The sequence below is a fragment of the Pithys albifrons genome, chromosome 1 (assembly GCF_047495875.1).
Source record: "Pithys albifrons albifrons isolate INPA30051 chromosome 1, PitAlb_v1, whole genome shotgun sequence".
Classification (NCBI taxonomy): domain Eukaryota; kingdom Metazoa; phylum Chordata; class Aves; order Passeriformes; family Thamnophilidae; genus Pithys; species Pithys albifrons.
The window spans coordinates 73326262-73397633 of NC_092458.1; the positions used below are offsets into that span (position 1 = coordinate 73326262).

Sequence of the window (71372 nt, forward strand, 5' to 3'; positions counted from 1 at the left end):
AGCCAAGCTCAGCTCAGCTCAGCTCACCCCGTTTAAATTCAAACTGTGTCTTTGCCAGTAAATCTGCACTATGTGCACTGGCAAGGCAATATTCAAGTACCTTAAACCTCTGACTAAAGCCACAACACAGTTCCTGTTTGCATCCTGCAACGCCTACACTCAGGAATGAATACCCATTTGAGTTTGAATATTACAATCTGCTGTCTTTGGGGTCAGCACAAGAAGGCAAGTCATCTCTTGGATCTGCATGCAAAGATCACACTTACTAACACATCTCAGAGCCATGCAGGCTGCTTAGCTGTGAATATTCCTCACTCCTGCTGCCAAACACACTTCACAAGGTAAGATACAGTTCTTCCCTCCAGCCCTCACCAGCCACTCTATAAACATCAGCTTGAGCATTCAGGCAACAGGCTCTGAAAGGGGAAGCTAACAGCTAGAAAGGAGCTGTAACATACCTATTGACATCCATGCAAATGTCAGTGATAAGGAATAGCTTCCTAAACATCCAAAAGGGCTCACTAAAATGTTTGCCAACTGGTTGTGCTGCATCTCCCATTCTGACTGCTTTGCCCCTAGACACAGCAAACCATGTGTTTATAAAACATTTAGCTAAAAGCAGAGGATAAGGGCCATATGGAAACTGCTGCTGCCAGGTGCAGTAATGTAGTGCCATATTTAAAATGGCCTTGCTTTGTGTTTGGATTTCTTTGTGGAAATGCAGACATCATACTCTACAAATGAAGTTTGGGATGCTCTTCTACGACTAACTCCCAAAAGGAGAGATCCTAGCAATACAGCATGCTTGGCTGCCTTGCCATATCCTTGTTCCCATCTGTGATATCCCACCTCTCCTTCATGGTGGCTCTTCTCACCCCTTAGGAAGCCAGTGCAGTTGCTAACTTCAGTAAAAACTTATTGTTTAAGTGGTTTGGGTTATTTTTCTGGGCTGTTTCCTGTAGCTTCAACCCTCTGAATCAATTCATTGAGGACACACTTGAAACCAGAAGGGCACAGGAAAATAGCAAGAGTGCTGGCTGGGATGGTCTTTACAGCAGCAGTGAGCTATTGGCAATGCCACCCTCATCCCACTGCAGCCTTAGACATAAACATCTGTGCCACCTCACTCAGGGGTTCAGGCACCTGGGCTCTGACCTGGGTCACACAAACAGCATGACCTTACTCCAGGCTGTCCAACTTCAGTTTCCTTTGGAAGGAGGCCATGCCTTTCCCCAGGCCACCTTGCAGACTGCAGAGCTCAGCTGCTGTGGTGTTAGGCTTGTTTTTATGAGGTCTCCAATATGTTTGCTCTCACTGTAAAAGTAGCTTCTTTCCCTTCTTTTTCTCATGTTCAAAAAGAAGTGGATTATTTTTAGCTCATGTTTCTCTTTTTGTACTTGCATGTGGCCTTTAAGTCAACATGGGAGAATTGTGCTTTTGAGGATGGATATCTCAGAAATGACAGACAAAAGACAACCAAGTGACAGTGGTTCTGCAATCCCTGCATAAAGTTCAATGCACCACATTCACAAAAGGACATAGGAACTGAAAGTAGGACTTCTGGGTAAATGGGGAACTTGGAATCTATGGCCCAAATCCCCATCATCTTCCATCTCGGGTTGGACATGTTTACTAAAAAGTTTGGCTGAAGACCCTCACATCCCAAAGGTGCCTGTAGTCCTCCAGGACAATTTCTGCCATTTAGTCTCTAGTTAAAACTGTCCTTGGCTGACAGGCCGTGTAGACCAGGATATCTGATCTGTGGTGCTTTACTGAGACTTTTACTTTGTGGTGTGGGGGACCAAGGAGGTGAGGCCATAAATCCCTGATTACACAGGCCAGGTAGCAGCACAGGGGATGGTTCTGTTATAAAGATGGGATTTCAAGTTCAAAAAAAAAAGATAAATGGGTTATTTGTATAATTGGCTATGTCACTAAAATTATCAGGGACAAGATGGCCTAAAGGAAGGAGTTCTTCCTTGGCATACGGGGGTCATGCATGGACAATACACCGAGAAAATTGAAGGGCAGTTTCTGGAGGTCCCTTATCATGTACTACAAGGAATTACAGATGGTTGTCCCTCAAAAGGAGCCAGGTTGCTTTAGCACCTCTGAAAAAATGAAGTGTTTTTTATCCAGTCCAGCTTAGGAATGAAGAAAAAAACAGCATACTGCCCAGTAATATGATTGCGAAATCAGGGGCTTTTGGGCAAGGTAAACTGTCATGTGTTAGCTTGCTTCTAAAACCAAATTTGTTTTCTGTATTTCTGTGGGGAATCAGAGGATGTTACAAGCTGAGTCATGCCATTATTGACTTTAGCAAGCACAGCACTGATATAAATAGTGAAACACTGGAGAGCCTTAAACAGAAGAAGAGATTGAGAGGTCTTCTAGCAAGGGCTGGTAGAACAAGGAGACAAAAATGAAGACAAAGATCCTTCTTTTGCTTGTGTTGCTATATGTAGCATGTTCTTCTGCTTTTCCAGTAGTTCCAGAAAAGGAAAAAGAAGATACGCAATTTGCTAAGGTAAAGACTACAGGCAGGACTAAGAAATAATTTATTGAGATAATAAACATACTGATAAATTAGTGATGTAGAATATTTTATTAGAATATTTTATTAACAGTTCTTTGTATTTGAAAAGAAAGCCTTATGTCCTAAATTGTTTCTTTTTCTTCCCTATCAGAAATACCTGGAAAACTTCTATGATTTTAAAGAACAGAAACATTCCCTTTTCAAAGCAAAGAACCTTGATCACATGGCTGAAAAAATACGAGAAATGCAGTCATTCTTTGGACTAGAAGTGACTGGGGAGCTGAACCATAAAACGCTGGACATGATGAAGCAGCCTAGGTGTGGAATACCCGATATCCGTTCATACAGCACCTTCCCACACAGCCCGAGGTGGAATAAAGAAGATGTGACATATCGGTAACTTACATTAAAGCATGTTTTACATGCTTTACCACCACTAAGCATGTTTTACATGCTTTACCTCTACACCACTGGGAAACTTTGTGAACACTAGGCAGAAGTAATGTCAACAGGTTCTTTACTCTTTATGCTTATATTTCTCTGTATAAAAAGCTCCAATCATGATGAAAGGGCCATGAATGTGGAATCTATTCAGGCTTCCAAATAATTAAGAAAATAGCAAAATAAGAGTTTACATTTGTTAGTTAACAGCCTACTAAATAGTATACTCAATGGATAGAAGGGATACAACTGAGAGTTTCTGAAAGACATGAAAAAAAACTGTGAAAGCTTCAATTGTTATATAGGTAAATATTTTTAAAATAAAAACCTCAATACACATAAATCATAATAACCACTGATTTAAATATTTGACCTTGATACAATGTGTACCAGTCATATGTGATCTGGCTGCTTTTAATTCCTTTGTCTTTATCTCACAGGATTTTGAACTACACTCCAGACATGTTACAAGCTGATGTAGAAGAAGCAATTGCAAGAGCCTTCCAGCTGTGGAGCAATGTCACCCCTTTGAGATTCACCAGGCTCTACAGTGGTCAAGCAGATATAATGATCTCCTTTGCAGCTGGATGTAAGGGAACTCGGTGGCCTGGGAATTATAGTATTTGTCACTTCTTACTAAGATGATGAAAAGCATCACTTTTTTTCCCCTCTTATTTTTAGTTCACGGTGACTTCTATTCCTTTGATGGTCCAGGAAGAACTCTAGCTCATGCCTACCCTCCCAGCAGTGGGTTAGGAGGAGATGCCCATTTTGATGAAGATGAAAACTGGACCAAATTTACTACCGATAGTGGTAGGTAACCATAAATATTGTGTTGCCTGGTTTTTATTAGATAGCATTGTGTTGAAGATCCTGTAAAGTCTCATATCATGTGGCAGTAGTTCCAATATTTACTGAGACATAAAATGTCAATGTATTTTAGTAAAATATTTCTGCATATTTTGATCTGGACTGCAGTCATGACAGTCCCCGGAGGTTAATACAGATAGCAATTATGGTTCCAGTGAAGGAAATGAGATTAGCATGGAATATCAGTATCGGGTAATCATGACATCATAACACAGAGAGTTTTCATCCTCAGGCAATGACCTTAAAAGTTGTAATATAACCTCTCAATTATTTTTCTTTTCCAATATAAAGTGATGCGTATCTTTAACTTCTGGAAAGGAAAAAAAATCTTGAGTTTATTAGTGGATGTTATTACATAAAACAGTGAAGTGTTCTGCTTTCCAGCAATGTCCAGGGATTATGTTACATGTTACTGGTCTTTATGAAGTAGTTACTAGGTAAATTTCATGTATTTTATTAATTCTAGGAATCTGACTGGATGACTAAAATGTTCTCATCTGGTTTACAGTCATTATTAAGGACAACTTGATCCTTTGTTTGTAAGAAAAATTCTTTAACATGGGGGAAAACTATTCCCAGATTGACTTCCCAGTGAGAAATAAGTGTTTATAATCCAAAACTCATTTCTTCTCAAAGATGCCAGAGAGGCTCCTACTTGGGGTATAGTTAGGTTTTGCTGTTTTGTTAAGGCCATGAACAATATATCATGCATGAGAGGATGGCACCTCTCTCCCACTGTCATGCAGAAAAATTATTTAGTATTTCTTCTTTGTGCTGGATTTTTTTTAGGATACAATTTATTTCTCGTTGCTGCTCATGAGTTGGGCCACTCACTAGGTCTGGGTCACTCCAACGTTTTTGGTGCTTTGATGTATCCTATATATATGGCCAGGGATACAAGGGACTACCAGCTTCATCAGGATGATATTGATGGCATTCAAGCCCTCTATGGTAAGCAAGAAGAAATATTTTCTAGTGAATGATGGATAATAATTTGTAATTAATTTTACCCAACAGCTAAAATGTACTGAACTCTCTACTAAAGGAAAGATACTGTGGTTTAATTTCCTGTTACTATTTCTGGGCAAATCTCTTGGAGTTTTTGAGGCTAACAGTTTACGTCTACAAAATAGAATCTGTAGGCTGTATTCATGCCAGTTAGTCAAAAGATCCAAGAGTCTTTCTCCAATGATACCAGAGGAACAATCCATGTTTGTAGTATTAAATTCTCTTTATCTTCCTCAAAAGAGTGGTCATATGCCAAGTGCCCTACGCATTTGGCTCCATACGGTACATCCTGAAGCTCTGTAACATGAACTACTCTAATTCACCTTCCAAATCTCCACTTATCTGTTTCATAAAGGATCCCCCAGAGAATCTCCCATACTTCCAACAAAAGCTTTCCCCCCACAAGAACCAACTGAAATGACACCTTGGGAAGAACCCACTGAAATGTCACCCCGTGAAGAACCAACAGAAATTACACCCTCCAAGCCCCCATCAAGACCTGAGGACTGTGACCCTCACCTGACTTTTGATGCTATCACCACTCTTCGTGGAGAAATACTGTTCTTCAAAGGCAGGTAAGTGTTTTCATGTCTAGCAACACCTTTTTGTGAGACTCACAAAGGCAAAATGTAAAGTTCAGTTTAAAGAATTTATCTTCCACTGGCTACAAAGGAAGATACTTTTTTATGAAAGTATTAAGGCAACTTTGCTAAATTTTACTGGCTCACCTGGGCTAAGTGAGTAACATGGTTTACTGACAGATGAGTAAACTATCATACATTATCGCCCACATCTGCTAAAATTGTGCAAGGCTGAATAATTCCAGTGTCACTCCTTAGTCTGTAGCTGCTTCACATGCAGCACTGTCCACATCACAGCATCATCTGTGTGGGCCAGGTGGCTGTGGAAATTGTCTCTGGTGACTTTTTGTGTCCCTCTGACCTAGGAGTAAGCACTAGACCACTGCCCAGTAATATCTGTAAGGAATGCCTGCTGATACAGGTGTCCACTTTTTGGGCACACTCTGAGAGTGGCACTCTAGCGAGTTGTTGGCTGGGCACATCCACCCTGGCAAGGGAGAACAGAGTGTCATGCCCAGGTTTTCACCTGCTTCTTGGGTTAGTAGTTGTGCTTTGATTGAACAAGCTCCCTTTGATATTGTGGGTCTGATTCGCCTTTTAAAACATCTGATGAAGAATTGTAGCTTAAACTTTTAATAATTTTCAAGGAAGGGGAGGAACAAGAATGTTTAATTAACATTTTTAACCAAACTGAGATGAACAATGCAACTGTGCCTACCTGCATGAGTCATGGTGAAGAGAAAGCTGCAATTGTCAGCACTACCACAGATATCACATATTGTCCTGGACAAGCCATTAGGATACCACTGGAGAGGTATACAGGGCCACCAGCTCTAGATGACACTGCTTGAGCCAATATGTTGAATAAAATGACCTTGAGAGGTTGCTTCCAGCCTCAACTATTCTGTGACCTCAGAGCAATGCGTAGTCAAGGGCAAATATCTCTGTGGGAGCAGGACAAAGTGAAGCACTGCAATCCCTCACTGTGAGCACTGGCTCCAGAACCTAGACAGCAGGCTTTAAAGTATGTTTCTGGGCTTCTGATATGTTAGTGACGTACAGATAATGAAGCACTGTTGTTTTCATTTCTCTCAGCTATGTCTGGCGTAGAAGTCCATATTTCTCAGAAATTGAGCACGACACCATCTCCTCTTTCTGGCCATCACTGGTAGCTAGCTTTGATGCTGCTTATGAGGTTGACAAGACTGATCGGGTGCTATTTTTTAAAGGTATTTCTCTTACTTTTCCATCTGTCCTTTTTATGAGTTAATGAAGTTATAGTAATGCTGATAATGTTCATGTTATTAATAGGAACAGAAACAATATTATGCTAATATTTATACCCTTTCTAATACTACTAGCATTACTGAGGCTATTCTTAATATTTAAATCCATTTGAATTTTGAAAATGCTGTTACTCCACTAACTAATTTGCCTTCACAACAGTCCCATGCAATATGATATTACTCTTCTTTGGTCAGTGAAAGAGAAGACCATAGATGAGACAAAATTGATTGCTACATAAAGTTATTTAAATACATTTTCAAGGGTGCCAGACACACCTAAAAATATGTTGACTTTAACTGTTGAGAATATAACTTAATATCTGTAAAAAGATGTCAATCCAATGGCTATGAGATACTCAAACTTATGTGTTTCCTAGAGGGTAACATTTTCAGCTGGGCATCTCGGCTCTTTGGTGGCATTTACTACCCAGAAAACTCCAGGACTTTGATGAAAAGCAGATCAGACTAACTTTTCAAGAATCCTTATATTTTTTTCTGCTTTCCTGTAGATGACCAGTACTGGGCTGTCAGTGGCTACAGTATAGAGATAGGCTTTCCCAAGCCTATTCAGAACCTGGGCTTCCCCTCCAGCATCAGGAAAATTGATGCAGCTGTTCATGATCAAAACACCAAGCAAACCTATTTCTTTGTAGGCAACAAGTACTGGAGGTAAGGTTCTTTCCTCTTTTGTACAGCAGATAACCAAAATAGCTTTTTAAAATCAAGTTAAATCAGTATTTGTACAGTAAAGTTCATGTCCTTTTGTTGCCAGCCTTCTTGGCCAGTAAAAGCTGAAACTCAGAGGCAATTACTCAAATATTTTTCTAGAACAAAGTCTGTAACTTCTGAGATAAGCACAACATTCATTTACCTTTGTTTGCCTGTTATTATTGCCTGTTGGCCTTTGTTCATTCATTAGGAAGCAGAATGAACTTAGTATAAAAAGACAGTATGAGTAGACTTTGTAATTGTATCATGTAAAAAAAAATCAATCAAGAAAGTTAAGGGAGGACATTAAAATATTTGCTTCTTAAGAAAAAGTTCAGGTAAGCAGTAATCCTGGCTTTAATAATTAATCTGTAATATTACCTTAAAAGATTGTTATTACATCAGAAGTTTATATTTTATATTATGGGACCACTTCACAGATTATGTTCTATAAAATCAAAATATTAAATTTGAATAATTATTTAGATTTATTGCTCAGTATAAGCCCCATGCAGCCTTATTGTCAGTCTCAGGGAACAAAAGTGAATTCTTTAGTCCAATATTCTGAATACAGCCTTACATAGGCCACTAAAGATGTAAATATTAACACAACCAGGATTTATACAGTTCTATGAGATCACAGATGCTTGCAGTTACTGGATTTTCAGCTGAAAGGAGGTGTATTTTGTAAAAATTCCATCTGGTTTTAACATGGAACATCACATGCTTATTTTGTTTCTATGCAATTTCTTTATTTAGTTTCAATGAAAATACCAAATCAATGGAAAGGGGTTATCCAAGAAAAATAGCAGCTGACTTTCAAGGGATTGGCCATACAGTTGATGCTGCCCTTCAGAAAAATGGTAAATAAATTAAAATGTAATTAAAAATAATAAACCAAAACATATATCTTTCAAATATATATATTAAATGTTTGCTTTTATTTTTAATCAACCTAGAATATATCAAGTGTATAACAAAAGGTATACAAGAATAAAATATTAATTTGCCAATATTTTGCCTTTCCTATTCTAGGATATTTCTATTTTTTCCGTGGATCAAATCAGTATGAGGTTGACATCAAGAAAAAGAAACTCATCCGTACAATGAAGAGCAACAGCTGGTTTAATTGCTAGAAATATTAAATGATGGTGCAGGGATGTATTTGTACCAGAAATGGTTTCACATGTTCCTTGATTCCAAACAGTGTTATCCAGCTGTTACTGTGCATCTGAGTCTGAAATGATTATCAATTCTAATTTAAAACTTAATGTACAGTTTTAATTTATTTTCTTCTCAAACTATTTATTAATCAAGTTGGTTTTGAGTAATAAAGTGTTTTTCTCAAGTATAACAGTGTTCTTGTGTTCTGCTTCAGTCCATTGGAGGCAAGGCATCTGCCACAAGTACGTGCAAGCCTGAACAGCACCATCACCATTTTTAGTAGGGCTCAGTGTCTGTGAGGGAAAACTTAAAGTGAAGAAGTAGTAGGGCAGTTCTGGAAGACAATAAGAAATTAGTCAGGGGACAGATGAGGGAAACAAAGACACTTTGGAACAATGTGCGGGAGGCATAAGAGGTAAGAGGAGATCCTACACAACAGTGTGTAAAAGGAGTCACTGAAGCTTGGGATTCACCTGCCATGACCACACAGCACAGGCACAGAGCAGTCAGGGCAGGCATGGCAACAGGTGCCTGGTAGTAGATGGGAGCATGGCAATGGGCTGAGAGGACCAGTGCCCCAGTGCTGCTGTGGGTGGTTTTAGTGCACAGTCATTGGTATAGCAGGACATGGGTGACCAAAGAGAAGAGTAGGTATCCAGTTTTGGGATGGAAATAGCATGCAGGCAGGGGTGGGAAGTGGCAGATGTAGGATCACAGGGTCACAGGGAGTCAGTGGATTTGCCCTGTTGTACTTGGGAATGGATTCAGGGCAGGCAGTCCACCTTGCAATTTCAGACAAGAAGCAACTTCTCAGAGCAAACAAGCCAAAATTATAAGAAAAAACCCAGACTTTTCATGTAACTACCACAGATGAATCTTCCAGAGGATGAGTGGTGAAACATCTGCTTCCTCTGGGCACCTTGTTTGGGTTCCCCTCACAGGGCAATAGCTCAGTGACCTTAAAGATCCCTTGGGGTGTAAGAAAGCTTGACTAAGTCCATCCTCTTCTTGAAGGGTTTTGATCTTGTCTCTCATCACACTGCTCTGATGATCTGATTGCACAAGGAAGTTGATCCACTATTTCTCTTTCTCTACCACAATTGGCAAGGGAAGAAAGAGAGGATGGGAATGGCTGATGAGGGCAATATTCCAGTTATCACATCTCAAACCCCATTAGGCAAAGGTGACATTTGCTCCTGATCTTCTGCACAGGGCAGATCTCTGTCAAAACACACACTAACACCTGGTGCACCATCCATCAGGGCCAGAGGAAGCCACATGCCTCTCTGTGTAACCACAGACCCACTGCTACACTGTGCTAGCAGACAAGACCAAAGGAAGGCAGTGGAGATGCCTTTGGATGGGTCTTTCAGAAACCTGGTCTGGTGAAAGGAGTCCCAGTCCATTGCAGGGGATTAGGAAATAGATGACCTTTAAAGTCCCTTCCAAACCTGATCGTTCTATGATTCTGTGATCTTGGAATATTTCTTCTCTGTCATGTTCTCTTCCTCATGCATGCTTTGTGCTGTGCTAGATTCACTCTGAGCACTCCTAAAGCAAGGTCTAGAATGAACATATGTTAGAAACTAAGCCATAGCTTAAAAGTCAAGTAGAGACTGAACAGCTCAGCATTGCCACAAGGGCAGTGGTACATCGCTGTGAAGTCACGGACTGACAAGTGGGTGAGCTTACCCGGCAGCAGTCCAGGCAGGGCAGAGACACAGGAAAACTGGTGTTGCCCCAACCTCTCCCAGTATCTTTCGCAATAGCTTGTGCTGTGTACAAAGCCCATCCTGAAGAAACTTCATTTTAAGGACTTTAGATGCCTCCAGGGTTAGGCAGGGTGCTTGTGAGTACTGTTTCCACATAAATAATGGTGTTAATCCCCTTTGTTTTTTAAAATGCCTATATACTTTGATATCCTAACTAGATGCCTTCGTATATGTGAGGGCTACCTTCAAAATTCAGGCCTTTAGGATCTGGTTGTTGGTTGAGACTTGAAAGTGATTAAGGAAGAACAAAAAAGAGCAATTCAGTGACAGTGAAGCAGAACACTGTTGATGTTTACAGTGACTCACATTATATTATTTCTCTTACATATGGTTAGTACAGTTTTCTTAGTTATGACCTCAAGTAAACAGCAAAATTAAAATACTCCCTCCACCTCTAAGTATTAATTAGCTGAAACCCCCAGTATCCGAAAATTGAATGGTATTTACTTGGTTGTAAAGGAAAATCTAGAAAGTTTAGCCCGGAGCATAAATGGAAGACAACATAGCATGGATTTCACCTGGACAAGGAGACTGGTGTGATGTGTTAACCATGGAATTTCCATTTGTATTCCTGTTTTGATAATGTTTAAACTCTGAAATGAAAGAATGATACTTTTGGTTTGGGAAAAGCAATGAAATTGTGGGCAAATGGAAAACAATTCAAATGAGATTGGAAACAGGAATGCTGGAGCTGCCTGTATACACTTAGTGGGCAAGAGATTCCTTATAAAAATGATTTTGTTATAACTCATAAATGACTGCTGGAATTAAAGGCCTCTTGGGTACCAAAAGGGGAAATTTGTCCATAAACATAATTTCAAGTACTCATCTTCTATGAATAAGACATTTCCCTGGAGCCTGAGGTCAGGTACGCAGAAAAGAGAAACACACAAAATAACCTGTTACATCTGAAATTTTTGACAGCACAACTGTTGTCCCAGACCCAATCTCTTGCACATGAAATCTCAGGCAAAGACGCCTTAATGACTTCACTGACAAAGAGCAATGTACAAACTGACTGGAACTAGGGGGGGCCCATCAGTGAATCAGCATTACCATGCTGGAAACCAACAACTGTTATATAAAAGCCAGAAGTAGGTCACACACTCATCTTTTTCAGCAATACAATATTTTTGAGGCTAATTTGTTCTGCCAGGTCTGAGGGTTTGCAGCACAGCCAGGAAGGAGGTGCCAAAGGCACTGAGTTAAGCAATGCTAATGGCAGCACTGACTGAAGCTGCAGTTTTGCATTTCAGAAGCTTCCAGTGCACAAAAGTCTCTCAGGTTTTTAGCAGGGATCCTACACTGTTACCAGACTCCAGCCTGGACAGAACACAAGGACACATAAAGCAGAAGAGTGGGGTAGTTTCAAGGTTCATGTAGTCAAGCCCTTGGCTTTGCAGCACAAGCCAACCTAATTACGTCCTGTTGAGGCTCTATAAGATGTTCTTTTGCTTTCCTCTGTACTCCAGTAGGCATTAGTTTTAAAATTAATAAACTGTGTATTAACAATAACCTTGTCAAAAAGAAGCAAATTTTAACTTTTTGCCAGTGTTACATCTTTCTTTGGTACAGCTATCAGGGGCTGGGCTTATGGGAATGCATCCAAGGCAGAAGACTGACTCCAGAAGAGGGAGAGACAAAAGCAATCTTAGGAGCTTACCCAGCTACTTTACATGGTGAAAAGAAGGAGAACATAGCAATTTTCACACTGACTTCTTCAAGCCAAAACAAGAGATTGTCATTCTATATTGTATTGCTTCCTGATTAAGTCACCTCAAAGGACAACATCAAAGAAGATCTCTGTGGTCATATAATTTCCTTCATAAAGTATATTCTAGGTTGTTGATCTCTTGAAGTCAATGGTGAATAGTTTCAAGAAAAATGAGAAAGAGTTTGATGGAGCAGCAAAAGTGTGTATTTGAGAAGGCTGGTAATCAGAAAACTGTATACATTTAATCAGTATCTTCTAAGACAGTTTTGATGGCTTCTAATGGCCATCCCATTAGAGAGAAATATGAGTGAGGAAAATTTATCAAGTACTGCAGGCTGGAAAGCTACTTCTTTCTTCTAGTACACATGGAGACAATATGGGAAGAGAAAAATGTTGGAAAGTTATAGTGGAGCTGTAAGTCACAGAAGCTATTTCTGCAGAGAGATATTGTGGGTGTGTAAGCTGCACGGGAGAACTCTACAACTCTACACCAAATTTGCAGATTCATTTCATCCCCTCAGATACACCTCATGTAACTATGTGAGTGGAGTCACCAAAAGCTCCCTCAGGGGATCACTTCCCTTTGGCTCATCTGCCCCATTTCTGAGTTGTTCCCTGAACTTGTGCCTTTCCTTCCAGGACAAGGAGGGGGGTCTCTGCTTTAACAGGAATGCCTCAGTCAGGTATCTGCTCAGTTACCAGACAACCCCTGCAGAGTCCCACTGGCCTTGCCAGGGACTGACCCTGTTACAGCTGCCCAGACCTAGCAGTCCCCCATATTCCACCTGTGGGTGGCCACAGGCGCCCTGTCCACTGGGGATCCTTCTGGTACCAACCCAGTGCTCTTCAGAAGGAAATAATTTCAACAAATGCCTCAAGTGCACAATATATTTATAACCTCTCCTTTCACATCTCTATTATCCTGCCAGCTCTGAGGAAGGGAGTTTATCTCTCTGCACATGCAACGTCCCACCTGTCCTTCAGAGTCAGCCCCACACAGAAACCTCAGATACATAAGACTGTCTTAAATGGCAGTAAATATCTCTTTTTCAGGATTCTGAGGGACTTCACCATCACCACTGCTTTGTCCTCATTTGTGGCAGTGCATGGAGGGTGTGACTGGGTGTGGAAAAGTGCATCCAATGCTACAGCAGACCTGTTGTTGAGCCTCAGCAGTTCTCACCACCAAAAGCAGACATGTAGAACAGAGAAACCTCTTTTCTGATGAGGCCAACCATCATAGAGTTTGATCTAGAAAACCTCAGTGCTTTATAAAACCTGATAGTAAGTATAAAAAGAGATTGTGAAATACAAAGGTACTGGGCAATTCTCTGAGAACAGTGGAAAAACTACTGAATAAAAGTAGCATGAAAACATCTTGACTCCATTTTTATCATTTTTATACATATTGGGAAAAATGTTTTCCTTTCATTGTGTTAATTCTACATTTTTCTGCAGATAAAAGGAAGTTTAACCCAGGTGAGAGAAAGCATTACTTCATCAAGCAGGGAGATATAGCACTGCCAGGACTCTACCAAATGGAAAGCTGGTGGCAGTAAAATTTCCTCCAAAAGTAGATGTTCCTGTACTAACAAATGCAGGGGGAAAAAAAAAAACAAATAAAAATAACCAAAACAAAACAACAAACTAAAACACAGCAACCAAACAAACAAACAAAACCAGCACTAAAGACCTAGAAGACAAATTCTCTGCTTGTCCCATAACCTTCTGTGCATGCTTTTTTCTTTAAGTACTTCAACAACCATTTTGAAATTAATGCTAACTTTGAATGTAAAACATTAAAAAGATATGCATTAGGTTTTGAAGAGTAAGACTACGTTTTAAAAACTAAAATATTGATAAGCTTATTAAAATGAATGACAGGTCTATTATTTTCTCATTAATCATATCTACATGTTGCAAAAGCTGCACAAGGGTGGAACTGGATGAAGTACAGCACCAATCTGTTTTATGGTAAAACCCTTGTTTTGCATGTTCTGTTGCTAACTAGAAATTCTGAGAATCAATGAGTCAGGAAAAGCTTTATAAAGCATACAAGTATTATATAAAGGTGTGTGGCAGACTGCAAAAAAAGCTTCTCTAAAGGCTAATGAAAATGAGAATGGAGAATCTCCCATTTCTTCTGTTATTATGTGCAGCACTTTCTTGTGCTTTTCCTACAGAAACAAGGCAGAAGATGGAAGAAGACATGCAACTTATCCAGGTGAGGAAGGCAGACCTCTGGGAAGAGCAGCTGAGGAGCCAGTACAATAAATAACATGACTGAATAGTTCTCAGAATGACAGAGGGGCGGAAGATGGGGGTTGTAATCAGGATGACAAAGGCTTCTTCAGCCCCAACTCATCTTCTTTTGCATTTTTTTTAAAAGCAGTTAAACCCGATGATGCATTCCCTTATGTATTGATTCTACAAATAATTAAATGCCTGAGTCAGTCTAGGTTTGGTTTGCAGTACAGGTGGAAATATGGTTATTTATGTGACTTGTAGTATTATGAAACATAGGTCTTCATAAAATAAGTTGGTAATTTATGAATTGTTACTGTGCAAACTGTGGGAAATTGGATACTACTGCTGAAATTTTATATTCAGTATTATATTCCAAATTGTCTCTTCTAAGGACTGTGGGTAACCCTATGACACAGCCTAAGTGGAGGGCTCCTTATCAGAGAGTGATAGACAAGTGCTAATTTTAAATGCGTTTTGAGTTAACTGCAAAACACTTATATTGAAAATATAATGTAAAAAAACTATCATTAAGAGAAAATATATTCATACAGGCTTTAAAAACTCTATTATCCATGCTCCCACAGAACAGAAAGTAGCAAAGGAATGTATGAGTTTCAAAAGGAAACATGACTGTCTTAAAGTTTTTTGTTGTGTTTTGGTTTTTTTTTATTTGTTAGAAGTACCTGGAAAATTACTATGGTTTCAAGAAAGATGAGAAATCTTTTGTTTGGAAAAGTGATAGTCAAATGACCCAAAAACTAAAAGAAATGCAGGAATTCTTTGGGCTGGAGGTGACGGGTATACTGGATTCTGGCACTTTGAACTTGGTACAGAAGCGTCGCTGTGGATTCCCTGATGTAGCTGGGTTTTCCACCTTTGCAGGAGAGCCAAAATGGGCAAAACAAGTTCTGACATATAGGTAATTACAGTGGAATTCTTCATGTCAAGACAGCATTCTACACAGCAAAATGGTAAGAACACAGCTGTTATTCTATCTTATATTTTAAAGAATATTAAACTACACACCAGACCTGCGTTCAGGAGATGTCGATGCAATGATCCAGAAAGCATTAAATGTTTGGAGCAGTGTGACTCCGTTGAGATTCATCAAGAAGAATAGAGGCGATGCAGACATAATGATCTCCTTTGCATCCAGAGGTAAAACTTCAAGCAACCATTCTGAATATTGCCAATTTACTGCCCATCTGGAGCAGTTGACTTGAAATGCTAATAATTTCTTCCCATAGACAGCACATGTGATGTTCAGAGTCAGGTTGAACAAGCAGACAGAAAACACATTTCTTGCTCAAGGTGCTATAATGGCTATAATTCTTGACAATCTTTGTGGGAGGGTATAGAGGCAGATGAGAAGGACAGAGAAAATAAATGTAAGGAGCTGCTGGATCAACACCTAATTTATTCTGCCCAATGTGTGCATGAACCCCCAGTCAGCTCTGTATGGAATTTGCTTCTCAGATCACAGTGACTTCATCCCTTTTGATGGCCCAGGAGGGGCCCTTGCTCATGCCTATGCACCTGGCAAGGACGTTGGTGGAGATGCTCACTTCGATGAGGATGAAACCTGGACCAAAAGCATAGAGGGTAGGAAATTAAGTTCCCCAAGCCCTTCTTGAAGCTAGTTGCACATGGAATCAAGAGTGCAGTATCTGTCTCCTCTTTCTTAAGAAGTTTTTAAATTGCTGCTGAGTTGGAGGAGCATTGTTCTATGGTTTCCATAGCTATAAAAAGCCTCTGAGGCCTTTGGTTAAAACAGTTGCATTAGATGGAGATTACTTGGGAGGGGGCCCCCTTCTCCCACTCCTCCAACCTGCTTTCCTCTCCTCAACAGTCATATCACTGCACTGGCCCAGAGTCCTTCTCCCACAATGACAGGATCTACAGACTATTTCTTTGTATTCTGCTATAATGATTTCATTATTTTTCTTTCTGACCAGAATTTCATCACAACTGACTTTCCCACGAGAGCTTCACTTGTTTAGGCAAGCAGTTCTGAAAGCTTCTGACCTGCCTTATGCCCTTCAATGTTAACCAGAAGAAATTAAAACACACAGCTCTCCTATTATATATTTTGTTTGTTGTCTTCAGGTGCAAACCTGTTTTATGTTGCTGCCCATGAGTTTGGTCATTCACTGGGACTTTTCCATTCCAAAGAGCCCAATGCTCTTATGTATCCAGTCTACAGGAAATTTGATCCTTCAGTCCTCCTGCTTCATCAGGATGATATTACTGGCATTCAGTATCTCTATGGTAATTTACAATTATTAATCAACTAGTGCTGGCAGTTTCAAAGAATTTGGAATATCTTCCAGTAACATTTTTGTGTACTAGATATACCTTGATGAGTTGTCACTATAATTTCTTCCATAAAATTCTTCTTTTAGGACCATCTTCTACCACATATGAAAATCAAAGGGACTCCACTGAGATAAAAGACACAATTGAGGTGAAAGATCCAGCACTGCCAAACACCTGTGGCCCCAATTTAACTTTTGATGCCGTTACTACTTTTCGTGGAGAAATAATGTTTTTTAAAGACAAGTAAGTCAGATTTTAGAAGTAAAATACCTGGTTATCATTTTTTAAATTATGGCTTACAGCATGGAAAAATAACTTTACTCACAATATCAGCCATTCTATACAGGAAGGCAAGACAGGGAATCAGGAAAAGAGGTGGAAAACAAAGACAAGGAGGGTGGTGCAGAAATGGAGATACATATAAGGAGGAAGATGACCTTAGGAACAGGGCATGCCATGAATGCGGTGGGGAAAGATACCTCCTTTGCAAAGATGTTTTCGCTTTAGGCTGTAAGCAGGCCCCAGGTGTTCAGCATGCGGGAGAATTCAGCTTTGGCAAAACACACCATGAGCTCTGGGACACTTGACACCTTTATTTTAGTCCTTGCTTTGAGAGAGCTGAGGGTTTACCAGTCCTGACACAATACCTGCTTGAAGAACCCCTGTAGTGGTGATTTAGTATAATAATTAAAGGACAGGATAATTGATTCAGTTCTAAACTCAGACAAAGTGTTCCTCTCCAGGGCATGATATCCCAAGGTCTGAAAGGTTAGTGTAAAGGATCTGATTCCCATCATTTTTTTGTGATAGGGCTGTGCTTTCCCTGCTTCAGATCCTCCCCAAAAATCAACCTTAAAGCAAGTTCTGACCTCAGAGTTTGGAGTCCACAAAGCCAGTAAAGTGTTATTTCACAGAAAAGTCTCACACACATCGACTGTTTCTCTAAACAGAAAAGTCTCACACACATCGACTGTTTCTCTAAACTGATGCTGATAATTCCAGAGTGGGCTTTGTTCCCAAAATCTTACCCCATACCAACCATGTAAGCCAGGTCTCTCTAAGCTCCATTTCTACAAAAGGGAAAATAAATGTTTTGACAAAACAGTTCCTCTGACCTATTTTAGATGTCTGGATCCAGATGAGAGTAATCCCACCATGGAACTAAACTTCTTTACAGTAAGATTACAGGAGTTTAGTGTGACTAACCAGGGTACATAGTTGAATCTAATCAGATAAATCTTGCCCTGACTGCCCTGATGTGGCTCCATGCATTAGTGTGTGTGAACACCTAATTTTATTTAAAACCTTTTCTTCAAGGTATATTTGGCGCAAACATCCTGCAGTCAGAACAGCTGATATTAATTTAATATCTTCGTTCTGGCCACGGCTGCCAACTGGTGTTGATGCTGCATATGAAATTCCTGAAAAAGATGAAATGGTCATTTTCAAAGGTAAAATGCTGTCTATTTTTCCATATAGTCTTCCAAGTAGGCTTAAGAGTTTATGTCTGCTTTATAAACCACTTAAGCTTTCTGAAGGATTCCACAAACTTGAATTTAGTCTTTAAAAAAATTGTGTTTCAATCACAGTGATAACAAAATATTATCCAAGATAAAAAACATGTATCTTACTTTTTAATATCCATATAGAAATTTTCCCATCCTAAAAAACCGCCATATTTTTTTCTTCTTTTTCTTTTCTGGGAAATTATCTAATGAATTTAAAAATGATGCCACATGCTTATTCTAAAGTTGTGGAAAAGTAACATAAGTATGAAGGAAGACTGAAATTTCTGTAATGTGGAAAACTGTTACTTTTTTTGGACTCCAAAGTTCTATGTAGAATGTTTTCAAGTAAACATTATTTTATGTCTTCATTTTTCTATTAAAATATAATCTTTCATAGAAAGTATTATGTCATTCCCAGAAGAAGATTCTTATAACATTCTGTCATTAACTTTTCTTAATAGGGAATGAATTCTGGGTTGTGAAAGGAGATACCCTACTTCCTGGATACCCCCAAAAACTCTACACCCTGGGCTTTTCAAAAGATGTTACCAAAATTGATGCTGCTTTTTATAATGGAAATGAGGAGAAAATATATTACTTTATAGCAGACAAATTTTGGAGGTAATATTTCCTGTGACACTTTCCTAAACAGAAGTAAACATAATCACATGATCAATATCCTGTCATGATTTAGGATGCATTAGTGACATACTTTTGGTAACCTCTTTCAGTGTCACAACTGGTTATAGAAAAAGTATTTGAAAGGGGGGTGAAATAGTGCTTTTAGCTTTTCTTTTAGTTGATTTAACTGTTCAATAGTTTTTTTATTTATATATTTTCATTTAGCTGCCTTGGGGAAAAAAAAAGCCATCCTACAGCTCCACAAGTCATCTCAGGAAATCAGTCAGAACCTCACAGTTTATGTCAAAATGTTTCAGTGTAGTGAGAAGGAGAATCCCACCTCTCCCAGTTACTAACAGATAGCTTCATAAAGTTGCTGATAAATGTCATGTACTGCAAAGAACTATCTGCTGTGCATGGCTACTATTTTTTCTTTCCAATTCAGTGCCTATGGCTCAGGTTTGAATAACGAGACACAGATTTATAACAGCTGAAGGAAGTGCTCCTGTAACGGAAGCAATAAATAACATTAACTTTTGTGAATGAACAACAAAACTTCTCTCTTGCCTGTCACTACAATGCCCAAGTCATTGAACATACAGAGAACACCTGAAAGTAACTCTTCAGACACATATTTGCAGTTTAAAATCAGACTTCCATATTTTGGGTCAAACTCTGGTAGTTTGAATGACTTCAGATGAGAATTTTGATCACTAAATCTCTGTTAAGCAAAGTTATTAGAAGTGAAAGGCTTTCAGAAGCCTTCTTATTCCAGCACTGATAGGTAAAATGCACTTTACCGTATGTAATTTAGGTAAAATGATTTAAAATAACTTATAACTTCAGAAAAGAAGCCACATTTTTCCCAATAAACATTTCTTACAGAGACGTAACATGAAAACAATCTTTTTTTATAATCTATTATCTCCTTTAGGCATGGTCTCTTAGAAAAAAATATCAAGCAGATTTACAATTATGGTTCCAGTATTAGCTATTCTTAGATGTATCTTGAGGCGCAGTAAACACAAGCAATTCTTTCAGTGCAGCTAATAGAGTAATAATTATTTATGGCAAAGAGTGTCTCTCTGAATACTACCTAAATGACACTGAAAATATTCAATGAACTCAGTTACCTGTTGATAAGTAGAAGGTAATGAGGTAAGATTAATTAATCATGAATTGTTTGCAGTTTTTGTTGATTACAGGTTGTTTATCATTTTCCTCAGTTATGATAAAAGAAGTCAGTCTATCGGTAGGAAGTCATCACTGATAAGAGACATCTTTCCAGGAATTAATGGGAAGATTGATGCTGTTTTTCAACATGAAAGTGAGTAACTGTTCTTAATAAAATCCCCATTAAATGCTCAATTATAGTGCTGAGAGAGTTTAGGCAGAGAGAGGCACTTCTAAATGATGCTCAGAGCTCTCAGGATGACCAGTAAGACCCTGAAACAGCCATATAACACTCCCATGCTTCACTTTTTCCCCTTGAAAAATAATGAGGGTGTACCTTTGGTGACAGCTTCACATCAGGAAAGGCCATCTCTGTATTTAAGTTGATATGCATAAATGCATACCACACCATGAAGAGCACCACTCAAGACAGTGACATCTCAACAACACAAGGTCTACGTGCTGTAAGCAAGGCTATCATAGCCTGGCCCTCTGACATTCAATGTGACTGCTTTGAGTTCCAATTGGCACGAGCTTCACCTGGATGAGAGTGATTACTTACAGAGGGAGTTGCTGGACTAGACTCAATGATACACCCACACTGCAAAATGACACAGCTTCCTGGTTATCTCCTTGCTCCTCATTTCCTGCTCATCAAAACCCATGCGTGTTAATTGTTCATAGCAAATCTATCATCTTCCTCCAAAACGAGTCTCACGCATGGTGCTGGTGGTCCTCACTCCCAGAGGGCAGTGTGGACATGACTGCCCCAGGCTGGATCTCTCCTTCTGTGCATAGCATCAGGCAGCTCCCATCAAGCTAGTCCCTGCTCCACACCAGACTGTGCAATAAATGCAGCTATAAATGCCCTCTCTGAGGGGTTTCAGCACAGCTGATGTGTAACAGCATAACAGCAGATACTTTAAATTGAGGAAACACACAGGATACACGTTTTGTAGTATCACATTGTGGGATGCACTGAGTACATTATCCAGCATGTGCATAGCTGGTTTGCCACAGAAAGTGTCCCCACGCTACTGTATAATGCTTTGCAGAGCTTCCATCTGGGAGTAGATGCTGTTGGCAGCATAATTGCCAAAGGTTAGTCTGAGCTCTTTCTGAATGTTGCTAAAGCATACTAATCTTTATATCATAACTCATCTGGGTTGTTTGTTGTGTTTTTTATAGACTTCCTTTATTTCTTCTGTGGAAGAAAGCAATTGGAATTTGATCTTGATAAGGAGAGAGTTACACGCTTCCTAAAGACAAACTCCTGGTTTCCATGTTAAGAAAATGAAATCTGTAATGATGTTGGAAAGAATGTGGTTTTATTGTGCTAGAAACACTTTTGTTTAATAAATATATGGAATGCACAGGTACTTCACCATTAGTCAGCAGACCTCATTGCCTGCACAATTTGTGTTTCAGTAAATAACAGAAGAGTATTTACCATACTGATGTATTTATGTATATGTAGTAAACGTCAAGCTGGCTAGCTTACCAAACAACAATGCGGGTTTACTTTTGACAAAAAATGTGACTTATTTTATTACTTCCACCATCTTCACATTTCATGCTGTACATCACCCTACACAGAGCTGTACCAGGGTTCCAGGAGCCCATGAGGAAAAGCTTTTCTGTTCCTAAAGCTAGACTTGCTTTCAACCAGTTTTAGATATTTCAAAGTTAAACAAGCAGACTAATCAAAGCTACTGCTCTCAATTACAGTGAGACATATGGGAATTTCAGAGATCCATCCCTCCCAGCCTGAGGTCTGAGCCTAGAGGTGGAAATGCTCTTTTTTTTTTACAAACTGGAGAGGCAGTTTATGTTGGACACCTGATTATAGAAGAATAAATTTAAGTGTGATGAATTCTACCCTAAGGTAATTACTGTTATATGTGATTTCCTGTGCAATGTGTTCTAGGACAACTCTAGGCAGAGAGGATGGGCCAGATGACTCTATTGTGGTCCCTTATCCATTCTGTGACTCTGTGATCAAAGGTTCATTTCCAAAGACATAGGACCACAGGGGCACACTGGTATGTAGGAGAGTTGCCCCTGACCTGCATCTGCTCCTCTTCAGTTTTCCCTGGGGAACTCACACAGGCTGAGAGACATCCATCATCATTGTGTCAATGGGAGAGGTTTCCCTATTACCTTACAGGCTGAGGGGTCACTGCCAGGGAGATAGGGATCAGTATCCAAGGTAAGAACATTTGGGGATTTTTTTATTACGTCATATTTGAAGGGAACTGTGGGAATGCTTAAAACTTATTGTGAGTTGGTTAGTGTCAAGACCAAACTCAGAAATGGAAGTATCAATGGAAGTATAGGCTAGGGAGGAACAGGTTTGGTCGCATACAAACATGCTGCAGTCAGTGTGTTTCTTTGGCCATGCCCTCAATATTTGGTCCTGTCTTCTCAATAGATTATATCTTATCTTATGTGAGCTCTTTCTATATGTGCTTGGGTGAGCTTCAAGCTGGATCAGCTGCTGAGGAAGTTAGGAGATCTGAATGCCAGCAGCTGGAGCATGCCACAGGGATGTTGACTCATGTTGGTGTAATCCTGGTTTAGAACTGACAGAAAATGCCCTCTGAAGGCTTTTAAATTTAAATGTAGCATTGCCACAGGGTGTGGTTTAACAGCCTTGTTCCTAAGAACCTTGGAACATGAAAGTTGTTGAATCTATCGGCTGTTTTCTGCTTTTGGGAAAGGGATGTAGACTTTGGTTAATTTCATCTACTACCTGATCAACAAGATATTACTGGGATTACTGGGATGCAGGAGGTGCAGGGGCAGCTACTGTACTGGGATTCCTGTGTGTCTAAGACTCACTGCTGAGAGTCTCCATGCTGTTTGTATTTCAACATCCATGTTTCACCAGTGGACATAAGTCCTCATTAGCCAGAGGGGATGAAAGGGATGAAGCCACCAGTTCATTTCATATTTGTCCAAGTGTCCCATGTTCTCTGTCTGTGATGGTCTCTGTGGCCAGTTTCATGGCTCTCTGGACCCAGGGAACAGATATGAAACAGCTGCCAGTTCAATACTGCTGACAATATTCTCCCTGATGCTGAAATCAGTGTTCCACAGGAGCCCATAAGTATTCAGATAGTCAGCTAGTGAGATGTAAGATCTCAGAGAAGGTACACTTTCTTTTACACATGTAAAAAATCTCTCCCAGTACCCAACGTCACCCCCTCACTAGACAACTTCCTGAAAAAAAGGGAAAATATTGAGAAAAAAACCAGTTCTTATGTTTGATTCTTCTCCTTGAATCACAGAATCACCAAATGACTAAGGTTGGTTGGACCTCTGAAGGTCATCTGTTCAACCCTGCTGCTCGAGCAGGGACACCTACAATGGGCCACTGAGGGTCTAGGTGGCTCTTGGAGATTCTCTGCTTTTTTACAAAGAGGGAGAATCCACCACCACACTGGGCAATCTGTGCAAATATTCCATCACTCTCACAGTTAAAAAAAGTGTTTCCAAATGTTCAGAAGGAATCTTCTGTGTTTCAGTTTGTGCCCATTGCCTCTGGTCCTGTCAGGATAAAGCAACCGTATTGTATTTATACATACAACTTTACTGCATAAATCCTAAGTGATATTTCAATACACTTTATGAAACCTTTTTTCTGATATATTTTTTAAATGCCTCGTAGCAGGACTACTCAAATGGGTCAGTCCAGCATGGATCTAGTCACTGAGAAATTTGTATATGAATTTTATCAAGGTCAAAAATTATTATGACATTGTCAGTCTTGCCAGACAAATACTGCTGCCACGCCTGATGTGGAGGTGGCAAACAAGGCTCTGCTAACTAAGTAGAACTAGAGTCAACATTATTAGTTTTGATTACAGTACCTCCAGAAAAGGAAATGAGTGGCTCTGATCAGTGTACGATACTGCCAATATCAGGGAAGCAGGTTCAAGTCTTGTAACTTGGATGTTTCCATTGAACTTAGTAGGAAATATTTCAGTGGTGTTTATTTCTTCCTTGTTAATCTCCTCACGCTGTTCTTGCTCTCCAATTTTGTGTTTCCTTTATGTTTCTGGTATGGCTTTATGAGTGGTTTCACAACTTCAAGAGTTAATCAGTCCATGGTGTCAGCTATAACACTGAAAGTCAAAAAGATACATGAACAGTTTGGCTCACACTTTACAGATATTTTTAAAATTGTTAAGGAAGTTTCTAACTGTCCAGAATTTGAGTGGTTTTCTTCAGTTGTTCTTACTGCTGATCCCCTTCTACAATATGTGAAAATGTGCCTTCCAGAGCACTGCCATTGTGAATAACTGCATGAAAGCATGTTATTTTAAACTGGATACTCTCTTCCAGCTCTGGTCTTTTCAAGTTCGCTTTGGAAATATTCTCTTTCAGATGAGATTGTAGTTCCCAGAGAAAAGCTGACTGGTCCCAAAACTTTCATGACTGTTTTGTAGCTTTCTGGCTCTCCCATACTTATCCAACTAGTTCTTCCTTGGGTTTCTTTAATGATTTCTTATTAGTCTTAACTCTTTCCTTCCTTATTTCTGTGTGCATAGATGATCATATTAATTGTTGAACACAAAGTCTTGGATCTGTGGCAGAAGTAGAGCTTAGCTAACTCTTATAGTGTCTGTCTTAATGTAGTTCAGCTGGTTTATGTTGGATGTTGCTATCTTTTTTTGCTTCACAATATTTATTTTAAAAATCTTTGGTACCACTAACAAGACAGCCTCATCATTTGAGTGAAAACAGGCTTTTAAACTGAAGGTGATTGCCATATATTCAATATCCTTTGCTCTTCTGAAATACAGCTTGGGGTGTAGGCTCTAAGCTAGATATATCCATAGTTTGTGGTACACTCAGTCCAAGCATCTCAGTTATAGTTCTCTCAGTTTTCTAAACAGAACTTTCCATGTTCTAGCATATTACTAACCTGTTTGTGTAGAAAATTGAGTGAAGACTAAAACCTCTTCACAAGGAACAGTTTTATCATGTGACTCTAGAATTCAGAGCACAAAAATAGTTTTCTTCAATGTTTCATTTATAATAGTCTCATTTGCTGTAGTTTTCAACCATCTTGTATTGAAAGATGCTTTGCCTACATCTGAATGGGGATTTTTTGTTTGGTTGTTTGGTTGGGTTTTCTTGATTTGGTGTTTTGTTTTCAGATTTTGGAGTTTATTCTGCTAAGGACTCCACAGTGCATCCATCAGAAAAAAATCCAGAAGGTCCAACATGGAAGTCCCAAAGCCATCTGTCCTAGGAAAAAACTGTTACGTTTCAATGTTCTTTTTCTTGCTGTTTATTGGTTTTTTTGGTTTCACACACTCATCCTGGCTGGAAGGAATGAATGGCATTTGATATTGTTCTTGGAAGGATTACATATGTATTTTCACAAAAGGTAGGTCCGTGGTACTGACCTGAACTGAAGAGCTGTTGTGTTGTGTACTGATTTAAACACTCAGACCAAGAGTAGAGAGTTTACCACCTAAGTAAACCAGACAAAGGCAACCGATAGGTACTGGCAGAATAAAATAAGATTAAAATGAGTTAATTTAACTACTGTTTTCAGGAACTTTCCTAGTGAGATGTTGGGTTTGGTTTATGGAAATGATGAGGGGAAAAAAAAACCCTTTCCTGGTGACAGAAATAGCAGGTTTGTGGGTTCAGAAGCACTTAAGGCAACTTGGAACTACAAAATATGTACCTTGCAACTGCCACTGGTATTCCAGAGAAAATACTTAAAAGCTGCCAAGGAGCAGACTTTGTTTCCAGATTATTCCCTGGCAGCCTCTGAACTGCCATCTGGCTGCTTTCCAATCAGCCTGTTGATGTTTGCTCCCTGCCAGCAAGACAACTGCCCTTGCAGTTTCACAGGCAGTAGCTGTCTCATGGGATGTTTTGGCATTGGTGCCATGTATCCAGCTGAGGGACTGTGAGTCTGTAGACATTCCAGTATGTCCCAGATCCCCAGGGAATGGGCAGATTTGTTTAGTAGATCCATGTGGAGACATTGATGTCTTCTTCCTGCCTCTTTTAGGACAAGTTTTATATCTGCACATTTTGTGTGACAACCACTAAGTTTCAGGACAAAGGACTTCAAGCTGGTAAGGTTGGTTCTGCAAGGCATCCCAAAACTTGTCTGCCATCAGAGAAGTCATGCCCTGGACACAACCAATCAGGTTCTTATCCCAGGCCACAGCTGCAGGGATAAAGAATGTGATTTGGTTTTCCTCTCTTCAGGAAACAGGTGCTTAGCAGGGAAAGTGGCACTCCTTCTCTTCTCCTTTTACAACCACGTCTCAGAATGTGCAAGTCACTGAGGTGTAACTCAGCCACTGCCCCAGTCTGTGACCAGTGAAGTTAAATTGCTTTTCTACAATAGGACAATTAGGACTGACTCAGCATCTGACACCCTGAGCCCTATCACGGTGGCCTTTGGACTTCTGAGAGGTTTGAACCATAGCACTCTGCTCCTAACACTGCCCAGTAAGTATCCTGGTTCATAAACTGAGTGACTGATCATTCACTTGGAGCTGTACCAACAGCAATTTGATAAAGGAAATGTTTATCACTGTGTGACAATAAGCCACAAACTTGTGCAAACACTGAAATATCTGACTTGAAAGGTTGTCTTTGCATTTTTTATCTCAGTATTAAAATATACCTGGCCCTAAGTATTTACTAAGGTAAAACTCCTAATGAACTTTCTAACTTCATGCAAATATCTGGCAACCAGTTGAATATTGCTGCACAGTGACAGGATTTCTCTTGAACACTTCAGTCTTTCAGTGAAAAGTGATATCCTCCAAGGAAAATAACTAGTCTCAGGATAATATTCTTTGAAGAAATACTTTCATTTTGTTGCTTCAAAATAGATTGGACACACATGAAGAGATTCAGATATACATAAGCGTACAGAATGAACATAAAAGTACTTCCTGCAGAAATCATGACTACTTTGTAGTGCCACCTGCTATTCAGAAAGCAGTTGCTGCAAATATCATTGTGACAAAATTATAACAGTAAAAAATTCTTAGAATTATGAAGTACCACTTTTCATTTTTGCAACAGCAAAATTACAGAACTATCAATCAAAGTTCCCTTTTCCACAGTAATTCTGTAGTGAGAAACTTGACTTAGGGAAACCTCACTATGAGTCACACTGTGAACTTATTTTTTCATTATTCAGTCAAGGGTGTGGGTGAAGTCATTGGAACATTTTTAAATATTGTCACAGATAGCCAGGGAAAAGGGAAATAGCTTCAAGAGTCAAATCTAAGCCCTGGATGAGTGACGTACAAATTAAATGGAAGTCACTGAAATTTTTCGAGGCTGGGCAAGTCTTCTGGGAAAATATGTCTTCTCTTAGCACTTCTGTCTGCATGTCCTTTCCAATTAATGCCAAAAAGGGGAACCGTGCTGGGTAGACCTCTCGCAGTGCTTACATTCCTGAGCAGACTTAGTGAATGAGAAACGGTGAGTAGATTACCTAGAAAAGAGACACTGTGAGATCTCTTGACTCAACATGAGCAACAAGGGTGCAGTTTTGCTGAGGAAGAAATGTGCAAATAAAGCAGGATTATTGCTAATACAGGGAGACACAAAACTGTACTGCCTGAGTGTACACTGGAAAAAATCCTGAAAATGCGGGCTTAACAGCTGTGCCACCTTCTCTTCCTTATACATCCAGTCTGGGTTTAGCAGTGGCTTAGCAGATGGGTACCAGACTTGGCGAGGTGATTCAGAGCAATGTGAGGAACTGATGCTTGTGGTCGTTCAGACAGAAGCTGCCCATGAAGAATTGTTGTGAGTGGCTAAGTGTAAGTTTTACCTCTCTCCTTACATGGAGATTGTCCATGTAAGCACCTCTGCTATGAAGACAGGCTGAGAGAGCTGGGATTGTTCAGCCTGGAGAAGACAAGTCTTCAGAAAGACCTCTTTGTGGATGTCCAGAACTTAAAAGGGGATTATAAGAAAGAGGGAGAGGGACTTTTTACAAGGGCAGATAGCAAGAGGAAAAAGACAAAAGGTTTTAAACTAAAACATGAGAGATTTAGGTTAAATCTTAGGAAGAAATTCTTTTCATGGTGAGTGGCTAGGTACTGGAATGAGTTGCCCAGAGGAACTGTAATTGCCCCTTCCTATTGGGGTACCCTTTACTGGGGTAATGTAGATTATCTTAACAGTGGTCAGAAGAGGCAGAGACAACTCAGGCTGCAGTGCGATCAGAAGGCTACACCGAAGACGAAGGACTTTATTTTTAGTAACAGCTTCACTTTTATCTACTCCTGTATATAACATGCCAGCACACTATTGGTCAGTACTTCACCTAACATACATGGAAAGATTCTACTGCTTACAAGGCATCGACATTTACACTTGGTTCTCTGGCCCTTAAGGATGCATTCATCGATCACCTCAGACCTTAAGAGAGACACACACACACTGTCACCCCCACACCTTCCCTGGAAGAGTTCAAAGGCTTTGAGCAATTTGATCTAGTGGAAGGTGTTCCTGTCCACAGCAGATGGGTTGGAATAAGATGATCTTTAAGATTCCTTCCAACCATGCTATGATTCTACAATTCTATGAATTTAGGCAAACTTCAGGCAGGTACAATGTGTTAGAAGTTTTCCAAATCTAGTACCCTGATAGAGACATAACTGTTGCAGCTCCATGACCCCAGGTCCAGCCAGCAGTGCCGCTGCACTTGTATTCCCAAGAGGCACTTGCACATGTGCATCCCTACCAAATGGACTTGCATGCACCCTGACATCTTTCCAGTCACACCACCACACACACGGGGGTCTCCAGCCCCTGGTCCAACCCCAGAGGTTATCACTGAGGCCCCTACAGGCAGGAGAAAGCCTCTCACATGGGAAAATATCTAGAAACAGGGTTTAGTGAGAGGCCAGGACAGTCAGATGCAGGTGCAACACAAGAAATACAAGGAATTGTGTAGACACCAGATGGCACTCAATAGCAATTCCCATGTATTCTGATGGGGTCTCAGTCTCATTTTGGCATATTCATGTCTCATTCTGTTGGGGTTTGAGCTTTTGTCTGAAGGCAAAGGAAAAGGTGGTGATGTGCTAACTGCCACACCATGGGAAGAGCGTATGACTGAAACCTATCCTTTTCTTCAAGGGAGTTGTGCCAAGGGACACGCAGTAGGAAGCCGATATAAATGGTGAAATGGAACATGATCCTGTAGCACAATACTGTGGAAATTCCCAAGACAGGGGAAGTCACTGCTTCTGCTTCCTCTTCCTGATACTGCCTAAGGTTGTTCACTTGATGACTCTTCAAATGCATGAACTTCTCCCACAGCTACTGCTGGAGTCCATGACTTTCTAGTCCTTCCACTGGCTGCCTTGCAAAGTAATTTATTGCAAGTTTCATGGAAAACAACCATATGTCCCCCCTGCCCCTCTGCACAACTCAATATCCTCTTGGTCACATCAAAATTTGGCCATAAAACCTTCTTAGAAAGGATGCACTGGATGCATCTGATTAATTAGCATCTCTTCTATGCCTGTATGTATCTGGACATGTGTTTGATGCCAACGGAAAATAAAATAAATCTAGGAGAAATAAGAAATTAACCACTTCTTAGAACAAAATATAAGAAATTAAGCTATCGAATCAGAAACTATATAAACCAGCCTATAGAAACATATAAAAAAGTGTTTGCAGGAAATAGAACCACTTTAAAAACACAGTTAGAGGAGATAAGGAGCATTTCACAAATTCCAGGATCATGTGAGTTGTAGCAAAATCTTTGGAGAACTACCCAACACACAAAACTCTTTTGGTACGTGTGAAAATCAAGATGGATTAAAAATAAACAATAATTAAGTTTCTTTGGACTGTGAACCATGAAGTTGAATTTCTTTATATCTACAACAGCTCTACCCTTTGAGGAATTATTGTCCTAATTATTTCAAATTCCAACAGAACAATCTCACTTCTGCTTTTGGAGTGTCCAATATTAGCTTCAATGGCTCCAGTAGTCACTGTGTGAGTTGCACTGGAAGGTATAAAGTCATTTGCTTTTCTCAAGAATGATGTAACCTCTGCTGAACCTAGATATAATTAGGGGGTGCTACACTACAATGAGTCTAGAATTGCATACTAAGTATATTATTTTGCACAATATCTGGGAAAATAAGAACTTCTCAGCATAATTAAAACAATGGTATATATTTTTTATTTTCCCCTCTCATGCTAACATTTACTCTTTCCCTTTTAAGGTTTCCAAGGAGACTCTCTACCTCCAATAAGAACAGAAACACCAAAACTATCCTGAAAGATGTCCAGCCTGTACCTGACATCTTCCAGAGTTAGCAAACACGCAGACACTTTGGGCCAACTACTCTGGTGCCTAGCTGTCCTTGCAGTCAGAAAGGTTTTCCTCAGTTTAGGGGTCTACACAATAGGATCCCACATGTGTCCAGTATATTTAAACTCCTCTTATCACTGTTAAAGACATGGTCAATACACTCAGTGAAGCATAGAGAGCAATTAATCTCATTTTAAAATTCATGTCATGTAGTCAGTTGAATCACTTCTTAGAACTCGTTGTCCAAAATGTGAACTTAGAGATCTAAACAACTTACAGATATTTGCACCAAAAAACCCAAAATGAAACAAAACAACAACAACAAAGAAACCAAACAAAACCAAATCAAACCAAACAAAAAACATACTTAAAACAGATTTCATCTCATTAATCATTTGCCAGTACTTGAGACACCCACTCGGGGCTGGGTGGCATGACACAGGAGCTATGGACACATGGATCATTCCAGGGCAGCTGGAGGTAAGGGGTGATTCCCTAGAGCACCTCAAATAAGAGTAATGCTTACGCAGGTGAATTATGTCTAAACTTAACCGCTGTTGCTAAGACCACTCTAGAGTTTTGGAGACTAGACACTGCTTTTCTTTCATTAAAACTTTCTTATATTTATCAGCTTTTATCATGGTTCCCCTCTGTCCTCCTTCCATGAAACAGTGAACACAGAGTCACACAATGGTTACTTTAACCTTCCTTTTCCATACTGATGAAAATTCCTATTGCTTTTCATAGAGTCTCCTTCCCAGAGCTCATCTCTCTCTGCCTGAATCCAAACATGCTATTGTAGCTGTGACCGTATCTGTGCTGGCAAGAGTATAAATATTACTTACCTTACATATAGGAACCCAGATTATGCATTCCAGTAGCATGACTGATTTTTGTTAATATCAGGGAAAAAGTGTTGAATCATTTTAGCACTCAGTTCTGCTAACACCATAAGATTGTTTCAGATAAAACTTTTAGATAACTGATGACAGTCCTCCTGAAGGTATGTTGCTGATTCTTCCTACATAAGATCAGTTTTTTGTACTGTCTTTTATATTGTATTATTACATTTTGCAACATAATATTCTATAGTCTGTTAAATAGTAAATAATATGTATCATATGTAGCATAATTTGATTCATTATCATTCTATGTTGCTGTTACATGTTTTTTTTCATATTATTTCTACAGTTTCTCAAGACTTTGTGCCAGAAGTAGTCTAAATTTGTGATACAAAAAACCCTATGAAATGTAGCTTCACAGTTTATCAGGAAAACATTTCCTTATTTTTAAACACACTATGAAATTCCCCAAAACAGAAGACTTGGGCAAAATAAGGACAGTAACATTAGTTAAACACATTGCGTCACTGCCTGGTGATGAAACTGTTATGCATCAGTTTTACTAATCAAGAGGATATTATACAGCATGAGTCAGGCTGTCACTGATTTACTATTAGCTATATAAACAGAGCTGAGAAGTGTGTTCAATAGCTCAGGAGTGAAACTGAGGCAGAGAACCTTAGGTGAATATGAAGGTTCTTTCACTTCTCCTGTCACTATATGCAGCTCTCTCCTCTGCTTTTCCTGTGACTCCAGAAGCAGAAGATGAAGGAAAAACTCTGCAGCTTGTAGAGGTAAATATTTTTTTCAATGTATTTCTAAGGGAAATATAAAGTAGTTTTGAGAGATAACTATAACTGCAATTCACAGAATATTGCTTGAAATTAAAAATGTACCATTTTGCAGAGGTTTCAAGTGAAAGCTTTTCTAATCCATCCAAAAAATGTGTGAAAATTATGTGGAAATTATTCACCCAACATTCAACTGAATATTGCATACTTCACTTTTGGCGTTGTCAGTAAAATAATAAAACACTTGTGAGGCATTAGTCCTAGCAACAAGGCTCTGTGGCTCTGCAGAAATAGTCAAACTCTGCAACAATTTACATTTCAGAATGTGCTTTGGAACTTAAGATATGACTGGTCTTAGTAACATAAAGAGCGAAACTTGCTTGAAGCAGGCATGTGCTTCAATGTTGGGCTGAATAGATCTTTTAATGAAATATTTTGGGAAAGGGGATATCTATGAGAAATACAGCACTCATATAGACACAAAACTATTCATTGTAGACAAAATTGTTGAAATTTAGTAGGAAGATCTGAGTTTCTAATATCATATTTTGTGTTTAAAATTTGCCAAATCTGACTGTCTAGTAACAGTCATCTGTTTCAGTGGGAGTCCTGGTTATTTGGAGTCTCCCTGCCAGTCTTGATTTCCTTAAATGAGATCAGATACAAACTTTGCCCTAAGTTTTGCTGTTAGAGTAATGGGGCACCATAAATAATGTGGAACATTTATTAGTGGTAAATATTATGTTTTCAAGGCATTTCTTCATATATTCCATTAGTGAAACAGGAAATTCAGAAACATATAGTGAAACTGTAAGTTACGCCTGACTCCTCACACCAATTTCTGGACAAAACAGACTGTTACTCCTGGTAAACACAGGAGTTGTAGATATGGAAGTAGTTCAAGATTACTTAGAAAATTTAAAAGTATGACCAAAGACATCCTTAAAGTATGACCAAAGACTGATATGTCATAGTGCTCCTCTTTGTTTTAAACTCTGATTTAGACTTATCTACAGAATTTCTACAACCTTCCAAGGGATCGCAATCCTCATTTAAGGAGCCATGGTGAAAATCCCCTTTCTATAAAGCTCAAGGAAATGCAGTCATTCTTTGGACTACAAGTGACTGGAAAACCTGATCATGACACTTTGGAGATGATGAAAGAACCCAGATGTGGTGTACCTGATGTTGGGCAATATGTGTTCACAGCAGGGAATCCCAAATGGAAAAGAAATAATCTGACATACAGGTAATCTTTCCTAATCTGACTCAAAAAGATATAAGCCTAGTGTCACAACTTTGGAGGAATCTGAGTTATATTATGCCATGTATGGACATATAGAGTGATTAAGTGATTTCTGGAAGAAGACAGACACTCTAGAAGGCAATATCTAAAACAAAGTCATTCTTGTCATTCACAAAAGACACATCCATGACATTTTACTTTTTCACAAGTTATTATTTTCCACCTCAAATTCTGAAATTCAGGTAAAATGCTGAAATTTCTGCTAAGTTCTTAACACATTATGTATTGGTTTTGCTTTGAAGGATTTTGAATTACACCCCAAAGATGAGACAAGCTGATGTAGATGAAGCAATCCGAAAAGCTCTCAGTGTCTGGAGCAATGTGACACCGCTGACATTCCAGAGGGTCGAGGACAAGGAAGCAGATATAATGATCTCTTTTGCTTATAGAGGTAACAGTGACAACTTAGCATAATAAATAGCCATCTGCAGTCATAGAAGTAATTTAGGATTTTAACTGATTTTTTACCTCTTCATTTTAGATCACCGTGACAATTCTCCTTTTGATGGTCCCAATGGTCAGCTGGCTCATGCATTCCAGCCTGGTGAAGGCATTGGTGGAGATGTGCATATTGATGAAGAGGAAGCCTGGACAAAAGACGGAAGAGGTAAGGATTTTGTACCCAGATCCATTTACATAGTTTTACCCTGTACAGTCTTAGCTCGCGTGTTGCTTATTAGTGCATGAGCCTGACTACAAGCAGAGAAGCGAGAAAAAGGGACAGAACTCATCCTTTACAATTGCTTTGCTCCTTTTCTTATTTTTTAGCAATTAACTTGCAGAAAATGGATTATTAGGTCATAATGATTTCTAATGGCATATAAACATTTAGGTTATAATGGTTTATAACAATTTTACAGTCAGCACTTTAAAATACTTTTTTGTTCAGATGAAGCTAGAACTTGGATACAAGAAGATCTGATGAGAGACTTCTCTAGGCAAATCCTTTCTTTTCCTTAACCTAGCACTTCAAAGCTAGGTGCTAACTAGGGTGTTCCAAGTATCACCAAAACTGTAATCTCGGTGTCTGTTTTGAAGTCGTTTTTCTATTGGGTCACTGCCAAAAATTGCTCATTATTGGCATGATCCTTGATCTGAGCAGTTCATGTGACAACAGCAGAAACAGTTTGTGTTTAAGACAAAAGGACACCGGAGAAAGGACAATGAGGCTGCAATAAAGGCCAGGCATTCTTTAGGTACTCATATAGCTTTTCTGCTATGATGTTTTTAGGTTATAATGTTGATAGAATTACTTACAATCTCTCTTGTACTTCTAGGGTATTTTAGGAGGAAGCATAAGTGTTTCCCAATTAGTCAACTGTGCTGAATACAGACACAGATTTTACCTTGTTTGCATGATTTTTATCCTACAGGCTACAATTTGTTCATTGTTGTTGCCCATGAGCTTGGCCATTCACTGGGTCTGTCTCATTCAAGTGATCCTGGAGCTCTAATGTATCCAACTTACTCCTACACGGACCCCAATGAGTTCCTTCTTCCCCAGGATGACATTGATGGCATTCAAGCCATCTATGGTAAGAAAAAAAAATTATTTAACCTTTGTACTTGGGAGGCTGGCAAATTATAAAAAGAATGTATCTAAAATATGTATATTCCACCAAAATGAGAAGTTTAGCAGTTGCTGAAAAATGGGTAACAAAATTCTTGGATGCTAACTTCAGCTGAAGTCCACTTCCACAAAAAACTTTTTGGAACAGACAAACACAACCAGTTTTATCAGCATTAAAACTCTGTATTTCACTTTTACTTCAAAACTGTATCCCTTTCCCATTCTCTGTGAAAAGAGTTTTTTGTGTCCTCACAATTTCTGAACACTGTCTTTATATTTGTCCACACTAAATGATAAATATTCATCCTATAGGAAAGTCTAATGCTGCTGTGCAGCCAACAGGACCAGTAACTCCAGAAGCTTGTGATCCAAACTTGACATTTGATTCTATTACTACCCTACGTGGAGAAATATTCTTCTTCAAGGGCAGGTAACAACAATAAGCATGTATATTATCTCTTTAAAAGATTCAGTAGTTTAAAAAAATCCATGAGGAAAAACTATCCTTTTGGAATCTAACTCAAAGAGAAGCACTAGAAAACTGTCATGTATTTACAGGAGCAAGAGAGTCCTCAAATCATTAATCATAAGAGCCCTAATTGTCAAGAGCAGAAAAGGTGACAAGGGCTCATAGGCTGTTTTCCAACAATTATACTACTGTGGCCACTACTGTGACAGACTTGTGTCTGAACGTGACTCAACTAATAGCAAAGCAAGAGCATTCATATGTCCCTTAGCAATGTGTCCATGTCTCCCACATTCATCCTTAGTACAAGGGCAGAGGCAGAACTGGAAGCTCTGCCAGGCAGAAAGATGTCTATTGACCGATTACTGAAGCCAATTCTTAGCCTGCTTGTCTTACAGAGAAATAGAAGGGTTTCTATGCAATTTGCCTGATTTTTAGCATGTAAGTGAGGGGCTAAAGTTAAGAATTTCATTGCTCTAAATTTCCTGTATATTCAGTGGAGGGGGAATATTCACACCAAGTACTCATTTCCCTTCTATTATACTCCAGGAACTATAATAATTATTTTGCTTTTATTTTATCACATAAATTTGGTTTGAAACAGATATATGCTGCGCAAACATCCTGCAAGGACAGAGGCAGAGCTCAATTTCATCTCACTATTCTGGCCAAAACTACCATCAGGAATTCAAGCTGCATACGAAAATGTTGACAGAGATGAACTTTTACTTTTTAAAGGTAATGGAATCTGGAATTCTTTACTTTTTCTGACTGGTTGCTCTCTGCTCCTTTGCAAACTACACAGTTACAGAAGTCAAAGTGTTTTTTAAGGAAGTGAAACAGAGTATCTTACAATTCTGCAACTAAATAAACCAGAGGATCATACAGCTGCAAGGGATCTCCAGAGGTCATAAACTGGAAAACTGGCCCCTCTGTTATAGTTAGTGTTCTGAAACAGACATGACAATAGTTACCCTTCCTCAGGTCTATATCTCTTCATGTAACAGCACTTCACTTTGTGCAGAAGGATTTTTGCTGAATTCAATTGACAAATAAAGGCACTTTGAGACTATTGTTACCAATATACTTATTAGCAGTTTGTGATATTTTGGGAGAAGACCTGCAAAAAAGTCTGTGGAAAAGCATACTGAGAGGAAAATTATTGACTAAACTAACAATCAATTATTTTCTTTAAAGGTCTCAAATACCCTTTAAATAACTCAAATAGCTTTATTATATACATATTACAGTACATGGTATATTAGCTTATATAAATATGTCCATTGCATCTAAAATTACCAAAGCATTTTGATTGGACATATGTTGTTCTTAATAGCTTAATTTGATGCACACTGACTAGTTTTCAAAATATTATATGGCTCTATAATCAAATAACACATTACAGGAATTTAATAAATTCTATATTCCAATCCAATGTCAGTAGATTAACTTGCCAACCACTAGCCCTTTCCAAGTTGTTATCCAGACAATTTTTATCCAGATAAATACATTATATTTACTAAAAAAATAAGTCTGTGAAAAGTTCTCCTTATACACCTTATGATCCAATAATTTACTCATAAAAACAAAAGGCTTTCCCACCGTCCTCACAATGTAGTCCTACTGTAAGAATTAGAAACATTTTTTAATGTAGTAAACTGAAAGGAGTAATACTGTACACATATTGTTCCCTACACATCCAAGACACATGAAAATGTTGCTTACAAATAACAAAACAAAATGAAATTTGCTTATATTTTTCAGAGGATAAATACTGGGTTGTCAGGGGATATGACGTCACACCTGGTTATCCCAAACCAATCTATCACTTGGGGTTCCCAAAGACTGTTAAAAGGGTTAATGCAGCTTACAGTGATGAAACCACAGGAAAAACATACTTCTTTGTAGCTGACAGATACTGGAGGTAAGATTTGATGTTCATTTAGGAGAAGGCCTATTTTCATTTGATTGATGTATTACTAAACAATTTAAATGTAATACCATATAGCTTAAAAAAAATTAAGCATTTGCTAGAAAATGCCAACTTTTCTATAAAGATTTTTTTTCCCCAAACATTAGATAGCTGCATCAGGAATGTAATAACTTGAAACTGAATGAAACAATTGCCTAATTTAAGAGTGGTTTTCTAGTAAATTATTCACTTTTTCTCTGTGACTGTATTGATTTTATCTGAAAATGGGATAGTGTAGCCTTTTAACTCACATTTTAAACAAAATGAACTGCTAATATAGAGTGTTGTAATTAAATTTTTCTATGAAGAAATTATAAATATTCTCCAAATGTATAGTTGGTTGTGTTTCTAACTCAAGCTCATAACAACTTTCAGAGAGCAATGTTTCCGGACTGTGCTACTGTCTTCTCCAGAGTTTTCTGTTTTGCTTTTATATTGAGCTGGATATTCAGTACCTAGAAATAAAAACTCTTTTATATGCAAGTGATGGCTAAGGAAGGCTCGGATGGTTTATAAATACATTAATAGATTCTGGGATTGTGTTCCCAGGGTCCCTGAGAAGTTCATTACAAACTTTAACATAGGCAGGCTTTTCAAATCTCAGGACACTCATAATGTGATAAATCTTAACATAATAGGAAGAATCAGAAAGCTACTTTAGTTAATCCTTATGAGGCTTCTCAGTAACAGTAGAGTTGCATATGTGTACAAATTTGCTTTTCACTTTCAAAATATTGTCTGTTTCCCCACAAGTTGTAATGATTTTTCTTGTTCTAAGATATGATGAAAAGAAAAAATCCATGGATCATGGTTATCCCAGGAAAATAGTCTCCGACTTTGGAAAAATTGGCAGAATTGATGCTGCTTTCTGGAAAGATGGTGAGTAAAACATACCTTTACTCTGTGTTTACTTGAATATTTGGAATTCTGCAGGTAGAATAATTTTCAGAAGTTTTCAAAAACCTGTTAGTAACTTTAATGAGAAAGAAATGAAAAATATCAAATATAGAGGGACTGTTTATAATGGGGAATTGTTTTTCCAAAATACTGAAAAAAAATCACCTCTGTAATATAATTGGGTTAAATTTTATTTCTAGGCTATGTCTACTTCTTCCATGGAACCACTCAGTTCCAGTTTGATCCTCGTGCCAAAAGAATTGTTGGACAAATGAAGAGCATCAGCTGGTTTAATTGTTAATGACAATGTTTTTCCTTATGCACATTGTATGTTTTTATGTTCTGGATTTTTCAGCATTACCTGACTACTAAGTCAGAATGGATTTGTGTCCCAATTCTGTAGGAGTACAGGCTTAACAAATATTTATTTTAAACCAAATACACTTATATAATTTATGGCAATTTCACTTGTTACCGTTAAGTTTCCTAATAAATTATGTTTCTCATATAATTATGTCCTTGATGTCTTATTTGCACTAAAGCTCTAGCTTCCTAACACCAAAAAAATCTATTCTGGCAGGAAATGTCAGTCCTTTTTCCCAAAGACAGAGAAAGGAGCAGACAGCTGTCTCTCAACTCTGTCACCATACACATGCCCTGTTGAAAATCTGATGAGTAATTAAGCCAGTTGGAGGTCATTATCATCAGTGTACAAACCTACTTCCACCTTCTGTTTCTCTTTCCTTGACTTCCACTCTTAGCCTACTGGCTGGAGTGTATGTCTTTGCAACTGTCGGTGGAGGGGTGGGATGTGTGTGAGGGTGTGTGCTCTCATGTTTTTGGGTTTAGAAACAGATTTCAGGCCTGGAAATGTAGATTATAAAGGACTGCTGAGATCACTGAAACAAGTCTCCTTCTTGCTACCACAGGTAGCTACTTCACATAAACCTCTTTAATCAAGGCTTTTACAAGTGCTTTCTACTCCAGCAGTCAATAAATCCCTCCTAATTTTCATGGGTCAAAGAATCAAGTAGTTTGTTTAAAAAATGAAAATTCTTGGCAAAAATACTTCTGATACAAGAATTCATGGAAAAGACAGCTTGACTTCCAGCTTAACCATATTTTTTGCAAATACCCTCAGTTAAAATGGGCTTGAAGGTTATCCACTTTCTCTTTAGTCTTTGTAGCTCAGCCATATGACCATAACAAAATGCATTATCTTGTACAACATCTGCATTATTCTACATACTTCAGAGGAATATTTGAGGTTACTGTAATATAAGTAATTATATTTTGAGAAAGGAGTGTGTAACCTCATAAAAATACGTTTGATTTTTTTATTACTTACTTGTCTGTATTAGAAGCCTATTAAGTTATATCCTTCATAAATAAAGAACAGACTCAGTAGTTCTTATGTTTATTAAATTCAGGAGTGAAGGTTAATCCAAACACTATTCAAAGATAATAAATTGTATCATTGAAAATTAACTTGGCTATATAGTTTATAAAATCTAAGAAAATATTATAAAATAATAAAAACAAAAATAAATTACAGCAAATAAAAGGTTTTAATTAAAAAGATCATTTATGTGAATCCTGTTCTGATAGGGTATTATAGATACCAATTATTTAATTTGAAACCTTAGTAGCAATGCTATTTAATCATATTTTCTTGTGTAAACTAATGCTACTGAACTATCAACAACAATTAAACTAAATTTTTTTAAAGAATTTTATAAATCTAAATAGATTTTTCGGGCTTTTTTAGCATAGATGGTTTACAAATATAACACAAGATTTACAAGAAAAGATAATATTTCTTGATAGAACAACTACATATTAAAACTGGTAGGACAGGTCCCCTTCAGATACAATGTAGAAGCAGAAGGTCTCAGGTCAATAACAAAATTGCTCCTCAAATTTAGAGCAGAACACTAATCCCTCTCTAGAAGAAAAAGTAGTGGGTACTCATGGGGCAGAGAAATGCTAAATGGGAGATAAAGGGTCAGGAGGTGGTTATGTCCTAGAGGAAAAAAAGATGAAGGGTGATTTACAAACCATGGAAGATAAAGAAGTTAAAAAGAGGATGAAGTTTCTAATGGCATATTTTTAGTTCATGCCTTTTGGTATTCTGCAAAGTTCTTATTTTTAGTTGCCAGACATATTTTTGAAATTTGCTTTGCAGATTTCCCAATTGTTGGAAGACCAAGAGCTCAAAATGAAGTGATTTCTTTGTGAGAAATCCTTCCTGTGCTTATGTGAGAGAATGTTTCCTCTGCCTGCGTGAGTGTGGCGATTGCTCCATCACAGCCACACCATTTGGAGGAGGGTCCCTCTGGTACCAGTGTCTCTTTGTCTGCCTTCAGGCACATGCTTTCAGTAATTTGGAATCTGGGTGTTGCTTCCATCTCAGTCCACACAATCATCTGTCATTTTCTTACTCCTTTTTAATACGAAGTTTACAGTCCTATTTGCTAATTACTGTACTATGTTAAATTATTGTACTGCTCCCTAGTGTCTTGCTACAGGTTTGGTGTGTAATCATAGACCCTATCATTACTAGCTGAGACATATTTGTCTAGGGATGGATTTGATTCCCTAAATGTGCTTAGTGTATTTGAGGTGTTGTATGGCATCCAAGTAACCCATGCATGAAGTAGGACTTCTGGGTGACCATCACTTCCCAGAGTCCCACAGAGCCTATGTTGTCTCTAGGCGCTTTTGCTCAGGTGGTTGAATCCTGCCCTCACAGGCTGCAGTATTTGCTAAAGGTTTCTCAAAGGTCAAAGACATTATCTGAACCATTTGTCTTTGTCCCATGTTTTTCACTCAACTTCAGTAATGATTCATCTTTGTTGACTCTATGAAATGACTGTGCTTGAAAAGCAGTGGCTCAATTCAGCTGCCTGAATAGTTCTCCAGGGCCATGAATGTACCTGAAGGTTTCCAGCTGACTTCCAACTACCAGTCTACAAGATACATGTCTAGGTTCTGGGTCACTGCCACCAGATCTGTGGCAATGTCTCAGGTTCATTAGATTGTCTCAAAAGAACAAATCACATTTTAGGCAGTGGTGTTTTCATCTGATCTCTGCCTTTGGTTCTCACCCCCATCAGTGGTGTCATTCAAAACATTTGGTAAGGTCCTAAGAGCATCCTACTATAGTTTACTTCCTACATGTGGTGATACGAAATTGTCTCTGGATGCCATTTCACCATATTGATTAGATTTCTGCTGATACAATGCAAACTTAGTTAACTCATTTACAGACATTGTAAACAATTAGGAATGTTGAATCCCTACTGGTATTGTGTGAAAATTAGCATAATGCAGCAGTATTGGTGACTCCTGTGATGCTCTGTGTAATGTCACTTGGTGCTACTGATGTGATGAGGATAGGCAGTGACCTTTCTGGGTTAAAACATAGGTCACATTGTTGCTGTCTGGATAAAACCAATTCTAAAAGAAGAAAAGAAGTCATGAGGTAGATCAACATCCACCAATGCTAACAAATGTCACTTAGGAAACCATAACCAGGAGCTGCTTATACAGCTTCTTCTTTTCCCAGGCTTCAAGGCCAGCTATAGGCATATTTGTGAAACATCACTTGCGAAAAACATGTTCGGATCTTTTTCCCATGGGCAGTGGGAACTGGCTGCTATGCTGTGTGGGTGGCCAAGTTGCAAAACCCTGACAGTGCTTTGTGTGATATAGACCTCCATCACCTGTCACTCAAATGTCTGATAACCAGCCACAGTGGGTAGAAAGATAACCACTTCTCCCAGTTCACATCCATAGTGCTTCATTTTTTATACAATTAAATTCATACTGCCAAAATACATTTTCCAAAAACGTATTCTAGTGTCATTGGAAAATAGGTTTGATGCAAAAGACACTAAATAGGAGTTTGTCTTCTGTGGCATACGCATGTATACAATCAGTAGCACCATGTTTGCTCCTTGTAGCTTTCAAACTTTTGAGACACACAGATATATCCATTTAGCAACATAAGAGAGGTCTCAAAAAAGAAAGTCTGTACTTCTGGATAAAAACACACATCATTTCCAGTATAAGTTCAGTTGAGCTTCCCATTTCAGAAAATTTGTTGTCATTGTTTGTTCCGCAGTAAGACAACTGAATGGGATCCATACAATGCAATGATAATAAAAACAAATCAAGGGAAGAGTTTGATTTTTTTTTATGGTAGCTGAGAAATGCCATTAACAAACAAGTTTAACTAACAAGGCTATTGGGATGGAAAAATCCATCATTAACATCTCCAGATGGAGAAAAATTGACTGCAAGTGACAGCAAAAAAGCCAAAAATATGGAAGCAAGAATTTTCTGAAAAAGCCACAGTGCAACATGAAGGCATTTCATAAAACTGTTTGGTAAAAATTGAGTATGTGCTGTCAGAGCTCCTCTGAGGTGCCAAACATCTTCAGCTCCCTTTGCTGCCAGTGGAAGAGGAAGGTGCTTGGCCCGCACAGGGTGAAATTCCATAATTTGTCACAGCTTGTGTACTCTTGAAACTTCCCTTATTCTGAATTACTTAAGACAGGAAATAATCATATCCCCTGTGGCTAATGTGGTTAAACTGAAAAAGAACTTTGATGAAATGGCAAATAGATAGAACATACATACATGTATACATACATACATAAGTGCAGACAGAGATACAAGATTATTCACATTCTTTGGGCTTGATTTATAAAGTAAAATCTTTTTCATCACATATATCTAGGATTTCACTAGTACAATTTAGAGGAAACCCCCCTTTTCAAAGAGTTGCAGGGAAGAGGTAGGGAGTTATTTGGCATTTTCTTCCATTTTCCAAAATATTGCCTCACTTTTTATCCCACTTTATGAATCATTTTGAAAAGAAAATTTTCTGCTTACAATAATTTCTCTTGAAGTTTTTATTTTGGTTTGGTTTGGTTTTGGTTTTTTTTAAGGGCTTCCTATCTCATGCAAGACTCCTCTTTTCTGGGCTGAGAATGATTTAAGAGTTCCTCTACATTTCCTGAGCCTACTTCACACAGGTGGGTGATGAGAACTGAAAAGATTTCATATTTGTCCACCATTTTATCTGGAATGAAATTGCTCAGGTTTTCTAAAATTCAGTATAAAATAACTAAAATTCAGTACCAGTTTTGAAATGATAGCCAAGCAGCTGGACGTATCAAATACTAACTGACTTCAGATGACTGTGAAATCGGATGGGTTTAATTAAGTTTTATTGTGTCAGACAGGACAGTGTTATAGCTTGTGTGGAGGTAATCAGAGCATGATAAACTCTGAGTCAGCCTACAGCTAACTCTACAAAGCACCGCATAACCGTACGAACTGGGATGCGAGGAAATATGCACCCAGAGAAGAAGGCAGACTGCTCTCCTACTGGGACAGGGATGAGAGTGAAAATGAAGGATCTTTCACTTTGGCTTCTAATGTGTGTAGCTGTTTCTAATGCTCTTCCCATCGACCCAGAGAAAGACAATAAAGAAGATGCAAAGCTTGTACAGGTAAATGCATTGTCCATATCTGAGATCTCATGAGCCCTCTTTCTCTCTCTCTATATATGTATGTATATATTCTGTGTGTTCCAGCTGCACAGCAGCTTGCTGCATTTTTGAGACAGTGTTATTGCATAGACCTCTGTTGCCCAAACTTTACTAAAATAGGATAAATCTTTACAAACTGGAAATGTCAAATAAAAAGGAGTCAGGGACAATGTTGTCTGTTTCTGTTTAGCTACATTCCTCTGGGAAACATTTGTTGTGATCATAAATCACAGACAGAAGATTTTTCCAGCACAGTACACAAATAATATGTCCTAAGGTATTTATTTAAAAAGCAGATCAAAATGTGAAGTGGGTTTGGGGTTTTTTTGTTTGTTTGTTTGTTTTCCCTACTAGGACTATTTAAATAAATTCTATGTAGTTGAGCCAGATCCAAATCTACTTGGATGGAAAATAAATGTTGAATCCACAGCTGAAAGACTCAAGAAAATGCAACAGTTTTTTGGTTTGAAAGTGACTGGAAAACCAGACAATGAGACACTGGAAATTATGAAGAAACCCAGGTGTGGAGTTCCTGATGTGGGTCTCTATGGTTTTACTCTGCCAGGATGGAAAAAACCCAAACTGACATACAGGTAGTATTTCAGTAACTATTTCCTGAGTTTAAATTTTAGGTTTATGGGTGTCCACTCTTGTTATATTTAAGTATAATTTCTATAGCAATTGTTTCCAGTTGGGAATATAAATATGTTTCTCTTTCCCCAGCTGTTGGCTATGTCTACTCCTGGGAGTCAAGCTGGGTATTTCAAATTTTCTGGGTCAACCACAGTATTTTGCCTGTCCACAAATATTCTGTGAGCCACAGAAACAACAATTGCACACTGTACAAGTCTCATTATCTTCAAAATTTGCTGAGACCAACAGTTTAGTAGTCACAGGAACCTGAAGAGATAACTTTCCTCATGCTCAAGTGCCAAGCTCCTGGCTAAGGGCCATTTTGAGACAAAACTGATACTGTGTACACAATTATTATAATGAAAAAGATATGTTGGACAGTATCACATACATCAAACTCAGTTCAAGATGAATCTTGGGGGCTATTGATTTACAGGTTAAACTGCCTCTTACACATTTCAGTTAATCATCTTAAAAAGATTAGGGATTTTTTTTCTGCAAATACTAAGTATTAATACTTAAACTCTCATAATCATAGAATTGTGAACCACACTCCAGATATGAGCAAAGAGGATGTGGATAAAGCAATCCAGAAGGCATTTAAAATTTGGAGTGCTGTTACCCCACTGATTTTCACTCGTATTCATAAGGGAATAGCAGATATAATGATTGCTTTTGGGACCAAAGGTAATATGCTCACTGCATGCAATGGTAAGATTAATTTATAGAGTTTTCAGTTGTCATGACATAAACTCAATGTTGTTTCAACTTCACATTATTTAGCTCATGGGCATTGTCCTCGCTATTTTGATGGTGCCCTTGGAGTCCTCGCTCATGCCTTTCCACCTGGCAGTGGTTTAGGTGGTGATGTACACTTTGATGAGGATGAAGATTGGACCACAGGTTCAGCTGGTAGGTCAAAAAAAGGGTGTCTGAAGTGTTATGTAGATCAATAAATTCCTTTCTGATTTTACTTAAGTGATGGAATAGACTAAGAAGAAAAGCAGCATTAACCATAAGAGCAGCTTGGGGATATTACAGGCGATCCTCCAATCTGGATACTTAAAATGACACAGACACAAACTCAGCCTGATCCACTCTAGTTCTTGTTTGACACTGCTAAAAATACCAACAGGACAACCCTTTTCAGGTAGTAATGCTACAGATGGCCACTCTTACCTGGGGTCTGGTAGGGTCCACCAGATTTTGACAGCCTGTCAGTTCCCCTCAGCCTCCAGGCTTGCCATACAGCACACACTGCCATGTTACCCTTTTCTCAGCTAGGTTTTGGGATGGAAGAGTGAAAAGGGTAACTGCAGCAGGGGAGCCAAGGTCATGCCATGGAAAGAGCAAGGAGCTAATGAACAGGAAGGTGCTGTAAGAGCACTGCATGAGGAGGAGGAGAGTGTGGGTTTATTGTGGTGGAAAAAAAACCAAAAGAGATGAGGAGCGGACATGTCATGTGATAAAATGTAATGTTTTCCCCATGCTGGGACTAAATGGGTCAGCCCCGGATTTGCTGCTGTTCCTCAGCAACGTGGCTCCAGTGGTCAGGTATTGCAGAATTCAGAGAGTACAGAGGACTCGTGAGGAGGGAGGATTGACTGGAAATATGTGTGGAAAAAATGAGGCTTTATTTCGGTTGTTTTTTTGAGAAACAAATATCTTGGCTTCAGCCAGGCTTTCTTGGGCAATCAATGACCAGTCCTCTGCTCTGCCACAGACTTGTGATCTCCACTAAGTCAGCTGACATTTTCTGGCACCTGGTCTGCTGAGCAGATGACCATTCTTTTCTTATTCAGAAAGGCATGTTATTTGGAGGGATGCATGTTGAAGGAAATTCCATTTTTATCTCTTTACTGTGTTGACATATTTCACAGGAATTAAGCATACATAAGCATAATATTTTTAAAATCTATTTTGTTTTGCAAAGCTGTAAAAAAAAACATATGCTTTAAAATTGTAATGGCAGACAAGTAATTCATTCTGCTAACATTTTATTTTTCCTTGTCTCTTCATGATCTCACCTTTCTCAGATTTTAGGAAGGATGGTGACACACAGAGTGACACTTTGATACCTGAAGTGAGCACAGAGTGTGTTGTCCTACCCTTGCCCTGGAGAGCTGTTAGTTTGATCTGACTCACTATCTAATCTGTTCTACCTCAGCCAGGAAACCATGCCAGGACATTCCTCAGAGCTGCACCCACACTCACATCCAGACATCTACTCATGCTACACACATACTTTCAGTAGCTAACAGAAAGAAAGAGGGTCAAAAGCCACTCCCTTCTAGGCAGGAAGACCACAACCTTCACATATATGCATACCCTAGTGAATGTCAATATATATTTTATGATTGTCACTGAGCAGTAGCACTGCTGTGACTGTATCAGCCAGCTGCAGAAGAAAATTAGACTGAACTCTTCTTTCTATCACTTTTTTAAGGATTCAACTTGTTCCTCGTTGCTGCTCATGAGTTTGGCCATGCCCTGGGTCTCTCACATTCTAATGATCAGAGGGCTCTCATGTTTCCCAATTATGCCTACATCAGCCCCAGTGAATTTCCCCTCTCTCCAGATGATATAAGTGGCATTCAGTCCATTTACGGTGAGTAAAATCCATGGGTTAAAAAAAAAAAAGGAGAGAAAAATTCTCTTGCACAGTTTCACCATAAAAATAATTGTATTCTCATATATAAAAAATGCATTTATATGTGAAAACTTAATGTTTCTACAATTTAATGTATTCTTTCTAAAATATCTCCTTCAGGATCCCCACCAAATATCCCAGATAAAAAACCAGTCACCCCTAACTCACCTAAAACCTGTGGCTCCCAAATGTCTTTCGATGCTATAACAACACTTAGGCGAGAAGTCATTTTTCTAAAAGGCAGGTAAATACAGATATGCCATTTTTCTCTGTGGGGTTTACTTTTTCTTGATTCATACAAAGACTGAATACTTTTGTGGTTTTGGGGTTTACAGTGAGACAAACAGATAGATTTCATTTCACAGAAATAAAACTTTAAGCAAATATGAATTATATTAATATTTTTACAGGATTCCCTTAAAAAAAAACCCTTTGTTTTTTTCCAGAAAGCATCTCAATGCCAATAAGACTTTATTCCCAAATGTATAGATGTTTACACCAAGTAGTGACGTGACTAAATGCTGAAACTATTTCCTAAGAATCATAGAAGGTTTGTGTTGGAAGGTACCTTAAAGATTATCTAGTTCTAACCAGGGACAGTTCCCACTAGACCAAGTTGCCTATCCAACCTGGCCTTGAACACTTAATTAAGTGTATAATTAGTTTAAATAATTTAATTAATTATCAAAGCAACAAATATGGTTGACAATATAGTTAAGCCAGTCTCTCCTCCAGTCACCTAAGCAAGACCAAAGTCATCCATGGAATTAACCAAGGGAACATCTTACAGTAAGACTCATCTGGGATCCTGCAACTCTCTTACTATATGGTAAAATCTGAAATTTTCATCTGTTTATAGCTGATCCTGTTAATCAATCAGTACCAATGAGAAGGGTAATGCCAGAAAGAAGGCAGAATAAAAAAACACCCCTACATTTCCCTCTGTGGGAAGTGTTTTCCTTTCTGACACATCAACCCAGGTAGCTCCACTGACAAGAGAGAGCTTGTAAGTCACAATGTTGTTCACATTCTTTTGCACTTATAGAAATATCTGTGGTTTATGATGTATCACAAAACCTGTTTCACATTTAAATCAGGCACTTATGGCGGGTCTACCCTGATAACTCAGAAGCTGAACGTGAATTAATTTCTGCCTTCTGGCCAACTCTGCCACCTGCTATTGAAGCTGCATATGAGAACATGAAAGATCAGATCCTATTTTTCAAAGGTGAAAGACTTCTTTAATTTTTTTCTTTAGTTTTGTGGGAAGACAGGAAGAATAAAAGGTAGATATATGTGCATAAAATTGCCTTTTCAAATAAAATAAAAAATTAGAACATTTCATCCAACTTTCCTACAACCTATGATAAAGGAGCACATTTTTCCTTTTTCTGTGTGAAAATGACAGGTAAAACTTAATATATTTTTTTTAAATAGGTTATAAATTCTGGGTTATCAATGGATATCAGGTGTTGTTTGGTTATCCAAAGAATATCAAGACACTGGGCTTCCCTGAAGGAGTCAAGAAAATTGATGCAGCTGTTTGTAATAAAAATACAGGAAAGACAGACTTTTTCATAGGTGACAAGTATTGGAGGTAAGAAGAATTGAAAAATATTTTCTTATGAATTATTTCAATACAAGCTGAATACAGTTTAAACTGTGTATGTGAGGAAAAAATAGACCTTTAGGTGACTATAAGTAACTTGGTAATTCTAGTAATCCTACTTTTCATAGAGAAATGGCTCTTTGATAGTTACAGGGGGAGAAGAGTATAGTTTGGCTTTTGAGAGCTTAAGGGTATCTTGAAATAGGCATTCAAAATATGGACGTGTTCTGATGCATAATGTCTGGAAGCAGAAAAAAAATCCAGAATATAGAGAATTTTTACAAATACAAAAGTGTCTCCAGAACACAGAAATCTGAATGCTAACCTGCTTGAGCAGAAGCCTGGCTGGGTCAGCTTGTGCAGAATTTCTCTGATTTCTGAAAAGCCCTGGATTATTTTACCCCATTTAGAAAAATAAAAGTAAGTTTCTTTCCTGTGTTTGACTGGTTAGCACTGGATTTTCAATGTGTTTCGTCTAAACCCTATTCCCAAACTGGCATTAGTGATTCCCGATACCCAAACACCAGGCAGGTGGAAGCAAAAAATCAGCTTTGATAAGGTGATAAATTCCTTCTCTGTGCAAGAGCAATGGCTGCAAAGACCTTCTGCAGGCAACTAGGAGCATGTGTGGGTCACACAGACTTTATCGTGACTATTTGTGGGGTTCCTCAATGAGACATAGAGTGTCAGCTGGATTTTGAGATTCATGTGGTTTCCTGTCCTCTGTTTTTGATTGTTTTGGAAAGAGTGTTTACAATATCTTGCATTGCTATTTTACTGTCTTGGTCACAAGATAATAGCATGCAAGAAAACCACAACACAGATTTCTTACCTAATAACTCCTTTTCTCATCCTCATGTCTCTGTGAAAAATATTTCTTGTATCCAAGGAGAAGTAAGGCAAAAGCTTGATTGATTTTGTTTTGTTTTGTTTTGTTTTCTGAGAGAGTTCCTGAACTGGAAGAACTTTTTAGGTTCTCAGTTTAGCCCCCTTAATTCAATCCTATCTCATAAAAATTGTACTGGCTCAATTAAGAACAACTTCATTATATTAAAAATTAGTCAGCTTCCTTTCATCCATTTAAATCTGTCAGCTAGTAGAGGACTATGTGTGATCAAAATTTAAGAGGAGTTCAAAATTCTTGCAATAAATATGTGCAGTTGCTGTAGCAGGAAACAATCTGTCCAGTTTTCAGTCTGTCACACTGCTATCATTAGAGGAGGTAAATCCCACCCCTGCTGTCAAAAATGTGGGTCTTCCTTCAATTTTTTTTCACTACAAATGCTGCTTTGGAGCTGTGTCTGCCTTTATCAGCAGACATGTAGCAACCTGATGACACAGTGGTCAGCATCCTGCAGACATCTGTGCAAGTAAATAATACAACTTTCTGTAGTAAACCCAGTGAAATCAGTCAAACTGCAGATGGTGGGCACATTTCAGCAGCTGCTTAACTCTATGTAAAATTGATGTCTAAACCCTGTAAAATTACATGTCTCCCTTCATATGATTTAGGTTTGATGAAAACAGCCAGTCTATGGAGAAGGGTTATCCTAGACTGACAGCCAATGACTTTCCAGGAATTAGCCAGAGGATTGATGCTGTTTTCCAACAGAAAGGTAAAGGGAATGAGCTTTTGAGTAAAATCACTTCACTTCTAAAGATCATAAGTTCTGAAGTTATGATTAATGTCATTATTGCTGTATCCTGCAAAAGACAGAAATGAAGAGATGTTCTCCTGTGTGTACAAAGATGATGTTCCCTAACTTGTCAGAATGAAGCGATATCTTGTATCCCCAACAAAATGCTTTGCTTTTTCATTTCCAGGATTATTCTACTTCTTCCAAGGATCAAAACAGTGGGAATTCGACCCCATTGCTAAAAAAGTGATCCAAGAAACAAAGAGTAACAGTTGGTTTAACTGTTAATATCATTAAACTTTCTCACATTCAGCAGAAGACAATCATTCTGGCAATCTCAGACATTGTTCATATATACACTACTGTACTGAAGAGGCAAAAGGACTAGTTTTCATAAATGGTCTTCATGTATTTAAATAAATTAACATGTTAACTCAAATTGTATCTCCAAAGGCTGGAATAAAAGTTCAAAATGTACAACAGAAGTTATTAATTTATGCTCCAGAGGGTTTGGGGCAATAAATGGGTTTTGGCTGATGTCACCTGTTTTCTGTTTCATCTGTTGAAGGCATTCTATTTCTGAGGTGTGAAAAACTGCAGGTTAATACACTAATATCTTTCCAACATGCAATATTTCTATTTTGCTTCTTTTCTCTCCATCTGCAAGAGCCAGTCACTTGCTTTTCTGTCCTCTTTCCTGCATCTTCTCCTGATCTTTGACTATTGCAGCTTTGTTCTTTTCGCTTCATAACAATATCTTGCCATCAAAATCACCCTCCAACTCTGATGTCTAAATACATTATCTCACCTGATAATCACCCTGAACTGTCTTTATAGCATAACAATTAGCATTTCATCAGTGGCCACCTTTTATGAAGCTGTGAATTCCATCCTTCACAGATCAGTCCTGTCTTATTAAAGAAATAGATTCAATAACACCATGTCATGGAGCACAATCTTTGCTCCACCAACACAAACCATGTGCTTCAAGTGCACGTACATCTGAGATTTATTGCATGCTGCCATCACACTTAGAGCAAACTCCTCACAAAATCAGACAAAATCTATAGAGTCACAGTCATATCCTGTCCATGTATTTCTTTGACATTTAGTTCTGGAAACAGGCCCGGAACACACTGCCAAAAGGCTGGCTGTGCTTCCTGCATCGCTGGATATATCTCAGTATAGGTTTGCCCTCCTGTTCTCTGGTTTTCACATATTTGGCTGTTTTTCAGACCTGTAGCATGCTCAAGTAAAATGTTTCTTTTTGCTATGTGCTTTTACAACAATGCACCAACCCCAGCCTGAACCTTTCCCATGTGATTTGGTGTAAACAGCAGGAGTACCATCATTTTGCTACAATTGCTATGAGAAACCTGCTGGCTTTTTTCCTATCAGGAAACAAAAGTAGAGGCTCAAATATGCTGTTTCACTGATCTACGAAACTAATAATGGTGAATACCATTACAATCTAGATCTCTAACAAAACTTAACCTTAAATTAGGGTGAAATGGTAGACATTTGAGTGAGATTAATCTGACTATTTGAGTTGTCTAGCTACATATCGACATGAGTTAGAGAAGATCCCTGTACTGAAAGAAGACAGAGTTCTCCAAAGTTCTCTAGATTTCTGCATAATATAACTCCTCTCCTCTCCTCTCCTCTCCTCTCCTCTCCTCTCCTCTCCTCTCCTCTCCTCTCCTCTCCTCTCCTCTCCTCTCCTCTCCTCTCCTCTCCTCTCCTCTCCTCTCCTCTCCTCTCCTCTCCTCTCCTCTCCTCTCCTCTCCTCTCCTCTCCTCTCCTCTCCTCTCCTCTCCTCTCCCTTCCCTCAAAGACTGTGCTGTGACAAACCAGTGTCTTCAGCCTCCAGAGAAAACACCTCCTTGCAAATGAAGGTCAGTCAATTATCTCAGAGTAGCTAACATTCATATAGATAAGGTTTGGTGGAATTTATAGTCTTTATGGGTATCTTTCAGTTGTTATTCAGAATACAAGAACATCCTACTTTTCTCCTCTACAGTGTTAGCTTTTTCACAAGTTACAACAGCTGCTTTTTGTGTCACCACAAGCCAGTGATAGAGTGGTCTGAAGGCACTTGCTTGGACCACCACTGTCTGTGAAGTGATTGTGATAGCCCACAAAACAAGCAAAGAACATGCTGGAGGCAGGTGGGATGTAGACAGTTCCTTACCTATTTCTTTGTTTTCAGCCTTCTCTTCTCCATCATTCAAATCAATTAGTGTCCATATAGAAAGCACAGTTTAATAGTACAATCACACAAGCTGCCAAATGACACCTATTTACATTTAGAAGCAAGATTACTCTTTCACACACACTGTGCTCAGTGTGTAATACAATTGTCATTTTAGCTGCAAGAAACAGTTAATCATTGAGTCATCAAGGAGATTATTCAGTGCTTTGTAGTACATGGGCAAGTTCTTTTGTCTTCAGATACATAATCAAACATCATAGTTATGCTGTGCTCCTTCTTTCCTCAGGTCAAACATTGTTTCATAATTTATATAAATCCCTTGTCTTAAGGAAAGTTAATATTTAACAGTGAAATGTTGTAGCTGAAGTTTTTTGACGGGCAGCTTTGGCATTATGTTACACTAGACTGGTGTGCACGTTCACAGGTCACCTGTGAAAAGAAATATAGCAAAGAGTACTGCTTTTCCTTTATTTACAAAGGCCTTAAAAATCACTCCCAACACAAAAAGACTTGGCTTCTTATTAGTTATAACAGCTTGTTCACTCAAATTTCCCTCTTTGATTGTCATTTCATTGGAGGACTACAAACCAAAATAGGAGTGTCAGAGCAGAAATCCAGTAAGTGATGAGTGCTTAGTGGTGGTCCTATCCCTCCATCTCTGGCAGGTACCTTGCCAACATGGGATTATGTCTTGCACCTCACCATATCCTTCCACAACCCTAAAGAGCTCCAACACCACCTTCCCAGTGCTCTTCTGGGCCACCTACAGCTCCTCATAATGCCTGTCCCATACAAAATTTAGGTATCTAGCTGAGTAATGCTGTGCAGTTACCTGTGGAGTGGCCAGCCACTGGTCCCACGACCCAATCAAGGGGTGAATTATCTGCCTTCCCATTAGGGTTTTTTCTCCTCTAGCCCGCTCCAATTTTCCACAAAACATGGATTGGCTGAATTGGCCAGTACCTTCAATTGCTGTGGGACCAGATGGACACACAGGCACACAGAAAACAGTATGCCCAGTGGTCAAGCTAAAATAATGTTTTCTGTTTTCCATAAATATTGTTCTTGTTTTCCACTGCACATTTCCATTCAGTTTTGTAATATCATATTCTTCTTACTCTTGACCTGAGGAGTTTGGAAACGCAGACAAATGAAGGCAGAAAAGACATATAAAACCAAAGAGAGAGCTAACCAGTTGTTTCATATCACTAAGAAAAAAAATGGTCATTTGTTTCTCATATAATTAATGTTTTTACCAGCTGTTTTCCAAATGAATCATAAGATTGTAAGATAATGAGCCTGGATTGAAAAGAGGAAATTGTACCTCCTAAAGTAATGTGTTGCTGAGACATACAAACTACAGCATTCCTGGTAGATTGTCCTGAAAAGTCCTGCTCACTTCTTTGCCTACAGAAATCTGGCCTCCCAACACTGACAAGGGAGTGTTTCAGCTAACAGAGTGGGGAAGGAACTGTTAGTAATCAAATACTTGCCAGAGCAGAGCTTAAAACTCACATCTTCCTCTTACCCTTTCAAGTAAGCAACCTCTCTCCTGTGCTCTCAGATGACAGACAGATGTGCCAAAAGCCTAGAGCAAACTGATAATGAATCTTTCTAAGGGTTTGATACTTTAAAGGAAGAAAAAAGACAAGCATGGGAGATAAAGTACAGAGAAAGAATCAGGCATTATTAGGACGTATATAACTCCCCTTCCCTGCATTCACTTCACGCCTCTTGCTGCTTAATTGTCTAATTCCTGATACCAGGAAAGGAAGATGCAGGGCCAGTGTTTAAGTGCTGGTAGCCAACATGCCCTTTGAACAGCTTAGGGAGTTTGAACCTTTCTGAACACTGGTCCTTCAGACATGCCAGAGCCATAACCACAGCAGAGAACTGAAACCCAGTACAGACATTGAAGGTACTGAGACAGAATGTCAACAAGAACTGAGAATGAAGGGCATAATGTGCCAGGCCAGACAGGGGAGGGCACTTCCCTGAGGAGAACAGACACAGGTGGAGATGCTTGCAGGGTGAGCGCTCTTAATGACAACCCTCTCAGTGACCTTACTGAGTGTACCCTCTATCTGTACTTTGTAGAGAAGGCCTAAAGGTTTGAGATGCAGGTTCCGTGGTTCTGGCTGTGAATAAGTTTTTCATGGTCTATCTGCTCTCATCAGTTAGCTCAGCTTGGGAGAAGGGGTGTCTCTTGGGTTCTTTCCTGGTGCATCATGGGCTTCATGTGTTTTTATGATCTGTATGCACTGTACCTCGCTACCTTTCAATAAGTCAATGGACATAAATCTGTCTGTGTGTTTGTGGGCCTGTGCAGGCTCTGTCGGTCTCTGCAGCCTGCAGAGGCTAAAGGAGCAGGGGATCTCATCAGCTGAGTGGAAATACCTTCTCTGTGTGTTACTGATGAGTGCTGCCATAGAGCCTTCCTATAACTGTGCAAGACAAGGTTTTAAATAATCAGACAGAAATCCAACCTAAGCTCCCGAAGACTATGTCTGGGGTGAGTAACTCAGCCTTTGAATATTTGTTTGAGCTTGGACTGAGAGTGAGGTTACTTTTGGAGCAGTTGCTGCAGGTACGGGAAATTAGCACAGACTGACAAAGAAAATGCTGCTTCTTTCAGGAGATTGGAGTTGCAGACCTCGCTTTGCCAAGCTAAGCCTGCTCATGCCATGGCCACTGCCAGAACTGCCTGCTGCCCTGCACGTCGGGGTTCCCGGGCTGGGAGTGGAGCATCACAGCTGTCTCCACAAGGTCACAACTGTCACCCAGCGGTCACAGCTGCCACTGAGGGGTCACAGATGCAGCCAGTGGCCTAAACTGCCATCCTGCGGTCACAGTTGGCACCTCCCAAACACAGCTGGCACCCAGCGCTGCCACCCTGAGGTTACAGCTGGCAGTCATTGCGCGCAGATGTCACCCGAGTCACGGTTCCACGCTGTGGTCACTGCTGCCACCTCGCGGTCACAGCTGCCCCAGCACCTGCTCCAGGCCGGCTCCTGACAGCTAAACAGCTCAACTCAGCTGCTCAAATGCTTAACTTTAGTTGTGCGGTTACTGAGCTCAGAATTTTCTGAATAACAGCTTGCATGAAGGTATTTTATGCAAAGAAAAGTATGTGAGGAGAAACCCTTAAATTTTAAAATGAAAAATGCTTTGTTAGATCTATTAATAGTGTAATGTAAACTACATAAACTGAGCTGTGTGTTTGCAAAAACTGATAGAAAACTAGAAACTATGTCCTGAAGGACTGAGTCCCCCAAATTGTTCACAACTACTATGGGAACTGCTAAAAGCTGTTTAATCCTAGACTGAAAGGGTTACAAGGGTAGGATGAAAAATCAGTATTTAAAAATGAAGGTGTTTAGAAAAAAGAAATAGCTTACAGACATATGGAAAATGTCATTATTATATAGAACAACTTGGTAATAAAAATTAGAAATATATAGTTTACAAAAAAGCACAGGAAAACATTTTTAAAACACGTGTGTATAGTACATAATACTAGTACATATATATATTTTCCTCTAGCTATGTTTCAGACTAACATCATTACTTTTATAACCATTGCTTTTGATTTTAACCCAAAATTATAGAAGAAACTATTTACACCGTAAATATATGAACCTTTTTCTTTAAATCATGTTGCAATTTTGTTTAGGTTATTATGTTTTTCCAAGCAGCTGAAGAGTGTATTTATCACTTCATACGACTGCAATCAAGATTACTTGTGAACAAACCAAGCTGTTCATGTAAAAGTAATACAATTCATATAAGGAAGTAAGAAAAGTTTGCACTGATCTCTGGGGAAGATCAAACCAGTACAGGTGTGTTTTGGAGCAAAATTCTGCAAGTTACTGTTTGTCTACAGAGATGTACAGAATATGGAAGGAGAATGACTGTTATGTCTTTTTGTTTTCTAAGTATAATAAACTCTTTCCTTATTTCCAGGAACACAGTGTAGCCTGTGTACATCAAGAGTTAGAGGGCGGGTTTTAATTAGAGAAGAAAGTGCTGATTCAGCAAAGCCTTCGATCTTATGCTAAAATTCAAACACTACTTTTGAAATCTTTTCTCAATCAGAGTCCTAATGAGACATATGTGCTCATTAAGACCATAGAAATGTATTGCCACAACAAAGCTCACACAAAGCATGGCCATTTCTCAAGCACCTGGATGAAGAAAAGCATGTTCACGCCATTGCATTCAAAAATACCTGCTCATAAATGAGAACAGACCTCACTATTTTCCTTCCCTTTGTAGTCGTCTTGACTCATCCCCAGAGCTTAACCTGCCACCTTGCAAACCTTTCTGCCTCTGCTTATGGTTTTGTAAAGTTCATCCTCAGGTGCGAGGTCTTGTTTCATTACCATGTGCAGTAGTAAGTTTATCTCCATGCACAGTAGTAAGTTTATCTCCTTCTTTGGACAGAAAATATAGTAGAAATAACTTTTTCCTGTGCTACTGTTAAACAAGGGCCTGTGCAAGTCACAGGCTATGTTACAGCACATTTTGTGTATTTGAAATGGAAAAGCTGAGCAGTAATGATCTATAAAACAGTAATCACCCTACATATTATAATAAAGCTGTTGTTTGGACTTCTTTGTCAAGTTTTTATTTGCCTTAGAGAAACATGTTGCAAATGATCTAAATTTGTCAAAACCTGAATGTTTGCTATCACAGACAATTCTGAAGTTACAATCTCCTCTCATTCTGAATCAAACCTCAATTCAGCACAAGATCTAATTTCAGTATAAATAAACTATGCTGTCTTTATACTAAAAAACAAGCAGTTTTGATTGCCAGACTTTTATAATAATCATGTGTTCATATAGATTGTTTATTAATCAGCATGTCATACAATACAGATTGCAGAATTTGTATTGGAAAATACTCAGTTTAAGTCCATCAAAATATTGACATGACTGTGATAAAATTTGATTGAATTTTTCTAGATTTTTAGGAGTCCTTTGAAAAGTATTATACCCCAAAAAGAAGGCATCAGTCTGTAGGGATAGCAGCAACTGCATGACAAGAAATCATGGAGATGCAGGCATTCTTGGGTGTTCAGGTGACCAGGAATGTAGGCTATAACACTAGGAGCATGAATGACTCAGAGGTCATGGTGTTCCTGACATAGCAAACTACCAGCTCTTTTCAGGTGAACACAAATGGAACAAGAATACATGAATCCACAGGTTATGAGCTGTGAGGTTTCTGTCTTTGGAAATGAATAGGCATCATTTGGATGATTTAAAAAAAAACATTAACTTTTTAATTTTTGCCAATGTCTCACATTTTTATTTTGTATATTGTATCTCCATGATAAACTCATCAAGGACTTTGTATTAAGTTTCTAAGATTTCTTTTTCCCAGAAATTGCTAGTACTTAAAATTAAGGGAAGATTGTATTATAAAAGGGCACAATGCAAGAGTCATGTTTTAGTGAGAAACACACACTTGCTACTGTACCACTAAGTGCACTGCACTACATTAAGATCACCAATTTAAAACCATAGATTGACTATCACAAAATTAAATGATCTCATGAAATGAGATTATGAATGGCTAGAATTTTCCCACCACATTACATCTCCAGCATTTGGTTTTGGTTTTTTTATCTCGTACCTATTGCACAACGCTGCCGCTAGATGTCAGATGATGAAAGGGCCCTGCTAGTCCCCACAAGCCAGGTAGCAATTGATCTTTAGCTTTTGTTAGTATTAAATTATGGGATTTCAAGGAAGAATCCCATTGTCATGACACACAAGAACACAGGAAATCTCCTCAAGCCACCTTCTTCCTCTGGGCTGTAACACTGTTTTAGAGCATCTTTCAAAATGAACCCTGATTCATTACCACAATGCTAATACTAAAAAACAATAGAAAATATGAAACTCAGAGCTTGCCTGATGCACATTAAAGGGATATAAAGAAAAATAAATTATAGGGTCTCGTTTCTTCAGTCAATATAAACCTACCCATGTTTACATATCAGCTGGCTCCATGGTCCTGCCTTTCAGCCCCATGCTCAGAGCTAAATTACACTAACTATGGAGCTTGGTGAAGAAAATCATGCTATGTTCACTTTCAAGGAAGTTGTCAAACTGGACACTGCCAAAGAAAAGAGACTTGGTATATCCCCTATGTCATGTCATGGAGTTGAGGAACACTCTCCACAGCAGGTTAAGGGAACTTTTGCAAAGATCAGAGCTAGGGAGACAGTCCTGGACCAAGTCCTGGCAGCCAACAGAAGGACCAGCCTTGGACTGTGAATGTCATTATGGTGCCGACTTCCCAGGACAGGAGTTAGAAATGGAAGGGGTGGGAAAAGGCAGTGCTCAGGAGGAAAAAGCTTCCCATTTTCATCTGCATACAGGACAAACTCTTTATTCTGTGATTGCACCAGTTTAATCCTATTGCTCTATCCATGTTTATGGGGAAAAACTGTGTTTCAGAGAACTTGGTTCTCTTCTAGTACTTCTGTAAAGTGGAATGATCCAAAGGGATTTCAGTCACAGTGAATAATACTAAAACCAAAGCTGATGTCAGATTTATCCCTTTCTAATAGAGAGGGAAAGCCATGGGACATAACTTATATAATGTTGAAGTTAATTAGTTAGGATGAGTTTAAATTGAATCAGAATGGTGCTGTAACACTACTTTATGGCATTGCACAGCCTTAACCTTTCAGCTGAATGCATGAAGCATTGTATTTGCAGTACTGGAGACTTATTTTTTAAAATCTGACTTGCTCCCCAGAAATGTTTAAACTATTCTTTTCCGTGGAGTCTTTTAGTCATGGTCTGTTCATGGTCACAGTTGTGAAAAGCTACCTTCTCTTGTTATATGATTCCTAGTCTGATGCTAGGTTATCTTTCCTTCCAAGACAGAAGTGCCTCAGTTATTCATTAAATATAGTTTCTAAAATGTTATATGCATGTGAGTTCTTCCTCTTTCTTCTGCATTAATTGCTACATCATCATGACTCTTAACCCTTTGATGGACCCTGGCATATGCTTTTGCCCCAATGAAATTTTAAAGGGAACAATAATTTTGAAAACACAGAGAAGTGGACTGTGGGAACAAATGGTACAAGGAAACAGCTTATAAGTTTTGCAAATTCAAGAATTTCCTGAGAAACAACCCTTAAAATTTCTTTCCAGAAATCAGTCTTTTCCTGAGCTACCCAGGGAGAAACAACATAACGATGTGGAAGGTCAGAACATTTTAAAATGTGGAAGCGTGAAATATGAAATCCTACATGAAGGGATAAATTCGAGGTCAGTTTGGAAAGTTGTTATGGGTTTGGCCAAGTAGGCTAAAAATTTGGTTTTAAAGTTCAAACTAAGCCTAGACTTGTCAGCTGACTTGAGCTAGGCTGGGATAGCTAACAACTGACTTCTTCTAGCCAGTAATGCTGTATTCCATACCATATTATGACATCATCTCAAAAGGGGTAGGAGCCTGTGTGGGAGTGGCTTGGGTAGTTGCTTCACAGCTGTGGTCCCAGCAAGACACACTGCCGTCCCAAGAAGGATGGGGAGGCCCGAGCCAGAGCACCGGCTTACCATCATGTTATCTTAAAGAAATAAAATGTTTGTTCTTAGCATTTCTCTCTGCTTAAGTCTGTCTCTGAAGAATTGACTTCTCTAAAATGATTTGTAGTTAAAATGGTAGAATTTGTGTTTACTGGGAAGTGGGAAGTTATTTCTTGTTATACATAACTTGTGTAAGTGTGTGTTATATTATAGTTTCCTCTTAATTTTCTCTTTTCTGTATAAATACTTATAGTTAGTTTCAGCATAAACCCAGTTTGGATGACAAAAGTAAATACTACATGAACAGACTGATAAGCCTTAATCCCAAGAAAATTCACTGAAACAATCAAAAGGGAAAATGATGTAATGTTACTCATTCAAAACAACAAACTCAACTAACACTGAGAGAGTTATTTCTGACCTATCATTGTGTAACAGGAAGTGGAAGGACAAAATTTAAACCATCATTATCTGCAATAATTATTTTTAGGAAGCACACAAGCTGCAGCTTTTACTGATGGTCAGTGAGGATCAACATAAACATGTATATGAACATATTATGTTGCTTACTGTTGGAGTTCTCTAAGGAGCCACTGGATAAGTTTCCCTGTTATGTAGGACCCTAATATGAGGAATTGCTGCTTTAATGTTAAGCCCATCTGAAGAGCTTTGCAAGATCAGCACTAGAACATTTGTCAGCTTGTACTGAAGCTTGGATTTGTCAGCTAGTATTGAAGAGAAAAATCCTGAAATGTCTGTGGAACATACATTGTCTTCAGTGAAGTAAATTAAGCAGTGGCAGGGAAGTAATAGTTTATCCTTTAAATTATTAATTTTGTCTCTGACACAGCTGTGTCCTGGACAAACTAGCATTTGGACATGAGTCAGGAGTCAGTACAGTTCAGAGACTTGCCCCAAGAAATAAAATGATCTGCATGTGTCTGCCCTGTTTTGAAAGACAATTTTAGATAAAAAGAGAGTAGTTTCAGGCCTATTTTTTTCAGCACTGTTTGCTGTTTGCAACTTGATGTTTTGTCACATTCATGTGGATAAGCATAACATAACTGTCCCTCCTTTCTTGTCTATATCACCACATTTTCTTCCTATCTAATGGGTTATCTGTCATGTACCTGGGTCATGTACACAATACTTTTCCATTCAAGGTGCCCTTATAGCACATCTAAGTTTTAGTAACCTTTCTTCTGGGAGCTGGTAGGGAAAACAAGCTTGCTCTTAGACAGAAGTCATAGGTCCAAACTAAAAATCCTGTTAAAAATTGCAAAAGTTTTTTATTATTATTTTCTGGATATTCCACTGCTTCATAATGTGGGTTTGTGGCTTGGTTTTTTAAAGCACATCCTCTCAATCATCTCAGTCCTTTTTGGGTGGATTTGCTTAATAGCACCACAGTAATCTAATGCCAAGGGAGGTCCTGTTCAATGTCTGCTGTTTGTCCAGCTGCAATCTATAAAATCCTTCTTTACAAGGCAGACTCAAGACTAATGTGTTCTATCACTGTGTCACTCAGTCTTTAGTCAAAACAATAACCAGCTGTAAACATGTTCAAGGCATGTGGCAAGCCACTGATTGCATATCTCTCTGCCAAACCCCAGGCTTTTCAGAGCTCTGGACTACCTTTTTTTATAATCTACCTTAGAGATCAGCTTTTATCTGTTTTTCAGCATCTGTGTAGACTGCCTAATCTGAATAATCGGGGAGCTTAATTCAGTGTTATTTCTCCAGTCCTTCAGTTTACCAAAGAAGTCCAAGTCCAGCCGTAGATCACTGACCAAAGTGACTTGCTACCCCCAAAGCAGAAGCTTCAGCATCTGGGGAGGGTGAAGATGGATGTACACCTTTTCTATGAGCACATTGATCAAATTATCACTTAGAAGATGGCAGGCAATGTGTGCTTGGATCCATTTCAGTCCAAGTTTACAGCAGAAATCCCAAACCCTAATTCTTCTACTGAGTTTTACAGGCCTGCAAAACCCGGGGCCACAGGGACCAAGAACCTCTTCTGTGAAGAAAGTAAAGTTCTTCCACATAACAATATATGAGCATTTTGCTTAAAGCTGTGACAATCACTGTTTCCCTTGGGCTTTCCAGACTTAAAGCAGTCAGCATGTTTGCACCATTTCCGACCAACAGTCCAGTGAAATCCCATATACTGCAGCCACCCTTCACCACAGCCTCCCATGAGCTGGTAGAGAGTCATGCAGGATTTGAATGGACTTGTGCCTTAATGACACTTTGTCAAAAATAACGAATGTCAACAAAATCCTTTGGAAAAATAAAGGAAACTTTCTAAAGAAATTTAATTTCTGTGATTTTCTTTTTTCATCAGGAACTGAAAAATACCCCAGATTTCATAAACTGGTTGCCATATCCTTTGTGGGGTGTGAGTCATCTTCTAGATCTGTGACAAGACTAATTCTTTTTTTTTTTTTATTACCACTCAGTCTCTCATTCTCTCGTAGAGGAGATACCACCTGCAAAAAAAGTCTGACAGACTAGACATAACACGATTGGAGCTGGGCTAATGCTTCAGTTGGTGCTGAGGACTGATCTCCAGCTGTAAATATAACCAATATGATCAGACCAAAGAGAAATTGTAGGACTGTGGCTATTAGACCAAAGCATATAAGATGGCATTTCAGATGATGCCTAAAGCTTAAGGCTACGTCTCTAGCAGGATATAAAATACAACTGAGACCATTCACTGATGTGGTGGCCAAGGGGCATGAAACAGCTCACACCCAGGCTATTAAACTCTCTTAATCTCTGAGGTAGTTTGTCTACTTCCAAAGAGGTTATTTGGGGATTGTTCCTGACACGTGACATGCCCTGAATAGTGCCTAGGAACCATCTAGAGGGTTTGTCTGAAATGAAGCCATGCAAAAGCCAGAAAAAGTAGGACAAAGGAGGCCATCTAGTGCCGGGGAATATTTTTCAGTACCACAAGATTTAAAATTTATTTTAATACCATTCAGAGCCTGAGCATCTCTCTCAAAGTCTGTAGACCGTCAGGCTCAGAGATACCAGTGCAGAAGTTTTCAGTGAGGGTCATAGGCAAAATGTTTTCTGCTCTTCACTTCCTTTTACTTTCATGACAATTTAGTCTGGTCTCATCTAATTTTATGCCTAACAAGTCAATTTATGTCTTACAAAAGAATTCAGATGACTTTGACAAGATCTTGAATCAGAGTTGCAGCTACTGCGCCCATTTCACAACACACAGCATAGCAGGGCTTGTAACCAGTCGCAACCCCACAATTAAAAGAAGGAAGAAACTATAAAGCAGGATGTCCTTTGGAGACTACTACTGCTCATTCAAAAGAGATTTGAAACACATTGATCTAGTGCTAGGATGAACAGACACAAGATTATGTTGGAGGGCTGGCCCAATACAATAGCACAGAATCTTTTTAGACACATACACAAGAGCATATGCATATATATGTGTGCATACATCCATAAAACTTGGAAAAGAATTCAGGCAACATAACTCAGAGGTGCTCTGAATGTGGAAGCTGTTCTGCTCTTCCTCCCACTCAGCACAGCGTCCACTGAGGTAACTATGTCCTTGTTGCAGTAAATTTAGAGCAGATTTTCTATGCCCTCTTTTTCACAGATTCTTTATGCATGACCTTCATTAGTGTTCTCCCTATTGCTGGTCCAGTAGTACATTTCTGACAAGTCTTTTTAATCTCCTTATCTAAGCAAACACAACATTGAAGCTGTCAAGGATGTCACTGCCATGTGCCATTCATCAAAGCAGAGCCATCTGCGACACTAAGAAACTCATGGCCATTCTTTCCATTCTTCAACTGATGTTACAGCTCATGCTGAATATTGTTGCTGCTTGTGAAGTGAACACCATTAAGAACTAAGTGAAGGTTAGTGCCACAAAAGGGTTAATAACGAATGAGCAATTTACAAATGTGTTTATATCCAGAAGGATCTACTCCATCATTTCATTTTACCTTTGGCAACACAGAGATCAGAAACTTCTCCAGTGCTTCCTAACTTGTATGCAGCTGGCCTTACTTTTGTGTACTTTTTTAAAGAAATGGTTCAAATACTTATTTAAAGACATCAAGTGATGAAGGATTTCCCAATTCATTGAATGAGATTTTTTAGCATTTAAACTATTTTCTATTAATTTTCATAGAAAAGTGAAAAATGCTTTATCAGATACAAGGTCTTTTAGATCTTTAGATGCCATCAGTCAGATCCCAAATATATACAGGAAGACAAGTGCTCAACCTGGTCTACACTGGTGGCATAAGATCCCATGGAAAGGCATCACAAGTTGCATCATATAACAGTTTTATTTTCTTTTGTGCTGAATCGTAGCAGTGGCACCTTTTTCCCTCAAATTCAGATTCAAGACCTGTATCTGCATCGCTGGGAAACTTGCAATTTTTGTATAACAACTATTCTTTTTCAGGCTCTCATTACCAAATAACTCAAGGATTTCAGATGCAGAGCACCCCTTACACCATCTCTGACTTAGCATTTCCAAAGAAAGGTGCAGCATATTCATGTAATATACAATGTATATGGCTGTACATGAGTACTTCAAGCAATTACATATGAGCAAGTGTATACTCATTATATACTCATTATACTCAGTCTGGACTTGTGATTTACTCCAATCTCTGAGCAGTACTTTAGAGAGATATCCACCAAACTACACCAGAAGAGAGCAAGAGATGTCGCAGAGATATCCTAAGTCCAAGGCCATTAATCAGCAGAGTATGTATTAGAAACATGCAGCAGATCCCTTCTTAGCAGGAGCATATTTTCCATCATCACTACTGCTCATTCTCTCTCTGCAAAGATACTGGGGAAAAATATGCACAGCCCAGAAGTCAGTTTAATCAAAACTGTGTTTAGAGTAGAATTAATCAACCTTAAAATGTTCTAGCTTCATTTACATAGAAGTGTAATTTGAAATATTTACAACAGTTAAGGAAGTAAAGAATAAAAAATGTCTTAAAATTGGTAAAATTATAAGATGATCAGTGGGAAAACAGTGAATTGCTTTTACATCTTTTGCCTTCTAAACAATTTTGATTATTTACCTTTCATCTATCATACTGCTTTTTTTCTGACTCATCTAAAGAAAGTTAAAATTTAAAAAAAAATAATTTGCTTGCTTTGTTTTTCCTAATGAAATGGGAAAAACTAATGTTATCTGAAAACTGAAGAAAGAGGCAGTTACTAAAAAAAAAAAAAAAAATTGCCTGACATTTCCAGTAAAAGTTTTCTGGAAAATTCTGACCCACCTTAAAGTCAGCTTACACTTACTAAGCAAATGGAATAAGAATGCATAGTGGACACAATATTATTACAGCTGTTCCAAATGCTGAGAGAACACACTGATTCATTCTTTAGAAACGACACTCAAAAAAGCTATGAATTCTTCATAGAAGGTATTCAATTAATTTGACTTGATGAATAGAGAGCATGTGCATATTCTGCAATATACATGAGTAATAATATAAATACAGAACTAAATCAAATGCCTGTGCTACTGCAGTTAGTACTTAGCAAAGTTGCTATGGCCATCACCTAACTTTCTTTGAAGATTAACATTAGAAATATCATCAAATCTTTTAATCTGATTTTCCAGATTTTGTTAGTGGATACTAATCTTAGAGAAAACCAATAATAAGCTGGCATTTGTGAGCTTTTTCTACCAGTTCTAGAAAACTTGCATTATCCTAAATGTAATGATGTTTCTTACTTGCAGCCTCTTTAGTTTTCTTTTTAGATCAGCCACTTTCCTATGGCTCCCTATACATTTTCTACTTAGCACATTGAGCCAAAGTCTTCAAACATTTGTTTTTCTGGCTTATTAGTCTATATATTTATGAGAATGTCTAACTGCATCCATGAAGACTCGATTATGTAAACTGTGCAACCCAAGGGAAATTGTCTGAAACCAGTTGTGCAGGTGAAGAGGCAAAGTTAGTTACCACAGTAGCACTAGTGGGAGGAAGCAAATAAGTGTAAGGTTGCATGCTTTCCTGAGGGAGGGACAGCAGAAAGAGGAAGAAAGGGATTGTTTATTATCTTATTGCTCCTCATACACCACCCATAAGCTGAAAAGACATACCTCTGCCCACTATCTGATGTCACATATTCAAAGTTCTCTATCAAAGGCACTATTTGCATCACCCTTGTCCCTGCACATGGCAGGGTGGTTGGAACTAGATGATATTAAAGGTCCCTTTCAAACCAAATCATTCTATGAATCCATGATTCTATGATTTCTGTGAAGAAGGCTTACCATTCTAAATATATTTTCAAAAGTATGAAATTACAACATTAGCTCTTTGTGATAACTGATTCTTCTAAATCTATGATAAAAAAATAGAAGAAAGATGGGAAAGGACCATCCAAAAAGTATTCCTAAAGAGTACAGAGGAATCAGTAGTAAAATAGATGTATTGCTGGAAATGAATGGGGGGTATTAACCACACAGCACAAACAGGTCTGATCCTGCCAGGATGTGGAGGTAAGGAAGTTAATATAAGCACAGTGTCTGTTTCTAAAAACAGCACATTTATGGATTCATTTCTGTGCTGAAGCTGAAAGAAATTTCATTACCACCTGCTTCAAGAAAGGCCCTGAATTGTATTAGCTCCATATCAAATCCCAAGGTAAAATTCTGCTCTTCTCCCTAGGACCTGCTGGCAGGACAGAGATGAATGGTTCAAAGCTGCACCAGAATAGGTTCAAACTGGGCGCTGGGAACCATTTCTTTATGAGAGGGTGGTCAAACACTGGAATAGGTTTTCTGGAGAGGTGGTTGATGTCCCAGGCCTGTCAGTGTTTAACAGGCATTTGGACAATGCTCTTAGTAACATGCTTTAACTATTGGTCAGATCTGAAGTAGTCAGATGGCTGGACTGGATAATTGTTGCAGGACCCTCCCAAGTGAACTATTCTATTCTATTGTATTCTGCTCTATTCTTGGTTTTTTTGGTGTAAGACCTACCATAACAAAGAAGTGAGTGGTCCACATTGAACCCAAAACTGTTAATAGCAAGCAGAGATGTTAGTTTGTACTGAGACCAGTATTTTAGAATAGATTTAACAATGAATGTTAGTTAACAATTAATGTGTCCATGTGTTGCAGGTGGTGCAGCCCAGATAGCCAAGCTTGTGCTACCTTTGGATGCTGTGCCAACAGCTGAGGTATTGCTAAAAATGGAATTGGGGTAACACAGATTTCAGTGTTGCCTAATGGTGTAAGATGAGTCTCTGAGGCACACCGGTGAGGCGATAGACATCACTGTAATGAAAAAAGGAGGTTGTAGTGAGGTGAGAATGTTTTCTTCTCCCAAATGACAAGTGATAGGACAAGAGGAAATGGCCTCAGGTTGGGCCAGGGAAGGTTTCTATTCAACAGTAGTAAAATTTTCTTCATGGGAAATGTCAAGCATTGGAACACACTATCCAGGGAAGTTATGGAGTCACCTTCCTTGGAGTGTTTAAAAGATGTGTAGATGCAGAGCATAAGCACATTGCTTAGTAGCGAACACAGCAGTGCTGGATTAATAATTGGACTTGGTGATCTTAGAGGTGTTTTCCAAACTAAATGATTCTAAATGTGTAAAGAAGTCCCTATAAAATGAACTTTTTTCAGAAAAAAAAATTTCATTATTAAACAGATATTTATCTATCTAACAGTTACTTTTATTCAAAATATCAATAACATGTCTAGAGCACTAGAAAGAGATGAAAAGAGAATAGGTAACAGCTAGGCAAACAGTTCCTTCTGTGGCAGGCAGCAACAGCTACTGACATGGATTAAACACAAAACAAGTTCTGAAGATGTTCAGACATATAAGTTCACAGCCAAAGGTGCTCACAGGGACTCGCATCTCATACTCTTCAACAGCAGGAACTGCTTCTGGGAGCTCTGCCTAGAAGTGATTGTGAAACTCTTCACAGTGACTCAATAACAAATACAATCTTGTGGGTTCCCCAACAGACATTTTAGCCTCCAGAGAGCAGTAGGGGCATTTCATGAACACAGACAGGATGTGGCAAGCATGAGGTTCAAGCTGAGAAATTCTTCACCAAGGTTTTCCCTCACAACAAGAAGTTAAAGATGCATGAGAGAGAATTTGTCTGTTCCATCTGAAACCTATCACTGACATTCAGGCTAAGTCTAGATAAAGCACCCCAGGAACAGTTTATATTTGCAAGTTCTCTAATGAATACTTACTTTTTCCTTTTTTCCCTTTTCTCATTTTTAAGGATTTATTTATTTCCTTTTGGTCCAAAAGCCAACAAATATGACAGAGAGAAGGAAACTGTGATTAACATCTTGAAAACCAGGGGGTTTTTAGGGGGTTTTCTATAGTGGTTGCTCAGCAGATCATCAGTGGAAGAAAGTGAAAACTGGACCATGAGGACCAGAAACAAGATTGCTCCTCTTCTGAGCTTTTCCTTTTATGTAAATACATAGTACAACAAGGAATGCTACAATTCAGCTCTGCATTATAACACTATTCCAATAAATACATCAGTGTCAGCATTTTGTAGAGCTTCAGTCTCACCTCAGAAACTCCTGGACCCAGAATATATTTACTTTTCTCCTACCTAGTATCAATTCTAATGAAATTCAATGAGAAATCCTTTCTGACCACTTCCTGAAGACCAGGGAACAAGGTGACACAATGGGGAAATATTGAAGAAGCCGGGACTAACTAAGCCCTTTCTTTAAAGAACCAGAAAAATATTCCAGAGTGAGCAGCTCTCTGGGGGAAGAACCATCTTGTGGTTTAAGTGCTCCTATGCAAGGCAGATGAGCAAAGTAGCAAATAATTCACACCCATCCAGTAGCTTATTCTTGGAGTTCAGTCTACAGGCTCTCCAGCCTGTGCTTTCATCAGCATAATCTGTTTTCATCATGGAGAAGTTGATGAGAGAGCAGAAGCCAGTCACCACTTGTCCATTTTTAGTCTGAAACAACCTTCTGTGTGATCTAATGAATGAGACCTGACACAGCAACTACAAAATTATTTAGGTGAAAACAATGATAAAGGATTTGCATTAAACAATGTAAATGCAAAAACACTGTGTGGGCACAGTTTAACACATGGATATGCATGGTTGTTTTTGTGCTGTCACAATTTTTTGTGTTATACCAGAAAAATTTGATAGTTAAACACACCTACCTTTCATTTTCATTCCTCTGTGGGTTTTCATGCCAATCACAAATTTTCTCCACCAAAAACTGTACCCTCCACCATGCTTAAGATTACTGTCAAAAGACTGACCAACAGATCAGGCTTGCAGAGAAACTGCAAGTGTGTAAAATAGTTGCACCCAAAGCTATTTAAGCAAGATCTTAGATGCCTCTGTTCCTTTTACCTATATGACAGAATAAGATATTTTACACACACACACACACACACACACACACACACACACACACACACACACCCAGAAGAGCCTGACATGAAAGTATAAGTGGGCCATAAAACTGTTATGCCTTCCCTCAAAACTCTGAAATCTATGCTGAGGACAAATATATTTCATGTCTGGTATCTGCAATTCCTTGAATGACTTTTAGTTTTCTGTCCTTCTTGTGGATGGATCTTCTTTTCTATTTCAGAACAAAGCCAGAGGGAAAAAAGTTGTGATCCAAAACTGAGACAAATTTGTCGCTACCTCAAATAGCCTTCAGTTTTGCACATCCAAATGAGAGTCTCGCACACACATTCCTTTATTTTCTACTACCATGAGTGAAAACCAAACCCTTTTTCATCTCTAGTTCTTTGAGAAAAAACAATGTAAACAGGATTTGTCAAACATGCTGATAAAAGGGAACAACTATTTATTGCTCCTATTTAATTTAACAGATATTATTGAATCCTGAAAATCAGTATAAACATACAAGGAAACAGCTGCTCAGAATTCAAGACACTTGCTCAAAGCCACAAATCTATGAGAAAGGGCAGTAACTCTCTGCATCAGTGTTCATAAAAGACTGACAAAGGCAGATTACTTTTCCCAAGATAAGAAATGCAGGTGCCATTTTAACAGATGAATTCTCCATGTCATCAAAATCTTAGATGAAGATCCTGATGTTTTTCAGTAATACACCTCTCAGATTCAACTTTGGAGGAGCAATACAACCATCTCTCCACCAAAACAGAATCTCGTCAGAAAAAGAAAACAGGAGATTTAATCAGATTTTGGCCTTGTAGATAGAGAAAGGAAAGGCATAATTACTCTGTGGAGGAAAATTAAACTAATCCTGGGATCATATGCACTAAACAGTTGATTGTTTTGATTTTTGTACACATTCTAGGTTATTGAATAAAACCATTTTAAAACAGTAAAATAAATAACTAAATAGATATGAAAAAATGTGTGCTACAATTAAAAATTATTGAAATACATCTTCTAAATGCCATTACTATCAGTAGAAAACATGTGAGAGTGGTGAGACACTGGGACATGTTGCTCCTGGGTGTGTTCAAGGCCAGGTTGGATGTAAGCTGGTCTAGTGAAAGGCATCTCTGGCCATTGCAGGAGGGTTGGAACTAGGTGTTCTTTAAGGTTGCTCCCAGCCCAATCCTTTCCATGACTCTGTGATTCTACGTGCATGAATGAATGACACTGAATGATATGAGTTATGTTTTACAGTTCTGTACTTAGTGTATTAAAGCACGTTTCATGTTACCCAGCAGGGCTTGCTGCCAACAGCATCATCTGGTTTAATACGGAAATACAAAGTTGAGTTAAGGGGTGGATGGAACACTAATACAAAGGTAATGTTTATCAACCCAAGGGTTTCAAGCAAATGTGAAATTTCAGGAAGCCATACAGTGTGCCAAACCCAGAAAATCCATTCTGATACACACCTCTTTATTACTGTACCCTCAAGTAGAGGAGTGTTCTTTCTTGCACTTCAGTTCTGGAAATGCTTATATACAGAGAAAATACGTTTCCTCAGAGCAGTCTTGCTGTTTCCTCTGAGAGTGCTTTAGTGAGTAAAGCTAAGCAAGCACAAAGAAACGTGAAGAACACAAACCTTCTTTCAAAAACTATCTTAGCTCTTCCTTTATTTATGGCTCTGTAAATCTCATGCATCCTCACTGGAGCTGAAATCAAACAGGTGGAAGTGACCAAAAGAATACAATCCACCATAAGAAGAAAAAGACCGAAAACAGATGCAAATGTAAAATTAAATAAATACAGTTTATCCTCAAGATCCCAACCACCATAGAGCGTGTAGATAGCTCCCCAGGCTGCAAGCACAAAACAATTAATTTAACATTACCATGAGAGACACCCTTTACTCTTCCTGGCTGCTGTGCAAAGTCAACAGGAAATGTGTCATCAAAAAATC

At 38.6% G+C, this 71372-nt stretch overlaps 4 protein-coding genes across 7 annotated transcripts; all 4 read left to right on the forward strand.

The window, feature by feature from the left end:
- The first annotated feature begins 2373 nt into the window (after positions 1-2373).
- Positions 2374-8778, forward strand: LOC139679537 (stromelysin-1-like). The gene is made up of 10 exons (XM_071571367.1): positions 2374-2527; positions 2688-2932; positions 3418-3566; positions 3659-3790; positions 4637-4798; positions 5211-5430; positions 6532-6665; positions 7232-7391; positions 8190-8293; positions 8466-8778. Exons 1-10 carry the CDS (start codon positions 2423-2425, stop codon positions 8564-8566), a joined length of 1512 nt encoding a protein of 503 aa, XP_071427468.1. The 5' UTR covers positions 2374-2422; the 3' UTR covers positions 8567-8778.
- A 5418-nt stretch (positions 8779-14196) lies between these two features.
- LOC139679544 (stromelysin-1-like) lies at positions 14197-21329 on the forward strand. Of its 2 annotated transcripts, none has more exons than XM_071571381.1 (10): positions 14197-14304; positions 15005-15246; positions 15337-15485; positions 15804-15929; positions 16434-16595; positions 16730-16886; positions 17961-18094; positions 18613-18772; positions 19999-20099; positions 21134-21329. In XM_071571381.1, the coding sequence occupies exons 1-10, from the start codon at positions 14197-14199 to the stop codon at positions 21232-21234; spliced, it is 1440 nt and encodes a 479-aa protein (XP_071427482.1). In that variant the 3' UTR covers positions 21235-21329. The 2 variants fall into 2 exon arrangements, with proteins under 2 accessions (XP_071427482.1, XP_071427492.1); XM_071571391.1 differs by having other exon boundaries at positions 14203-14304; positions 16524-16595.
- A 10520-nt stretch (positions 21330-31849) lies between these two features.
- On the forward strand, positions 31850-38636 carry LOC139679552 (interstitial collagenase-like). Its single transcript, XM_071571403.1, has 10 exons — positions 31850-31923; positions 32925-33169; positions 33469-33617; positions 33708-33833; positions 34600-34761; positions 35109-35226; positions 35867-36000; positions 37027-37186; positions 38013-38113; positions 38332-38636. The coding sequence occupies exons 2-10, from the start codon at positions 33018-33020 to the stop codon at positions 38430-38432; spliced, it is 1203 nt and encodes a 400-aa protein (XP_071427504.1). The 5' UTR covers positions 31850-31923; positions 32925-33017; the 3' UTR covers positions 38433-38636.
- A 4468-nt stretch (positions 38637-43104) lies between these two features.
- LOC139671844 (matrix metalloproteinase-27-like) lies at positions 43105-50763 on the forward strand. Of its 3 annotated transcripts, XM_071555125.1 has the most exons (11): positions 43105-43173; positions 43380-43653; positions 44047-44285; positions 44864-45012; positions 45109-45237; positions 46772-46933; positions 47096-47219; positions 48073-48203; positions 48413-48572; positions 50097-50200; positions 50409-50763. In XM_071555125.1, the coding sequence occupies exons 2-11, from the start codon at positions 43483-43485 to the stop codon at positions 50507-50509; spliced, it is 1470 nt and encodes a 489-aa protein (XP_071411226.1). In that variant the 5' UTR covers positions 43105-43173; positions 43380-43482; the 3' UTR covers positions 50510-50763. The 3 variants fall into 3 exon arrangements, with proteins under 3 accessions (XP_071411226.1, XP_071411244.1, XP_071411235.1); XM_071555143.1 differs by lacking the exon at positions 43105-43173 and having other exon boundaries at positions 43588-43653; positions 44123-44285; XM_071555134.1 differs by lacking the exon at positions 43105-43173 and having other exon boundaries at positions 43602-43653; positions 44072-44285.
- Positions 50764-71372: the final 20609 nt, after the last annotated feature.

Coding starts and splice junctions, on each gene's coding strand:
- LOC139679537 (XM_071571367.1), top strand. CDS start 2,423: ATGAAGACAAAGATCCTTCTTTTGCTTGTGTTGCTATATGTAGCATGT. Junction 3,791..4,636: donor CAAATTTACTACCGATAGTG/GTAGGTAACCAT, acceptor GATTTTTTTTAG/GATACAATTTATTTCTCGTT. Junction 4,799..5,210: donor TGGCATTCAAGCCCTCTATG/GTAAGCAAGAAG, acceptor TGTTTCATAAAG/GATCCCCCAGAGAATCTCCC.
- LOC139679544 (XM_071571381.1), top strand. CDS start 14,197: ATGAGAATGGAGAATCTCCCATTTCTTCTGTTATTATGTGCAGCACTT. Junction 14,305..15,004: donor AAGACATGCAACTTATCCAG/GTGAGGAAGGCA, acceptor TTTATTTGTTAG/AAGTACCTGGAAAATTACTA. Junction 15,486..15,803: donor GATCTCCTTTGCATCCAGAG/GTAAAACTTCAA, acceptor TTTGCTTCTCAG/ATCACAGTGACTTCATCCCT.
- LOC139679552 (XM_071571403.1), top strand. CDS start 33,018: ATGCAGTCATTCTTTGGACTACAAGTGACTGGAAAACCTGATCATGAC. Junction 33,834..34,599: donor CTGGACAAAAGACGGAAGAG/GTAAGGATTTTG, acceptor TTTATCCTACAG/GCTACAATTTGTTCATTGTT. Junction 37,187..38,012: donor GTAGCTGACAGATACTGGAG/GTAAGATTTGAT, acceptor TCTTGTTCTAAG/ATATGATGAAAAGAAAAAAT.
- LOC139671844 (XM_071555125.1), top strand. CDS start 43,483: ATGCGAGGAAATATGCACCCAGAGAAGAAGGCAGACTGCTCTCCTACT. Junction 43,654..44,046: donor AAGATGCAAAGCTTGTACAG/GTAAATGCATTG, acceptor TTTCCCTACTAG/GACTATTTAAATAAATTCTA. Junction 50,201..50,408: donor TGCTGTTTTCCAACAGAAAG/GTAAAGGGAATG, acceptor TTTCATTTCCAG/GATTATTCTACTTCTTCCAA.